The 69,719-nt window shown below is 38.3% G+C and overlaps 7 protein-coding genes and 3 long non-coding RNA genes across 13 annotated transcripts in view; 5 read left to right on the plus strand and 5 right to left on the minus strand.

Annotated features, from left to right (window-relative positions):
* Window positions 1–3,139: 3,139 nt before the first annotated feature.
* Window positions 3,140–8,864, plus strand: LOC103436367 (U4/U6 small nuclear ribonucleoprotein PRP4-like protein). Its single transcript, XM_008374786.4, has 5 exons — window positions 3,140–4,218; window positions 4,552–5,005; window positions 5,100–5,297; window positions 5,413–5,494; window positions 8,342–8,864. The coding sequence occupies exons 1-5, from the start codon at window positions 3,458–3,460 to the stop codon at window positions 8,473–8,475; spliced, it is 1,629 nt and encodes a 542-aa protein (XP_008373008.2). The 5' UTR covers window positions 3,140–3,457; the 3' UTR covers window positions 8,476–8,864.
* A 346-nt stretch (window positions 8,865–9,210) lies between these two features.
* Window positions 9,211–15,599, minus strand: LOC103436368 (uncharacterized). Its single transcript, XM_008374789.4, has 11 exons — window positions 15,127–15,599; window positions 14,559–14,646; window positions 13,382–13,473; window positions 13,146–13,264; window positions 12,271–12,386; window positions 12,070–12,197; window positions 11,893–11,979; window positions 10,764–10,824; window positions 10,606–10,646; window positions 10,388–10,508; window positions 9,211–9,506 (listed from the first exon to the last, which is right to left on the minus strand). Exons 1-11 carry the CDS (start codon window positions 15,483–15,485, stop codon window positions 9,447–9,449), a joined length of 1,272 nt encoding a protein of 423 aa, XP_008373011.2. The 5' UTR covers window positions 15,486–15,599; the 3' UTR covers window positions 9,211–9,446.
* Window positions 15,600–17,048: 1,449 nt separating this feature from the next.
* On the plus strand, window positions 17,049–20,589 carry LOC103436369 (uncharacterized). 2 transcript variants are annotated; one of them, XM_029090638.2, is made up of 4 exons: window positions 17,049–17,187; window positions 17,681–17,733; window positions 18,179–18,588; window positions 20,286–20,589. In XM_029090638.2, the coding sequence occupies exons 3-4, from the start codon at window positions 18,196–18,198 to the stop codon at window positions 20,454–20,456; spliced, it is 564 nt and encodes a 187-aa protein (XP_028946471.1). In that variant the 5' UTR covers window positions 17,049–17,187; window positions 17,681–17,733; window positions 18,179–18,195; the 3' UTR covers window positions 20,457–20,589. The 2 variants fall into 2 exon arrangements, with proteins under 2 accessions (XP_028946471.1, XP_028946472.1); XM_029090639.2 differs by lacking the exon at window positions 17,049–17,187 and adding an exon at window positions 17,226–17,334.
* Window positions 20,590–21,045: 456 nt separating this feature from the next.
* On the minus strand, window positions 21,046–25,790 carry LOC103409337 (DNA-(apurinic or apyrimidinic site) endonuclease, chloroplastic). 2 transcript variants are annotated; one of them, XM_070810143.1, is made up of 12 exons: window positions 25,662–25,790; window positions 25,389–25,570; window positions 25,174–25,274; window positions 24,926–25,005; window positions 24,533–24,784; window positions 24,109–24,416; window positions 23,295–23,405; window positions 22,586–22,723; window positions 22,452–22,499; window positions 22,223–22,303; window positions 21,610–21,769; window positions 21,046–21,340 (listed from the first exon to the last, which is right to left on the minus strand). In XM_070810143.1, exons 2-12 carry the CDS (start codon window positions 25,428–25,430, stop codon window positions 21,219–21,221), a joined length of 1,443 nt encoding a protein of 480 aa, XP_070666244.1. In that variant the 5' UTR covers window positions 25,431–25,570; window positions 25,662–25,790; the 3' UTR covers window positions 21,046–21,218. The 2 variants fall into 2 exon arrangements, with proteins under 2 accessions (XP_070666244.1, XP_008346367.2); XM_008348145.3 differs by having other exon boundaries at window positions 25,389–25,581.
* Window positions 25,791–26,927: 1,137 nt separating this feature from the next.
* On the minus strand, window positions 26,928–27,313 carry LOC139190254 (mitochondrial import receptor subunit TOM7-2-like). The gene has a single exon (XM_070810212.1). The coding sequence runs from the start codon at window positions 27,264–27,266 to the stop codon at window positions 27,072–27,074; it is 195 nt and encodes a 64-aa protein (XP_070666313.1). The 5' UTR covers window positions 27,267–27,313; the 3' UTR covers window positions 26,928–27,071.
* Window positions 27,314–28,706: 1,393 nt separating this feature from the next.
* LOC103436371 (glycosyltransferase-like At3g57200) lies at window positions 28,707–33,701 on the minus strand. Its single transcript, XM_008374794.4, has 11 exons — window positions 33,076–33,701; window positions 32,212–32,361; window positions 32,030–32,082; window positions 31,695–31,803; window positions 31,472–31,606; window positions 31,072–31,116; window positions 30,623–30,810; window positions 30,276–30,417; window positions 29,897–29,943; window positions 29,532–29,619; window positions 28,707–29,401 (listed from the first exon to the last, which is right to left on the minus strand). Exons 1-11 carry the CDS (start codon window positions 33,436–33,438, stop codon window positions 29,093–29,095), a joined length of 1,629 nt encoding a protein of 542 aa, XP_008373016.2. The 5' UTR covers window positions 33,439–33,701; the 3' UTR covers window positions 28,707–29,092.
* Window positions 33,702–43,818: 10,117 nt separating this feature from the next.
* LOC139190250 (uncharacterized) lies at window positions 43,819–44,781 on the plus strand. The gene is made up of 3 exons (XR_011574342.1): window positions 43,819–44,048; window positions 44,419–44,518; window positions 44,648–44,781. It is a non-coding gene; the product is annotated as an uncharacterized lncRNA (long non-coding RNA).
* A 127-nt stretch (window positions 44,782–44,908) lies between these two features.
* Window positions 44,909–45,187, plus strand: LOC139190251 (uncharacterized). The gene is made up of 2 exons (XR_011574343.1): window positions 44,909–45,044; window positions 45,152–45,187. It is a non-coding gene; the product is annotated as an uncharacterized lncRNA (long non-coding RNA).
* Window positions 45,185–46,254, plus strand: LOC139190249 (uncharacterized). The gene is made up of 2 exons (XR_011574341.1): window positions 45,185–45,400; window positions 46,041–46,254. It is a non-coding gene; the product is annotated as an uncharacterized lncRNA (long non-coding RNA).
* A 20,882-nt stretch (window positions 46,255–67,136) lies between these two features.
* The window catches only part of LOC139190018 (peptide chain release factor PrfB3, chloroplastic), a 3,794-nt gene continuing 1,211 nt past the window's right edge, over window positions 67,137–69,719 (minus strand). For both annotated transcript variants that reach the window (XM_070809638.1, XM_070809639.1), the window contains exons 2-6: window positions 69,246–69,463; window positions 68,803–69,000; window positions 68,073–68,282; window positions 67,605–67,779; window positions 67,137–67,429 (exon numbers count right to left, since the gene is read on the minus strand). In XM_070809638.1, coding sequence (XP_070665739.1) covers window positions 67,155–67,429; window positions 67,605–67,779; window positions 68,073–68,282; window positions 68,803–69,000; window positions 69,246–69,463 — 1,076 coding nt within the window. In that variant the 3' untranslated portion in view covers window positions 67,137–67,154. The remainder of the gene's footprint in view (window positions 67,430–67,604; window positions 67,780–68,072; window positions 68,283–68,802; window positions 69,001–69,245; window positions 69,464–69,719) is intronic.

The raw sequence follows: 69,719 nt of genomic DNA on the forward strand, positions 1-69,719 counted from the left end.
TCCCGTTACTTGATCTCTGAATGTTTCTTTTTTGCAATTTTTGGCGTATGCGATTTCGAAGTATATACAAACATATTTGACGGCTGGATCGTTGAAACTAGTTTCGTAGAATGCGTATCCCATCAAAACAATAGATTCACTAACACTTAAGAGTTTATTTATACTTTCATTAAGTATAACATAAGATTTTGTGGTATCCACTAGTGCAAATATTTTAAATTGAAGATCGAGTTCATTCATTGTATTCATATAGGATCAAGGAGTGTAGCTATAAAAAATCATCAAAATCAGAGTTAAAATAACCGTTAAATCGTGATTTTTCGTTTATAACTGTCGAAAGTTTTGTCCTATTACTTGATTTTTTAATGTTTGTTTTATGTAATTTTTGGCATATGCGATCTCGAAGTATATACAAACATGTTTGACGGTTGGATCGTTGAAACTAGTTTCATAGAATGTGTATCCCATCAACCATCGAAAAGTTTTGTCCCGTTACTTGATCTTTGAATGTTTGTTTTTTGCGATTTTTGACATATGCGATCTCGAAGCATATACAAACAAGTTTGATGGTTGGATCGTTGAAATTAGTGTCGTAGAATGTGTATCCCATCAAAACGATAGATTCACTAACACTTGGAGTTTATTTATACTTTCATTAAGTATAACATAAGATTTTATGGTATCCATTAGTGTAAATATTTTAAATTGAAGATCAAATTCATTCATTGTATTCATACAGGGTCAAGGAGTGTAGCTGTAAAAAAATCATCAAAATCGGAGTTAAAATAACCGTTAAATCGTGATTTTTCGTTTATAACCGTCGAAAAGTTTTGTCCGTTTAATTGATCTCTGAATGTTTGTTTTTTGCGATTTTTGGCCTATGCGATCTCGAAGTATATACAAACAAGTTTGACGGTTGTATCATTGAAATTAGTTTCGTAGGATGCATATCCCATCAAAACGATAGATACAATAACACTTAAAGTTTATTTATACTTTCATTACGTATAACATAAGATTTTGTGTTCCCACCACATTGTCACATATATTCTTCTCAATATGCATAACATCAAGATTGTGTCAAATCAACAGATGCCTCAAATAAGGAAGAGAAAACACGAGGAGGGTATCCACCAGTCGTCACCTAAAACTGACATTGTTTTCAAAATATTTTAAAAAATTGAAACCGATGTCGGCTACAACAGACACCGGCTTTGAAAATATTTGTTTAAACCGACGCTAACATTATGTTAGTTACAACCGACACCGGGTTTCAAAATTTTTAATAAAAATTAAAACCTATGTCGGCCACAACCAACACTGTCTTTGAAAATATTTAAAAACTATCATTAGTGTCGCCCAGAACCGACACCAATTATCTTTTAACCGACGCTAACGTTATGTCGGTTAAAAGCGACACAGTTTTTTTTTTTTTAATGTAGACAAGAAAATTAATTTTTTCTTACCTAGAAACAACAAGAAGATGAAGCAAGCAACGAAAGACGATCCTTTGCACAAGCAAGATGTAGAAGATAGCTAGATGAGAGGGGAACAAATATCCTCTAAACTTTCTCTCTCTCTTGTAGGGTAGAATAAATTGCTCTCCAAAGTTGATTTAATAATTCACTTAAGGTGGACTTAAATAGGCTTTGAGAGTGTTGATTCACAAAACCGGAGGGGTCTTGGAACAACGTAAATCCGATCGTGAATCTGCAAGAAAGTAAATAACACAAGATGTATCGTGGTTCACCCCAATGTTTGGGCTACGTCCACACTGATATTGTATTTCTCTAAGAGGATTGTGAGGGAGAGAGAGAGCCTCTGTAATGAGAGTGAGGCTTTGAGAAGGTGAGAGTCATGCCTAAGAATTGGTCTCCCCTAATGAGGAGAGTGAGGAGTCCTTTTATAGAATAAGGGATTCTCACTTATTACATATTTGCCCCTTCCTTTATTACATAATTACATTTGACTCATCCGAGTATTTATACGAGATCTAAATACGGAGGCCCTAAGTATGGTACAAACAAAGAGAAATTTATTTCCCATTCCTATAAGGATCTAATTGCTTATTAAAGAGGGAATCTACATCAAAATAGGAAGCAGTCCTAAGTTTCCTAAAGCAAGAAAATCTCTACACCTGTTACCTTTTTCTATAAGCAGCCCAACAGGTGTAGGGGCATTTGTGGAGCCAAAAATAATCACAAGGTAACACGTAGATCTTTGGATAAAAAAGGACAAAAATACCCTTAAGGCACATCGAGATTCCTACGCGCGAGCAGCGGGCAATCATCCCTCAACCAAGTCAAAAGTGCCCAAAATAGGTAACAATTCAAAACCTGTTTTGTCCATCCTCATCAAATCCTCTCCACAATGTAACTCCCAAATCATTCCCTTTTATTATATTAACTAGGTAATCAATTAGGCAATTATTCTATTAATTGGCTAATTAATTAGTTAATTATTCAATTATGCACAATTAAACACAAATCAAGAACCTAGCCCACAAAGAGAGCCAAGTGGCCGGTCCTCTCTCACCCAAGGAGGCTGGCCACACCCCTATAAAAGCCTTCTCATTCTCTCCAAAACTCAATTCCAATTCTATTTGCTAAATTCTCAAAATTCTCCAAACATTTTTCCCTCAAATTTCTAACTTTGGCATCGGAGGTTCTTTAGCCAAAGCTCCCCCCAATTCATCGTAGGCGCGTGAGGCTCTTGGCCTTGACCTAAGATGTTATTTGTTTTGTAGATGCAATTTTGTCCAAGATCAAAGAGGAAGCAATTTGCATCCATATATATATATATATGTATATGTATGTATGTATGTATGTATGTATGTATGTATATGTATATTACATTTTTCACACTTCTACATTAATTAATATTTATGTGATACTTGAAAGACAATATGTTTTTATGTTTTGAAGTAATTTAAATATATTTTCCTTAACGGATAACGGATCGAGTTATATTGCTATGAATATTAACGTGTCAAATTTAGGTTGGATCGTATTATCCATTTATTTAACAGATGTTACATGACATAATTCATTAAGATATCGAATAAAACACAAAAACGAGCACAAAAAAACATAATACGAACGCAATGTCTAATTGACGTTGCTTGAGTAGTTGCATCTTATTTTAGCAAGCGGGGATAATTTTGGAAAACGCAAACCTAGAGAGAATAGATTTTTATTTTATTTTATTTTATATTTAAAATTAGAAGAAGAATTGGGATTTAGGAACCCTCCGGCCTTCACCGCTCAGCTTACCCCTCTCTCTCTCTCTCTCGCTCTCGCGATTCTCATCGCATCTGAGTAGCCCAGCCAGTCCTTTATTCAGCTAGCTACGTCCCTGGTTTCTCACATTGCGCTGCGCACCAACTGTTTGTTTATATGTCTCACTGAGAAAAACAAAAGACAGAGAAAGTAATTCCTCTTGAGGTATCGAGATTGCTATGGAGGAGGAGAAACCTCTATCAACTTTACCGGAGCCATCTGTTGCAGCAGTCCCAATTGCTCCAGTCCGCGCTCCTCCCCTCAGACCGCCGCCGCCAGTAAATGGGGAAGCCAGGACGAGCACAAGTGACTCCGATGATTCCGACTCGGAGGAGCCTCCACGAGCTACCGGCGTTTCGGGTGGGGAGTACGAGATATCGGAAGAGAGCAGAGTGGTGAGAGAGCGGCAGGAGAAAGCAATGCAGGAACTGCTGATGAAGCGCCGTGCTTCTGCTCTTGCTGTTCCCACCAACGACATGGCCGTGAGGGCTCGTCTTCGGCGGCTCGGCGAACCCATTACTCTCTTCGGGGAGAGAGAGATGGAAAGGCGAGACAGGTTGAGGATGATCATGGCGAGGCTGGATTCGCAAGGGGAGTTGGAGAAGTTGTTGAAAGTTCATGAGGAGGAGGAGGCTGCAGCTTCTACTGCTGCAGTGGAGGATGGTGATGATCAAATTATTCAGTACCCTTTTTACACTGAAGGGTCCAAAGCTTTGTTGAATGCTAGGATTGACATTGCCAAGTACTCCATTAGGAGGGCGGCCTTGCGGCTCGAACGGGCTCGAAGAAAGAAGGACGACCCAGATGAGGATATGGATGCAGAGTTGGACTTGGTTTTGGAGCAGGCAAAAAGTTTGGAACTTGATTGCAGTGAGATTGGGGATGATAGGCCACTTTCGGGTTGTTCTTTCTCACATGATGGGCAACTGCTTGCCACTTGGTATGTATATCCTTGCCTCTCTTTTATGTATAATTGAATTGCAAATTTAATTGATTGCTAAGTTTGATAATTTATGGTTTATTCCCTGCTATAATGCTATTTGATTTTCGAGGACTATGGCTATCTTGAGTTGAGAGGTAAACATGTCAGTATACTGTATAAGTCAAGAAAAAAAGGTTTCATCCTTTTCGTATTAAGATTCTATTGCTAACTAGGTGTAGGAGGGTGGTCATGATTTATTTCCTTTGCTAGTGTTGTAGGTTTTGTGAGACTATACTATTGTATGTACAAGAGGTTGAATTAATTTTTCTTGTGTTGTTTTGCTTTTGTCAGTGCTATAAGTGGAGTGGCCAAGTTGTGGAGCATGCCTGAAGCAAAGAAGGTTACCACTTTAAAGGGACACACAGAGCGACTGACTGATGTTCAGTTTTCTCCTGTGCATAACCTCTTAGCAACTGCCTCTGCTGACCGGACTGCAAGGTTGTGGAACACAGAAGGAACTCAGCTGTTGACATTTAAGGGCCATTTGGACCGTCTGGCACGAATTGCCTTCCATCCATCAGGTAAGTACTTGGGTACGACTAGCTTTGACCAGACTTGGAGGTTATGGGATGTAGAAACTGGTGAAGAGTTGCTTCTACAAGAAGGTCACAGTAGGAGTGTCTATGGGATAGACTTCCATCCTGATGGATCATTGGTGGCATCCTCTGGACTGGATGCACTTACTCGTGTTTGGGACCTCCGTACTGGTAGAAGTATTCTTGCCTTGGAAGGCCATGTCAAGAAAGTGAGACTCTAAGTTTTATCTACTATTATTTGAGGACTATTAATTATAATTTTTTATTGTTCATGATTCATTCATGTATTTGGCTATCTTTCAGGTTCTTGCACTCAGTTTCTCAGCAAATGGCTATTATTTAGCCACTGGGGGTGAAGACAACACTTGCAGAATATGGGATTTGAGAAAAAAGAAATCCATATACACCATTCCAGCACATTCCAATCTCATATCACAGGTCAAATTTGAGCCACAAGAGGGATATTTCCTTGTAACTGCTTCATATGATTTGACAGCAAAGGTATACGTCTTTTCAGACCCTTGATTTCTAAATTGATAACGAGTTGTAGTTATTATTTGTTATTACTATTTTGTTTGTTTCACATCTTGACTATGAAATATTTCATCTTTGCCAGATATGGTCAGCCCGAGATTTTAAGCCTGTCAAGACGCTTTCTGGACATGAAGCAAAAGTTACATCTTTGGATATTTCTGGAGGTAAGTTTCCTCGTCCAAGTCATGCAATTCTTTTTCATTATTATTTCTTGTTTCACCAACCTAAGTATGCTGGGACTTTATTGATAAAAAGTATGGATGGATCTTTTGGGTGTATGACTGTATCATGGCATAGTTCTAAGTGTAATAAGATATTGATGGGTGGAACGAAGTGGGGCAGGCAGAGCTGTGAACATATCTCACCTTTTGGTATGTGTAATGTACACCTTTTGATATATATTGTGTACATATGTGACATATAGGCACTCTTACATTTTTCACCCGTTCCTAACTTTGTACTATATTAGGTCGGTACTTTTTTTCTCCCTTATATAGTAGGTTCAGACTTTCTTCTGTGTACCACTGCAATCTGACCTTGTCATCGTGTGTTGACTTCACCAAGTTAGACCATCTCCAAAGGAGATGTCAAATTTTAAACATAAAATTTAAATTTGATGGCCTATGTGGCACTCTGACATCTTTCTAAGTTTTTCTCTCCACCCGATATGTCAAATTAAAATATTATTTTATTATATTATTTCTTTTCATAATTTCTGTTTTATAATTACAAATTTGATTACATTAATTTCTTTTTGTTATTTTATTCCATTATTTTATTTTCATAATTTCCCAGATAGCATTTACAGCAGAATGGGCATCTGAATTGATACCCAAGACATAAAAAACTGAGGCTTCTGAGCTGCAAAGTTATTTAAATCAGCTCGATAAGTTTGATACCTATATAACTTCAAGCCGTCTGGTTTTCTTCTTTTCTTTTAAATTGGATTCGAAAAAAATTGAATCGATACAATTTCGCATAGCCTCTTCCCTTTGATTCAAATGCATTGCAAGATTCAACGGTCAAATATTCAGTACTCAAATACACACCAAATCCTAAAACCCATTTGCGAAAAAGCTCCATAGGCCTATCAAGAAGAAAATGAGGAATTACTGGCTGGAGAGAACGCCCAGCTTCAAAGATTTGTGGCGGAGTTGAGTTTTCTCTGAACCAAGAAGCTGGGTTTTGGAATTTGCAGACTGATATTTTCAGAGTTGGTGAGGGTGTGGGAGGAAGATAAATGTTTTCAAACAATAATAAAATTAATAAAAAGCATGTAATAATTAATCAATAAAAATTTGAAACTGCTGTCAATTTTGACAGCAAGGGTGAGAGCTGCCATTCCATGTCATGCCACATCAAATTTGGTTTTTCGGTTGGAAAACAATGTTGCTGCCTTTTTTTACTGTTAATGATGATTTGGACATTTTGACTTGGCAGTAGAGAACCTGTCAAAATAAAGTGATAATTATGCTCCTCTCTTTGGGCTTCAGTTACTAAAGAATTTAAAGACGTGTCTTCTCTTGTATTTTGCATAATTGGAGAGCAGCCGTTATCTAATTCTGTGCTGCTATCTTCCTTTCCCCATTGTAATTTTTTTTTTCCTTTTGATATTAGAATGATAATGTTTCTATTTAAAAAAGTGATAAGTTGTAGCTGTTTAGATTGAGTCCTTGAAGCAGGTTTGTTGCGGTCAGTTTGTACTTAGTTTAGAATTTCAAACAGTAAAGTCTCACCCAGACATTTTAAAGTCAGTACTTGAAACCCCAAACTCTCACCAGTTATTAGTTCAACCCTACCAGCTGCTATTTGTAGCTGTTACCTGAGGAGGTATTGCATCATTCTTTGTATTGTTTTTCTGTGGTGAGAAGTGGGATTTCTCGGTGGAACTTCACAGCTTCACAAGTAAACATATTTATTTAAAAGGAATTGTTCAGAAGGATTGGTTCTGAAAGAATGTTTTTGATTGCATGATGTCATAATTAATGAGGCAATGTTCATATGAATTAGAACAATAGTAAATTAGAAAAACCACATGGACAACGACAAAATTTACACAAAAACACTTCAAAAGCTCAATAGGAGAAAAAGCCCTTTTCTATCCACTTGTCATACTCTAATTGATTCTTAGTTGTGAAATTCTTTTGGTGCCCTTAACCTTACAAAGTCGGCCTGGGTTTTTTTACCTAAAGTATTTGTAGCTGTTACCTTAGCCTCTCCATAAATTGGGGTAAGGCTAGCCGACATTCACCTCTCCCAGACCCTGCGTAAAGCGGGAGCCTTATGCACTGGGTACGACCTTTTTTTTTTATTGAGCTTGAAGTCTTTTTCTCTAAAGTGTAATGCTTTCAAGGGCTTCTAAGGGGCCCTTAGAACAATCGTATCTTGAGCTAGTGGCACTGTTCAATATACATTGTCTGAGATTATGTGTATATATATGGGTTTTGGATATGAACATATGCCTTGCCTTGTAATCCTAGGTCAGGAGCTCTCTGCGCTTCTCGCAGGCATGCTTCCTGGACGGAGCATTGTAGTGAAAGCAAACAAACTTCAACAAGAAACAACCTTTTGTCTGTTGCAGCTCAAGACAACTCATTAACCTGCAGATGTCCTCCACTTAACCCCTTGCCCCTTTTTTCTTCCAGTTCTCCATTTTAATTTCCCTCTCTTTGACACTATTTTGGAAATACCTAAACACTGTATTTTCCTTTTTTATCTTTATGATATATGATATCTATGTGTCACAGCCTTTCTAATTCTGTCCCGTAGACCCTGTAACTGCACCCACCGTTCTTTTTTTTCTTCTTGCTTTTCTTTCATTCTTGGGTTTTGTTTGTAATTAACTAGTTTCTAAAAGCTTTTCTTAACCTGCTTGTGCTTTATAATAAATTCTCAAAATGAGAGTACTTTTTTAACCTGCTCAGGTATTTCTTCGAGTGACTAGTTATCTAATTGTTGTTCTGGAAAGCTAGTTTCTGGATTAACATCCGAACTTATGTTGTTGATAGCAGATGGGCAACAGATTGCTACTGTATCACATGACCGAACCATCAAACTGTGGTCCAGCCGTTCCAACAAGAAGGATCAAGCAATGGATGTGGATTACAGTACCAATGAGAAGGATCAGGCAATGGATGCGGATTAGGACCTGCCCAATTCTAGATAAACTTTCAAAAGATGGTAAAGAGGTGGCGGTTACTTGTAGATGCATGGATTATAGTGGAGACAGTTTCGTCAAGGCTAAAGCTTCTGTTCGAGTTTAAGATCATAACGTTGGTTCTAGCTTTTAAAATCATAAGGTACATGAGATGATGTCCCTTAGAACATGAAAAACATGTACAATGCTTCTTGAGCTGTCTTCAGACACAACCCTTGCTAACTGGCAGATATCTGTGTTCAAGTTAATTTTTTAATTGTGAAGGAACCCAGGTGGAAGAGGGTTTTTGTTAAACTGCCAAAATCCTCCCTGAACTTGTACTTGGCTTTCGATTATTCGTTTTGTTATGTAATGTTGAAGGCTTGCGGTTCTTGTTATTTTCGTTGACGTATTGTGAATTGTTAGGGAAACACTGGGTTGATTCGCGCAAGGTGTCGTCTCTCCGATGGTTTCGTGTGTTTTCGGTGAAATTTTCCGATTGTTTTAAACTCGGATGTAAAGCTTTCCCTTTTGTTGTGAGTTTATCTGATGCTGACCAAAGATAGAGCTCGTGAAACACTAACAAGCGACGAAAAAGAGGCCGATGTGCGTATGTTCAAGGATCAAGACTACTTAAAAAACAATCACCGCTAGTTGCAAACGACAGCTCACGACCCGCATCACCGATAATCTTTTTAAAAATTAGGTTTGATTTTCTCAAAAAATAAAAGTACATATTTCAACTTCAAGTGCCAAAATACAAATTTTGTCTGTCTAAATTTAACGTTTATCATCTTTCTTTAACATAGTATAAACAAATATAAGTTGGAACCATCTTAAGGATGTCAAAATTTCAAACCAGTCATTTGTATTTTAACCAAAAAATGTTCTCTCTAGCAGCCATCGACTCGCCTGCGGGAAATTATACACTACAACATGCTTCCACCGATTAGACCCAAGTTACTTTCATCTCTTCCGCCTCATTTGTACCAGCCAGCAAGGAAAAACCTCAGCAGGAAACAGAAGCAGCATGCCATAGCCTGTTGCATGAATGCATCCAAAACATGTGATTTTTAAATAACGCGATTAAAACGCAAGCATGCACGTGAACCCAAAGAGAAGAAACAAAAGGGTGACCAAGAAGAACACCCGAGATAACAAAACACAACAAAAGCATGGAAAAAACAACCAACTCAACAGTGCTCGTAAAGGACCTAAGACCAACTAGAACGTAGCCACTTTTCACTCGAGTGAAATTCTCTGGGAAACTGAAGCCCAGAGAACAGACAAAAACTGAACTCTATCCCAAAGAACCTCCATACCAGTACCTGTCCGGATTGAACACACAGAATATCTTAACAAGTTTCTTGAATGCATCCAAGGTACAGAACAGTGGGTTGCAAATGTTGAATAACACAACATTACTACAAATGTGCATTATCTTCGGACACCAGGTTAACCGTTTGTAAAACCACTAAAAACCCACTCTAAAGAGATGGATACATGTTTAAAGCAATCTATCAAGACTTAAACCCCTGGCAAGAGGTTAGAATTAGAATAGCCATGGGTTTGATCCAAAGCCAATGTACCAAGAAAACAATCAACTGAGACTTAACCGCACCATATTGGGGTGAAATACATGGATCCTTAATTCACTATGTGGGCGTCTTAGTACCCGATTCTCCAAATACATCTGAGAAGCATATTCATGATATATTAGAATATCTAGTTGGGGTACATTGTAAATTTATAAGGATAATTCAGCTTGATCAACTTATAAGGGTAGGGGCCTGACTGACATGGCATTATCAAAATGGGAAACAGAAACACTCATGCGCTGGAAGGATTAAGGTAGTTCAGCTGGATCTTTCCCTATTGCTTAAAAATGCAGGTTATAGGCAAAACTAGCATGAATAATCACCTGGAAAACTAGAAGAGAGACGCAAAGTGACTTCTCCGTCATCCTGCCAAATTGTCTTAGAAAAAGGTTTACAACTGTCCCATCCTTTGTCCCAGTCAGAAGTCCAGTTTCAGGATCAAACCTGAAGTAAAAAGACATGCGAGACGTTTATAAGGATCATTCCCATAAGATGCCTGAGGCAATTCCTAAACTGTTTGTTAGAATTTTTACAAAGTTACCTAGGCAAACGATGCCGTGGACATGGAACAATTCCAGCAAGCTGAAAAAACGAAACAGTATAAGATGCCTTGCATCTCATGAATTTTAGATGTCATGTGTGTGAATGTGTGTGTGTGTGTGTGTGTGAGAGAGAGAGAGAGAGAGAAGAGAGTCAAACCTGGGGCACTGACAAGAGAAAGTTCAATACTTGAGGTGCAAAGAATATCAGGAGTGTTTCGCTGAACCAAAATTAGAAAGAAGAAAAGAGTTAATCATCAACGACTGTATGACTGCTAGAAATTAGTGTACAAAAAGTACATACAAGGAAAGAAACAGCCTCATTGCATAGGGTGTACATTGTTAATTTTTACTACGTTCTGTGGGCTCAGCTCATAAGAATTATACTTTGACCCCTTCATTCGATGCAAATACTTCATACTTAATCTCTTTACCTAGAAGATGATCATGACAAGATCAACTATTTCTTTCTCACAAATTGCACCTAAGTAGTACAGCTTAAGGTTCACTTCTTAAACATCTTTCTGTTATGAGAGTATACATGAGAGGAAAAATGACCCCTCTGATATGAGATTTTTAGGGTTAAGCAAAAGCAGAAACAACCATATTTGCATAAAAATAAAAAGATAAAATGAGAAATTATTAATTGAAACAAGAGAGCATAATTTTGACCTTCCAGCCATGTCACAGATTTGAAAGAAAGAAACAACGAATTCACCCTAGTTCCTTTTAGCTATGCAAAATTGTGAGTTCCAGTTAGAGAACTGTATAGTGATAAGGATTCCCCATATTACGGCAGGCCACAATAAAAAATATGCAAATTAAGATCCACATCATTTGTATCAAAAGTGAAATTGAAAGCATAGTTAGTAAAATACATAACAGGTATTGTATGTGAAAAATACATACGTGTATTATTTGGCAACTTTGCCAAAAAAAATAGTTTGAAAAATTCGGCCATTTTTTAAATATTAATATTTTATGTATTTACAATATATATTTATTTTCAGTTCTTTGATAATATGTTGAAAATCAGTATAGAAAATGCGATTTTTATATGTTTTATTGAAAAATGTGTCAAATTAACATGCATTAAAAGCAAAAAATATGTATGTTCGTGTATAATACGTGTAGAGTAATTTGGAGGTATAAAAAACGTGCAGTTTAACGAATCATTAAAACGTGCAAGGAAAACAAAATTTTTTTATTAAAAATATGTATGTACATGTATAATACGAGTATTATACGCGAATTTACTAACTATAATTGAAAGATGATTGAGAACGCACCTAAAATGGCCTAAAATCCCAGCTACAGCCATCGTCATTCCAGCAAAATATGTGTAAGTATCTCCAACAAAAGCTGAAGAAGGATACCTAAATAAAGAGAAACGAAAATGTTAAAAGTCTATGAAGAAAGCCATATGCATAAGCAACTTAGTACATAAATACAACAAGCAGCATCACCAGTTGTAAGCGAACAATCCCAAAGAGGTGGCTAGTAAGGGTTGGACAAGATAAATAGAGAATGCATGTGCCATCTTGTACTCAGAATCTGCAGATGCCCCAATTTGCATGATATTATGTATTAAAATCTGCAGATCAGTCACACGAGTCATTTTCATAACAGAGTTGGACTGCAACTGTTTCTTAAATCTGTATGCTTACAGCAGCTGCAATAACGACCGTCTGCCCAACTTCAAGACCATTCAAGCCAGCATGAATATTTATGGAGTTTGTACAAAAAACCGCCAAAAGTCCCATGTATAGTTTATAAATCCATCCTTCACATTAACGAGGAACATATTTATGATGAAGGATAAGAATTCATTTGTTAAAATTACAAGTGTGGTAAACATTTTGGAGATTACTGCATATAAATAGATAATTTCAATTGCTATCTCGTGCATATGATCAATTTATCTATTGTTTCCTCAATCACATAACAGAAAGATGCAGAACTTACAAGTTTCCCTATGTCTCTGTTTACAAGATTCATCCTAGTGACTCAGTTTGATCTAATTTATAGTCAATATTCGTGCCAGTGAATGATAACTGTAATTGTTAAGAAAGAACCTAAAAAACCTAAATCACTTCCACTACACGTTAAAAAAGAATTATTTAAAGAATCAGATCAGATAAATGGAATAACTCCATAGGTGCAAATGCTAATAATTGGTCTGATTCCTTGAAAATCAGAATTGCTGAGCCTAATGTATATGCTAGCAACATAATTACTGCCAAGTACGTGGTTACCTTCTAGTGCACACTTTTATATGCTCAATACTTCCAGAGATAACACATAAACATAGGAGATATCTTTTCCATTTCCCCCAGAGAGATATACACTTTGTACAAATTACATCCTTTACATTTTCTGTTTATGATACTTTGAGATCTTAATGGCCATCTCACTACAATTACGTGAGGGAAAATTAACAGAATTGATCCTAGCATCCTTATTGGTGTGTGTGTATTAGAGGGAGAGGGCAGTATGACGACAGTAACTGTATTGTAGTTGAGTAACTATATTGCGAGAATACCTAGATCCAAAACCTCTAGCCCAGCATATGGAACAAGAGGCTTTGGTATGACGATAGTTGTATGTCCAGCATAGGCCATCAGCAGAGGTAGAGCTGCAATGGATGGCAGAACTAATTTCCTGCTCTTCATAATTACAAGAAAGCACACAGGAATAAAATATAGCATTAATCAGAAGAGCCGTTCTGAACATAAAATGCTATTAAGTGGTAATCTAGATTAGTGACCGGATACTCACACCCTCCAAGGTACATCAAGGACATCATCTACAAATCCAAGCAATACCATAAAGCATATGGATGCTAATGCTGCATTGTATTCGACAAGCCACTGCATGATTCACATATTTAACACTTTAGTCTTCCATCATAAAAAAATAGTCACAATTTGCAGACATAAAGTTCAATACAAGAAACCTTTAAAGCTGATGTCACAAAATAATAAAATTTGTCCAAGTGTTCTCAAAGACATGCCTTGAGGCGAGCTTTATGGCAACGTAGGTCAAAAACAATTAGGCACACCTGATATACGAAATGCTCTAAAGGCGTACGGCTTTTTGGTGAATTGTACGCTTGTTGCGCTTTTGTGTGAAAGACTTCGAGGTTAAGCCTCACAAGCTTCTGGATTTCTAGGATTTTCCACTCCACCCATTGCCTTGCCAGAGGCTAGAGGAAGTTTCAGAGCCTACATGGTGTTCAGATGGGGTTGTCAGCAGTTCTGAATCGTTTTGCTCCAGCTCTTCCTAAGGCCATAAGGCAATGGCCAAGGACCAAAATGAAATTTAAACCCCCATGTATTTAAGGTTTAAATTAAACAAAGCTAACTTTCCAATTTTGTCACTTTAATATCTTTTTTTTGTTCTTTTTTACCTTCTTTCAAGTAAAAAGGTTCAGATAAATAAGAAAATGAATTAAAATGAATTCTTTTGAGATGTTAGTTACCAGAAGTGCCATATTTATAACTTCATCTGAGGCCTCTAGTTGAACCAAGTCAGCTCTAATCACCACCAGTGAACTTCCCTCTATGCCACTTACATCACTAACCACACCAAAGTAATGACCATCTCCTACAACATTAAGCCTGCCTTGATAGCATTATAACACTACCATTTACAAAAGGATGCCTATTTCGGGAAGCATGTCCATGGCTCCATTGAGATTGACTATGATCTTAGTATGCAGTCATATCTTTCTCCCTGCCCATTGGCTTCCTAAGTAGCAATAGCCTTCATTCACGCCCTTAATTATGTAAATAACTACATTAAACAATTTGACAAAAATAAAGAACAAACCGACATAAAGCGTCTCGTGTCACCAAGAACTAAAAGTTTCATCGTTGAGCTAAAAGCTACTGCAGAAGTAGTAAACTGGCATAAAATGTATGTTCCTGAGATCAATGAAAAATAGCACACTTACATTTGAATCTGCAGTGAAGTTAAAATACTGAAATAAGATTCCCAAGACCAAGAAGACAATTCCAACAACAATACCCAGTGACTCAGGCCTGAAAACCAAAAATGGAGCCATGATTATCAAAAATAAAATACATCGGAAGCATGAAGCATCAGATCAATAAACATGAGAAGGTATATTTTGGAAAGTAAAACAGGATCTTCTCCAATAAACAATGAGTATTTCCAGAACAAACCTTATGTCAATCAATCGAGAATCGAAAATGCAAAACCAAATACAAAACTATGGATGACAATCACTGCACTCAATTGTCAAATATATGGAATTTTGTATCTAATTAAAATCTTCATAACCAACAGTCTAAGCAACAAGCTCGAAAGTCTCGAAACACAAGACAGTTGAGGTGCAAATTAGAATGCAACATACCGTATTCATTGCCATGGTCAAATCCTCAAGGTAACAAACATATATCCAGTTCATGAATTCAACGAAAACTAATTCCAGTACATACCCACTTCATAATTTCAATAAAAGGATAATTTAGCGAAAAAAAATTTGAAAAAATACTCACACTTTGACAGTGCCCTGAGGGGTACCCTTCTTGTTAATATCGTAGCCAAAGAGATTGCGCCGGAGGACGTATCTGGAAGCGACGGGGATCATCTTAACGGTGACGAAGAACCCGGCAAGGCTGAGACCAGCATTGATGAGAATCGATTTGCGAAGCTCTGCTTCGATCTTGTAGTGGTAGAAGAGGAGGTAAAAGTATGGGACTGAGAAGAAGAGCACGAGCTTCAGAATTAGGCCTGACTTTGGTGGTGCAATCGGCGGCTCTGCTAATGTGGGTTCTTGGGGTTTTGGCCGTGCGGCGGTCTCGTCTGGTTTGGTTTGTGCCGATGAGTCTGTTGAAGCTCGCTTTCGAGCTACCATGGCTCTCTCTCTCCTCTCGCCTCTCTCCTCTCTCTCTGTGATGATCTGAGTAATAGTTTCTAGTCTTTTATTGAAACTCTGCGTTTAGACTCGGCAAATCATGACTCATGACTCATGACTGTCCAGTTACGTTTCTTCACCTCGTCATTGCACCAGTAGCACGCTGCCAGCTCATCATCCTCGTATTTATCCATCCATCGTATATCGTACGGTCAAAAATTATTATAATTTTTTTATTCAAAATTAAACAAAAATAATACTCAACGAAAATTGACTGCACGATATACAATAAACAGATAGAATGTAAAGATTTTTAGAGTCCTCACAATGAGGATTTGGAAATAATCTTTTGTAAGGATCCGGAGAGGATCCTCATCCATTTTGATCAACCAATTTGATGATGTTGGGTGGAACCAGATCCCCTCCAAACCCTTGTAAATTGAGTTTGCTGAGCAAAGGATCCGGACCGTTGAAATTTAATCCAACGGCTACAAACAGGGAGCCCTCTAAAAGTTATAATAATTATAACCGTTAAATCAAATTTCAACTGCCCGAATCCTTAGCTCAGTAGGCTCAGTTTACAAGGGTCCGGAGGGGATCCGGTTCCATGTTGGGTCCATAAATACTTACACCTAGTTTGAATTTGGTATGTTAACTAAATTTGGTCCTGAATTTTGTGTAAATAAATGTCTTTTTATTTTCACAAAAAAAAAGTGTCTGTTTATACTTAAAATATATATAATTTAATCATAAACTACAAAATAGAATGACATTTATATATTATGAAGTATTAGAACATAATGAAAATATGGAATTTAACAAGTCTCTTACAATTTATTTTTTTTTAAAATGCAAAATGAAAGTTATCTATTTTCTGTCTAAGTGAGTTGCAACTTAGACGGGTGCCTAGGCAAGTCTAGGTGGGCTAGGTGGGTGCCTAGACGGGTTTGGGCGGGTTAGGCGGGTGTTTAGGCGGTCCGTGCACCTCAGCAGGTTTAGGCGTTCTCTCTTAATTTTCAAATGTCTAAGCATTAATCGGGATGGTAACTAGCCACCTAGTGCCTAGGCGGGGATTTAGTGTTAACAACCCATTCTTCCAAGGTGAGTAGAGAGGAACCCAAGGCTATCTCATGGCTGCTCCCAAATCCTAAGGTGATGGAGAATCCAAATCTAGACTCGTGGTAGTATTTGAATCTAAGCTGCAGACATGTGGACTTGAAGCTTGAAAATGGTTACTAAATAAGATTTTAGTTTTCAGAAAACTGAAATCTTATTGGATATTTAACAATCCATTGAGTTTCTAAAATTTTGTTTTACATTTTGGCTTTTAGTGTTTATTTATTTTTTTAAACTGGAAGTCGTTATCATGATTTGAGTGAAAACTGAAAACGAAAACTAAAAAATAAAAATGAAACGAATAGTTAACAAACACCCTTGAAATTTTACAAATTAACCGTCAGTTTACGCTTTTGGTTTTTAGTCAAAAAAAAAAAAAAAAGATTTCAATTTTTAAACAGAAAACGAAATGATAAAGAAAGCCCAAGTACACCTACTAATTTCTAAGCCTCCCCCATAATCATTAGCCCAATTAGCCCAAATACCCATAGGCCCTCGTCTGGCACTCTCTCTTTCAAACGCTTCGTCCTTCGTGGTTCGTGCGACTGAGCTCTGCTCTCTCTCTCACACACACACACACACTCAGGTGAACCTCTCCCTCTCCAAAGCTCTATTTCTCTCTTCCACTCTCTATCTGTCTTACTGGGTTCTTTTATGGGTTAAAATCTGTTGCGGGTTTTTGTTTAATTTTAAGTTTTGATCATGATTTTGGTCAAGTTTGAGCTGTGATTTGGTGGGTATTTTTCTAGGGTTTCATATCAAGGGGTATTTTTTTTTTCTTTTTGGGATTTTGAAAAATTTCTAACACAATCAATTTTTTAGTCAATTTGTTTCTTAGTATGTACGAGTGTGGACCAAATGTCATCAAATTTCCTACGAATTCCTGCCTGAAAACCATAAATATCTTAAATTTCTGCTAATGAAATTAAGTTAGTAAAAAGTCTATCCAATTTTCATCTGTTTATTAGCTATACTGTCATATATGAAATTCAACATCCAGGTCCTAAAGTTTGGATTTTAAAGCCTTACCTGATCTGCACCACTTTCATACTTACTATCGTTTGTTCTTTATTCTGCAGGACTCAACAACATTTCATTTGCCGTATTTTTTGGTCAATAATTTCATTTGCAGGTTAGTCTCTTCATACATATAATACATGTGTGTGTGTGTGTGTGTGTGTGTATTATATAGATATGTTTATCTGCACTGATTGGGTTGTGATATAATTGACTGCTTTATATATGTATGTGTCCATGTTGATAAGAAAAAATAGGGGTTGTAAGAAAAAGCACGGATATAAAACGATTAACTGAAAAACCACACGGATATATGCAATTCCTTGATATATTTTATATCATTATATGTGTCTGGTGGTTCTCCCTCACTTTTCTGGTGCTGTGATGAAGTGTTCCAATTTTATTTTTTTCCCCATTTTGTTGGCCTTTTTTAAGGTTGTATAATACGGATTTCCGTATGATATGAGTATTATATGTTTGAGCTGCAGAAAATGTGTTTTTTTTCCATGTCTATTGAACCAGTACCGAATACGGGCATTAACTAACGATGCTCTCAACAGTGACAAAGCACACAAAAATGTCGACTACCTCTCGCTCGCTGTACCGTTCACTGCGCCTGCGGTCCTTTTCCACAAGCACGAAGCCGACACATCACAACAGCCACCAGCAGAACCACCAGTACACGGAACCCAATTCCTTCATTGGGTGCTGGGAGGCCCCCAAGGACCCCAAGGAGGCTGAGGCCAAGCTTGCGCAGCTCCGCCGAGACTACGCCAAGCAGGTCAAGGAGGTCCGCAAGGAGTATATCAAGGAGGTCGAGGTCATGAGGCTCGAGAAACTTCGCAAGGACGAGGCTTGTAAAGAAGCCCTTAGGCTCCAGAACGAGGAGCGCAAGAGGCTCAAGGCAGAGGCTGCAAAGGTCCGCGCCCAGCAGCGTGAGGTTGCCGAGCAGGAGTTCCGGCAAACGCTGGTATGTGCAATCTGATTTTTCTCCGATTTTGATTTTGTTCCAGTGTTTGGTTGCTGAGAAAGTGTGGGAAATGGAAGGAAATTTTTGGGTTTTTAATTAATTTGAAATTTTGGGTTTTTGGTTTTTTGGGTTTGTCATGTGGAAATGGGAGGGCAGAGGAGAATTTGAGTTGGTGAAGTTTCTGATTTGTGTTTGCTTCAAATTTAGGTCTTCTAATTGGTGTTGATTATCTGTTTTGTTGTTGGAAAGGTGAGAAAAAGGAGAAATCTTTGAATCCTTGAATCTTTTTTGGCTTTTCAGTTTGGTTTGTAAAAGAAAATGGGAAGATCTAATAGGAGTAGACAGTAAAGGGTCCAGTAGTTAGGAATTGGCAAGATTGATATGTTAGCGTCTTTGTTATTTATGCGGAAATGTTAACCCATAAAAGCATTAGAAAGTAAGACATTCATAATGGATCTATTTGTGCTGTTGTGCTATCCAACTCTTCTGATGATATTTCAGTCTATTCATTGATAATATGCATGGTGCATTTCTGACCATGATCTCAAAACAATTTTCATTTGGTAAAAAGTAAAAGCTGACATTCATTTGTATGCTTGGTAAACCTTGAGATATTTTTAGGTTTAATTTCCTTTACCAAATTGTTTCTTAATAAAAAAAAGGCTTTTAAGAAGGTCCTTAGAGTTTGGAGTCCAAATCGATGTTGTTTAACTTAACATTTGATTAGAACCCTAATCTGGTGGTTTATAAATGTTCAATGGTGAAATTTGTCCCGTTAAAATAAAATTAATTATCTTGTTAAGTGTTGATCAAAAATCTGGTTTGGCATATTCGTTTAGTTTCCATTCCTGTACCAACTAAAACTTGAGTAAATGTTTATAGTCATTGATGAAAAAAAATAGTTGATACTGGTGTCTTGACATGTTTTATTTAACAGTCCGAGCTCATACCGTGATAACATGAATAATGAGGGTTAAATTAATTATCTTGTTAAGCGTTGATCAAAAATCTGGTTTGGCATATTCTTTTAGTTTCCATTCCTGTACCAACTAAAACTTGAGTAGATGTTTATAGTCATTGATGAAAAAAAAATAGTTGATACTGGTGTCTTGACATGTTTTATTTAACAGTCCGAGCTCATACTGTGATAACATGAATAATGAGGGTTAAAAAAAATTCGGTGAACTTAAATGTATCGACTGTCAGAGATTTCCTTGATCATTTAAAGAAATATATAGCTTTAGTGGTGTGGGGGGAAGTGGTGTTTTGTTTGAGGTAGAAGGTAAAGTCGTCGTTTTCCTTGGTAGAGTTCTCCTTTTAGAGTGTTCAAGCTTTTCCAACTCTATCTCTCCTCATGTAGTTGAGATTGCATTGCTTAGATGAAAGGATCAAGTGTATCAGTCGGGGATGCAACTTCCTTTGCCGTGGTTTTGGCAGGGACATGTGGGATTTGTTCTTTGTTAAGTATGCAAGGTTTGAATATCTAAAGTAAATTCACATGATTAATTGTGGCATGCGAGTCTACCTTCACGGGTTACATAAATAAATGACAATTTTATACTTGATTGAAAATCTTTATCCAATCAATGTCCTCGAGAGGAAGGAAAGAGAGCTGGTTAATTTTTCTTTTCTTGTTCGACACTGCATCTATGTTTCTTTCACTTGTCTTACGTGTTATGATTTGTCTAAATGCACAGTTGAAAGAAAGAGCAGAGAAGCTTGAGAATTGGAAGATGAAGGAAAAACAGAAAGAAGAGATGAAAAAAGATGAGAAAGAACTGCTGCGACGTAAGAGTTCCATGTGGATCGATGAACAAGAACTGGAAAAGAAGATTTTAGAAGCCATCGTCGATACCACACCACTTTGAGTCTATTTCACTTCTAAATAGTCCAAGTGGTGCTATCCTGTAGTTTCACCGGATAGACAAGATAACCGGGACTTAGTATGTTTTGTACCGAGTCCTCATTTTTAACAAAATTTGTACACCTTTTTTAACTGGACTCTCTATGTTTTGTGACCTCGTATGCTCTAAATTTTGGAAGGCACTGGTGTGATACCAGCCATAAGTTCTCTTACGGTCAAGTTAGCGTAAGGATTGTAAGCAGTAGGGAAGAGAGCGATTGAGATTTGAGAGCAGCATATGCATTGCCCATGTTCAACCCTAATAATAGTTGGGAGATGGACCTTTTAGGATAGTGATATCCATATTAAACAAGGAGAATTTTAGAGGATATCTAGCGATAGATATTTTTACGTTATACGATTGTGATTACTTGAGGCTTAAGCCAATCCCAAGATTGTGGGAATCTCCAAGATTATAGGAGATTAGTCCATTGGAACATATCCTGTATCTTGCGGAGCAAACATGGTTATTCTCGACAAGACCTGTAGGTACCTAACTTTATTTGCTCACAAAGATTCGTAGGTGAGTCTTGTTGGGAATGAACTTAAAAACATTTAAACAAATAAGTTCATCGATTGGTTCAGTCATTATATTACAACATAGAGTTAAAGTTTACGGATGGAAAGCAATACAAAATCTCCACCCCTAAATTTTGCAATGTACCACTTTAGTCTTTAGGCGATTTCAAATGCCCATACAAAATTGGATTTCATTTCGCCGTCCTACCTAGAGCTTAAATACAAGACCTATAGGGCAATGATCGCTACCAGTAACATCAGGGAGAATGTATGAGTCGTGAACCTTGTCCGCTATGGATTCTGAGACGAGGAAGTAGTCAAGCCGCCACCCTAGCAAGAACAATAACAATAACAAATCTGAACTATTGAAGGGGAAAAAAAAAACTTTCCTTACATATGAATATCTCGCGCTTGCACACAAACACAAATACATGTTCCAAGAATCACAAAATCAGTATGCAAATAATGGATGCTTAGAATGTCTGGTCATAGGAACACTTGGATCATAACTATATGGCATAATTTGATACCATCAAGTACTTGTTTGAATGCAATTGCAAATCTGAATAATGAAATCTACGAATACAGATTGAGAATACCTCTATTAAATTTGCGTCCACCATGCCGATAACCCCAGTAAGTATAGCCTACAACACCAGGGTGTTGCCTTCTGAAGGTATCCACAAATCCCTTGGATAAAAAGTTTGTCCCAAAGGAATGCCTTTCTTCATCTGTAAACCCGGCACTTCTTCTATTTCCCTATAGGTGTGTTAAGAAAAAAGATCATCAATAAAATTGGTATAGTATGCTACAAGCTGTGTCACCGAGTAGGCATAACATCCCCTAAATATGTTCAATTTGCCACCTCAATTTTCCTAAGAAAAGGTTAAAAAAAAAATTGAAGCAAATTAATAGCCCAAATTCAGGATTCGTTTTTTTAGGTAGGAACAGATTAAATGACACCAGACAGGTGTGTCACATGCTGAACACCACTTAAAGCTTCTACAGAATTTTTTTTCCCCTGATTCAGCCGTAGAACTTAATGCTGAAATTATGCTCATTTTGTTTGTCAAAATCTCAAACATCGATAACCTTGATTTATAAAATATATTTCTTGAGATAGACACCCTAAAATTCGGATACTTTTCCTTATGTTGAGTGATCTGCAGGGAATAACAAAGGTTTACTGACAACAAAATCTGGAGAACTTACAGCTGGGTTATATATGTCTATCTCTTGATGAGCACAGTTTAGATCACCAGTTAAAATGACAGGTTTTGACTTTTCCAGCTCCTGCGTTGAAAATGAAGGTGCTCAAAAGCATCAAGTAATTATTAAATTATCACATCAGCTATGCTTTTCAAAAGCATACAAAATTTCTTCGATCCAGAAAAAAAAAGAGTATTGTGCCGTAATAGAGGGAAAAATATAGTACACTTACTTTCATGTAATTGCTGAGAGTTGGATCCCATTCTGTGATCCTGTATGACTAAAAAAGAAATTACGACTGTTAGCAGAGAAGGCATCTCTAAATACTACATTGAATTCGGCTGCAAAATGCTTAAGGTTAAATACCAGTCTTCGCAGACCATCTCCAGAATTAGGAACATATCCACTTATCAGGTAAAACGAGTCAAACTCTACTGTTACAATCCGCCCCTCACTGTCATGATCGGGTATGCCAAGGCCATATGTGACTGAATGTGGCTTTATCTGTCAGACAATGAACGCCAATTTGTATTAGCAGATTAACCAATATAAAATTCATGAATGGATAAAAGCAAATCCAACTCTGCTGTTCCACTACCACAGATGGAAAAACAATATCAATGTAGAAACAAAAATGAATAGTTGCATTCAAATAAGAAAGCAAGATCAAAATAATTTTATTCTTACCCAATAAGCATTTGAAACATTTAAAAAAAAAAAGGTAATAGGCAAAAATCACTGCTCTCAACTTTGTTGCTGACATCTATATTATTCTTATGTAAGAGAAAAAATTAGCAGCTGCAGTTCAATTCTCGAAATTTTTTAAAACTAGGTAGACACGGATTTCATTATCATTGAACTCATCTTCTATGAAGTTTTGGTTCGCTATTGGACTAGAAGCCTAGAATCTACATTGTTCACACAAATAAATAGCTGACCAGAATTAAGCATTAAGTGAGGTTAACACAACATTAAGGAGCCACGGTGCAGGTATAAATAAAGACCATTATACATTCAATACTTCATTTTCTAAAGACATCAAATAACCGCCCTCAAGAAGAGAGAAGCTATATACCCGAGATATAATTGCAGTTCCTGAATAACCAAGTTTGGAAACACTGCATGTCCAGAAGCTATTCTCATAGCCATCTATCAGAGACCTTTTCACATCTTCAACATCTTTCTCCTGTTCCAAAACATAATATAATTGATATAGAAAAAGCAAAAAGAAGATGGGTGCAATTTACGTCTTATAGTTAACTTTAGAAGGACAAAGGCATAAGATTTAGCTTGGTTGTCCCAAATAGAAAGATATATTTTTCTATCAGTATAAACTAACGAATGGAAAAAATCAGTATACCTCAAACATTGATAGTATGATCGAACAACCTAAGAGTCCAAAGTAGGGAATGGTTACCGGTATACTTGGCATGAATATTTCGGAGTAAAGCACTGCATTACAATAAAAGATTGCCTTCTATTGTAAAAATAAACTCCACCAAGATTTTTTTTCTTCTTATAAGTGACCAAAACTATACAAGTGCGAGTAGTGAAGCAATCTTGACAGCTGATACACACAAAAAGAGATTGAAAAAAATAAAAAAATAAATAAAAATTGACCTTTAGTTACTCAGAAATGAAAACCTATTCTTCGGTGAGCCTTCTTGAGAGTGAACTTTAAGCCTTAGATAGCCCATCATGTTGAACCATAAAAGATAATGTCACTCATTGCTCAGCACATTCAGAGGCCAAGCTATCAGCCAATTCTTTGCCAATCACAAAGCATGTAAATATAATAAAAATGTAACTACGAAACAATGATGCATTAACTGTATTATCAAACAAGAATTGACCCTTTAAAAGGTAAAAATTAGAAATAAAATACTTGCCTGCAGTTTGGTCTCCTGCAAACACAGTACATCAAAATCTTCCCTTTGAGCGAGCTGCAAAGCAGAGAATCCCTCCAGCTTAAGTAATGCCCTTAAACCATTGACATTCCAAGACATAAGCTTCACAAATTTAGTATCTCTGGGAAGCAGTGGACGCTTCATTGTTCTAGGATTATATGGGATCCAATCTTTCTGAGGTTTCTTGTGTGCAAGAACTGTCCACGGCTCAGCCACTCTATCATCAGCTTTGACATCAACACTAATAGTTTCTGAAGATACTTTCCTCCGTGTCCTCGAGATTTTCTCACCTAGACAGATAACAACAGTATACAAGCAGAACCAGTCATCATCATTAAGTTAACTGAACCTGGATAAAAATAAGAAAATACACTGAATGACAATCCATGGAACCATTTTACAGCACCTGAAACCTCATCATATTCAATTGACAGCTTCTCCTTTTTCGTGGCAACTTTGTTATCGCCTACAAGAGTTTTACTCTTAACTGACGAATGCTTTAACCTTCTCTTATTCCGTTGCAGTTCATGACCCTCCAAAACAGTGTCGACATTTTGAGCATGGTCTCCATCAGATGAAGTTTCAGCCTTGGTTTGACCTGATGCATTTTCAATAGAAATGGCGGACACTTGTCCTTGTCTTACCACAGAACCTTCACCTGATAAATGCGAATAAACTCTTTTAAGTCCTAACCATTCAAGTCCAAGGAACTAGGCACAAAGAAGAAATAGTATGAAATCAATTTTAATAAGACGTTCATTAACTTTCGGAGCAGTACATGAAAAAAAAAATTCGGTACCATCTATCTTCTTTTCCAAAAAGCACTTCAAGGCAGACACAAGCTCGCATTTACGACCTTTGGCAGGGATACCGACATTCCTGGCAGGCAATTTAAAGTTTCAAAGCATTCTACAAGCACTGTAAATCATAATATTCAACTCAAATCCCCACTTGCTATCTATCAATACCATACACACTTGATACAAAAGGAACATCCCCATTTGAGTCTTGACTAACGAAAAAATTAAGACTTGAAGAAATGTTTACCTCAACGTAGTTCGGAGTTGGTGAACTGTCATTGCCTCGATTCGTGCAGGGTCATCCTTAAAACTCTCAATCTCAAGCTCATTGCTTTCGACATCGTCTTCCTAAGAGATTCAATCAATCGCTAACAAACACTATTTGCAAATCACCCAACAAACAAAAAACGGAAATAAATAGAAAAATCAGCATAAAATACATGAAATTTATACAAGTAGAACCTTGAAAATAGGATTCTGAGGAGTTGGGTTTGTTGCACTCATTGGTCCTTTGGCTTTGGGGGATTTCTTTCTTGTGGGGGAAGCAGTCGAGACGGTGCGTTTAGGCACAAAAGCTTGAGGTGCTCCCAATCTGATCAGAGAATCCAATGCTCTTGTTCCGGTTGTGGAATTCGTCAGAGAAACTGCGAAGTTACTGGTTTGGGTCGTCAGTTATTTCAAATGTAGCTGAAATTAAATTCATACGGAATTGAAAATCATAGAGAAAACCTTAACCTGCTGAGATTGAGGAAAGACTTAAACCCTAATTGCATTCTTCTTCCAAGACGAAGTTGCAAAGACAGACTGAGAAATATGATTTTTTTTTTTTTTCTTTTGTAAAAGTATTTTTAACAAAAAAAAAAATAGTGTTTGAATGTTTGGACACTTTTATATAAATTGTTGTAGATACGTTAAATTATTAAAATAGATATGATATTTAATATGGTATAATAATTGTCGAAGAGAATAATGTAGGATAATTATTGTAATTTTGTAAAATATGTGGGATATATTTGTTTTTTGAATTTTTTAAATGGGAACTGATTACTATGCCTTGAAAAAAAATATTTTTTAGAAGCATGTTAGACCCTTTTTTTCTTTTTTATGCTTTTCTATTGTCATTGACATCAATTTTTTTTTAAAGTCACTTTTTTTTGTTTTATCAAAAACACATTGATGTTCCAGATTTTTTTAATAAGCTATTTTTTTAAAAGGGTAAATTATATAGTAGCTCCTCAGGTTTGAGGTCTATTACAACCCTATACAACATATTTAAAACATTTCACTTTCATACTTCATGTACTATGTTATTTCAAAATAATACATCCTTTACATTTTCTATTCGTTAAGTGCTGATGTGGCTGTCATATTTATGCCACGTGGCAAAAAAAATAATTTTAAATTTAAAAAAAAAAAATCTGAATCTTCTAAATTAAATATAAAAAAAAAACAAAAGTTGAACCCACAACCCCCCCCACCCAACCACCCAACCTACAACCCAAAAGAAGAAGAGAGGGAAAAAAAAAAATACCCATCTTATCTTTCTTGACCACTCATTCCTTGCAACCCACCCCTTTCTTCCCCCTCCCATCTTCCTCCATCCCACCGTGCATCCATCCTCCACCTCCTCCTCTGCACCCCACTATTTGCAACCCAGAAAAGAAAAGAAAAAAAAAAGAAAAACACATATCCCTTTCCCTACAACCTAGATCTTGTCTTCCCCAATGAGTGTGGATTTAAGAGCAGTTCCACCGTGGGCAATAGCTCAGTGGACTGGCTCTTAAACAGGGCCAGAAAGCCCGAGCAACTTGGTCCAACGTGTGCTGGCGATGGAGCCCGAGCTGGCCTGAGAGAGAGACCCGGCAGGAGTTGCGAGCCCGAGAGCCCAAAGGGCATGTGACGCAAGGCTGACGTCAGCCACGCGGTGGACGGGCCGAACTTCCCTTTTTCTCTCTCAACCTTCATGGTTCTTGAACGACATCATCGTTTCACGGTGGATGGATGAAGGCGACAAAGCAGAAACCCCAAATTTTACGAAGCAAATTTTGTAGAACAAAACCCATTAGAGACAATACTAAAAACCTAACACGAAAATTGGATGATCCGACCCGGACCGAATCAGACGGGGTTGAGAAGTTGGGAAAGTTATGGCTTGGGTTCCGAGTTCATGCAGATGATGATGACCAGGGGAATGAAGCCATAGCGGGTGATGACCTTGGCCTTTTTCAGGGCCCATGTGCTCCACCCCTTGAAGGATTGAGCCACCGAGCGCTCCTCCGAGCCCTTGGAGGGCTTCGCCGAAGTCTTGCCCTTGCTCTTCAGAGATATTCTCGACGCCATTGAAATTTCCTTCTGGGGTTTGTGCGAATTTTGATTTGATTAATTAATTGCTTGAGCAAACTGTTTTACAGAAAAAAACTTTAGTCAAAATTTGACTAGTTAAAATGTGAGAAGGTGCATTAACTTTGCAATGAAATTTGCATCTTTAATCTTTAATTTGCACTTTTCTTAAAATAATTATTTTGTATAATTTTATAAATAAAAAAATTACTATTATTTTATTACCTATTGCCAGGACTATTCAGTGTAGGGATGGAGATGTAAAAGGCAGTTACTGTTTATTAAAGGCATTACTGTTTATTGGGTGGATTAAATAGTGAATAACCCTGGGGGGGGCCTTAGCAACGGTGGAGTTGCTCTAAAGAATGGGGTGTGTAGAGGATGGAAGAGGATGCGTGCGAGGGTGGGTGCATTGGGTTTTTTTTCCTTTTCTTTCTGGGTTGTAGGTTGGGCTCGGGTTGAGGGAGGGGGGGGGAAGAGGGGAAGATGGGTGCGAGGAGGAGGTGGAGATGGGTGCAAAGGAGGAGGAGTTGGTGAGATATGGACTTCGGCAGCGGCGCGGGGGGGGGGGTGGGTAGGTGGGTGGTTTAGGGGGATCTGGGTTTTCTGTTTTTTTTTTTTTTTTTTTTTTGTTCAAGGTTCATGTATGGGTGAGGGGGTGGGGTAATGGGATCTGGAATTTTTTTTTTATTTAGAAGATTCAGGTTTTAAAAAAAAAAATTAAAAACTTATTTTTTTGCCATGTGGCACACATTTGGCAGCCACGCCAGCACTTCACAGATCGATTAATGGAAAATATACCCTTTTTTAAAAGTACCACAATTCCAAACCAACCCATAGTCAACAATTTTTTTTTTTATACTTTTTTTTTGAAAAAACGTAGTATTTCATTGGGCCAACTATATTAATGTGGTTCAACTTTGTATTTGATGAAAAATGAATTTAAGATCTCTCTTACTTACAAGTGAAGATGAATACCACTAAAACGTAGTACTAAATGACTAGTCGACAACTTTCTAAGAAAGAAAAGAGAATAACCAATACTAGATTGAGAAGTAGATGGATCTCACTATAAGAACATCTAAGGGTTAGTTCGGTTCGGTTTTTTGCCGAAACCGAAAACCGAAGTCACTATTCAGTTCAGCTTTTCGTTCTGTGACTTTGGCTCGGTTTCCTCATTCTCTCTATGGTTTTAGTTCGAAGCCATCTGTCTTTCATCATCGTCTCGTGCCCTGGTTTCTTGCAGATTCAAGAAATAAAAGAAATAGCCAAACATTAACGTTGCGTTGAAATATTTCGTTGGGAGGTTCTAAGCCTCTGGAGGAGGAGGAGGAGGAGGAGGAGGAATTGGTTCAACCTAAGTACGTAAACAGGTGCATGCATGTGTGGAGTGTGGCTTTATATACAAGGATGTCAATGACAATATATCATTTGCGTGAATGAGGTAAAAGGATCTCTGTATTAACCCCCATCCAATGTTGTATAAACACAAACGAATGTGACGGGAGAAAGAATATGGATTACAGTCGCCAGCAATCGGGCCGGTTCTTAAATAGCTACCGAGTAAGAAAATTAAGACCCTGCCAAGGGAAATCCCCTCTAACCTCTTAACCTCTGCAAACTCCTAATCTAAACCGGTAATGTACATCAGCGCTTGGGTAATGATCGGGAAGAACCACATAAAAAACTGAAAAACGAAAAAAAAAACGTCATCTTAACAGCAGACCAACCTGTCTGTTTCTTTCACTCCCTCGAACTTTTCTCTTCTACAATAATGGCATTGCTCAATATGCTTTGTTCACACGGGAAGCTTGATGAGGTCTCGGTCATTGGGATTTGGAAGACAGTTGTACGTCAATTTGAAAATCATCCTCATCCAAGCCAGGAGGAGATAATGGTGGAATTGCCAACGGGTGAGAAGCATCGTCTATGAATTCCAAGACCCTTCTTGCAGTTGCTTGAGAATCTAGTAGTTTACCAATCTTTCTTGAATTAATTGCCCCAGATGTTGATTCCCTGGAGGAGTTGCCACTTTCAACCGAGGACAAAAACTGATCTTTTGTGAGATTTGTTTGTGCAGCTGATACAATTACGGAGCTGAAAACACCAGATTCCCTTAATCCCTGTATGATGACCTGAAACAGAATGAATTCAATAGGTTTCAGGATTCCAAGCTCATGGCAATTATATCAACACTCAAAATTAGTTACCATATTCATTGAACCAAGAAAGACATGCAAGGCAAGCCAGCGCTACAGAACTAACCATCGGTGCATAAATCCGAGTCAAGATGCCCTTCCTTAAAAGTTTTAAGTTGAGCTCTTTGTCAGTCCACACAATGCGTTCCCGGTACCTAAACCAACAGAAGGGAGTTTTAGACTAGGAACCTTTACAAATTTCAATTGTGAGACCTGTTTAAATCTGGCTCTCAAGGATTTCCAACAATTTGTAGTTTGAAAAAATTCTTCTCTTTGTAGTATTAGAGTGACAATTGTTACTAAACAAAAGCTAGAAACCCTACAATGAAATGACTAATATGTCATAATGCGTAAATGTTTCTTCACTGCCACATAACAAGCTCCCACAACTAAAAGTTAAGGATAAGAAAATCTATTGGTAAAAACTATTACCAGTTAAGCATTTCCTCCTCTGTTGCAGTTGAAGCAATTATGAATGCCTGCAAAAGATAAAGAGGAAGAGGTGTAAGCATGACAAATCAAATTTAACCAACTGTCGAGACAACTGCACTGATAAGAAAAACCAATATCGGAAATATAGTGACATTCAAAGACTTTCTTGTCCCTCATAGAAACATATGTAGTAGTCCCCAGGACATCTCCAACAAATCTTCAAATATTACCACAACAATAACATTCTTAATAAATTTACAAACATAACAAATGTATATCAAGATTAAAATAGATGGTAATATGTCAAGGGGCAAAAGCAGAATAAAATATGAGGCAACAAAGAAAATAAGAACACAGGTATAAGAAGTTCAGAACTCACGGCTCTGTCAAATTCCAACATGAAGCATCTTTTAACATCATCCTTGGTAGGCTTGCAACCACACCGATCACGTCTAGAGGTCAAATCAGAAAATTTGGGATATGTATAATGCAGAACAGCAGCCTCATCCAATTTGATCTCACTATGAAATATCACAAGGATGAAGGCCAAGTAAATATATATCACAAGGAGAACCCTAGTGATCAACTACAAGCAGAAAGACAGTTTACAATGCTCTGTAAATTGGGAATATACTGGAATGATTAGTCAATTACAAAAAGGACAGAAGTATTATATAGATGCATGTTTAAAAGATTGATAAAATATTTTAGATAGAATAGCCATACTTTGGTGTCTTCATATAATTGTGCCATCTGTGTGCACCATTAGGGCGAAGGTGATCTTGAATTCGGGCAGCTGATTTCCCATTTCCGTATGTTAAAAAGTAGTTTGGGTTACCCCTAGTTGCTTCTTTATAATTTCCAAAATATACATCCTTTGGAAGATGGTCATAGTTTTTCTTGAACATTGACACCTACAACAACATAAACAATAAATGATATTGGTCAACAAAAATTTGTTGTGTTCTTTTTTCATAAAAGCAAAAACTGTAATGATTCCACAAAATTATTTCACTTTCTCTTCATGCGCATTTGAAATGATTTTTTTGTCCTTTTTCTTTTTAGAGAATCATCCTTCTCCATAATAACCAAAAACACATGTTGCTGACTTCACTCACTATCAATTCTACTTGGTATTGGAAAACATGGACAAAAAGCGTTTAAATAAATTATACCTCACTGAAAGGTTCCTTGATATCGTCACGCTCTACACTACTTTCCTGAAGAAACACAAGCAGATGTCACTATAAATTAAACCAAGTCTCATAATTTAAAAAGCAATGAGACTAGAAGTCTGATCAACTATAATTTCTTGACATCAACAAAATGCTTCATCTTTTTCACAGGTCAATACGAATGCATCTTTAGTAACAAGACTAAAATCCACATTCAAGGGTGCAGTGTAGCTTAGACAATAAAGTTTAGCATTCCCCTAGAGAACCAAGATCAGAACTTGTCTTTACAGTTGGAGTTCAACGTTAAAACAATGGAAGACGTCCACTCTTCACTGTATACCCTAAAAACCCATATGACATATAATGTGCGGAAGAAAACTATCACTAAAAAGTCACTTACATAATTTGGAAAGATAACCATATCAACATTTCCAGGCACATCGGACAACAACTGTCTCAAAGAATACTCATGAGTGCCAGCTGGATATATTAGCTCATCAGTGTCAAGATGGAAGATCCAATCCATGCCGGCTTCCTAAAATAGTAGAAGAAAATGTTACAAACTATATCAAGCTGGAAAGAAATGATACCATGCTGCGTGCAATAGAAGAAAAAATTCATACCCTTGCCATGACAATAGCCATCTCCATGTTAAGGGACTGCTTCACAAACAACTCATAATTACACGGCTTATAGAAGAAGCTTGACAGCCAAGTCTCGTTCCAAATCCGACTAAGTAAACAAAACAGAAGGTATAAATAAACCATCAGATCATAGCAGTAACAACATGAAAGAACAGCAGGAATGTCTTTTTTTCATTAAATTTAATTTTTCTCTTCAAAATAAGTTCTCTAATCTTAGCTTATTTAGTTATTCGTCAAAAAAATTGGGGGAGAGGAGTCTGTTCGGTACATTTGACACGCCATCTTTAAAGTAAAGTTCTTTATCTTACACTTACCTTTTAGCTTGCTGCTCCTCCAATTCCTTTGTCCTGTATATAACCTTCACTCCCTATAATATGGATGTTGTATCCCATGAGAAGTTGGCAAACCAAAACTAAAAACAAACTAAACTTATAGACATCAACTGAGTTTTGTTCACTAGTAATATATATAAGTGAAGCATTGAACTAGAACTCACCGGAATGGTTTCTAAAACCTTAGATACTTTAGGGGACGCAGCCTTCCCTTCCACGAAAAGGAAAAAGTTTGATACTCCAATAACCTTATGATAAAAGATCCATGGCAAAGTTTGCTCTAAACCAGCTGAAGTGCTTGTTTGAATGGATATCTGGCACATAAAAAATTACAGACGGATCGTGAGATGGCTCCAATGTCATAAGTTGTATAAATTCATAAACATACATCATGGCAATCAATGCGCAAAATCAAACATCTAAGGTCAATCGGAAACATAATTCCACACTAGCAACAGAAAACTGGAAGTTCCATGGAAAACATAGAACATGAGACTTTTCCATAAACCAAATGAAACCTAAAGCACCCGTGACATAAATTCTGCTTGACCTTTTCTTTCGGTTTTCTTTCAATGTAAAATGATAATTGTTGTTCCTTTGAATTTGGTTCAATTCATGCTTCCATCCACAAGTCAAGACCCCAAAATATTTACTAGCTCACCAGTCGTAAATTGCCTCTTCATGCCGATGGTATGTGATGATGCTAGTCCAACTAGAACTTACATCATGAAACCCGAAAATCGCTGTAGAATTTAGACATTGAAAACTAAATAACAGAATCCAATCATTTTTAATCAGAAATGGCACATTGACATCATTAGACATTAATCAGAAATGACTATATAAATGCTAGAAAAGCCCAAACGTAATGTACTACAGAACAAATCTCCAATCGTAGATTATCACAGCCAATCAGATCCCAAGATCCAAACACGATCAATCAAATCAAATCCAAACGCCATTAATCAAATTTCGACAAACATCAACGGCGATCAAACAATCAAATCAAATCGAACACACACACAGACCTTGGGCCTCAGATCGGAGGCGTAATCGAACTTCCAATCATTGTAGTAGGGGAAGGCGGGGGAGTGGCTCCGACCCAGAATATCGACACAGTCGGAACCCGAAGAACGTAAAGCCTGGCGCTGGACCCCACCCATCTCGACCATGCCGGGGAACTCGTGGTGGTCCGGCGACCAACGGGTAACGGGGTCATTGAGGCCGCCGCGCCACTGGAGAACGAAGGCGAAGGCGGCGAGAGTCAGGGGGAGGACGGTGAGGAGGAGGAGGAGGCGGGAAGCGAAGGTCTGGAAGGAAGAAGAAGATGGGGAAGACAACGAGGAGGAGGAAGAAGAGGTGGGTCTGGAGGAAGAGTAGAGACCCGCCATGGGAGGTTGACGAGAGAGGGACAGGCGAGAGATGAGGTCACTGGTCTGCGCATATATATATAGTCTGAATCGTATATGTACACAGAGAGAGAGAGAGAGAGAGAGAGAGAGAGAGAGAGAGGAGAGAGTTTTGAATTGTAATTTGCAACCGAAGGGAAGGAAAGGGCGTTGGAAATCCCTCCTGAAAAGAAAAACAGAGACTGACAGTTATTGCTGGCCTTCAGAGTTTTTGCCTTTTTCTTTTTCTTTTCTGGAAAGGTTTTTTTTTTCCTTTTTTTCCTTTCTTTCTATTTTTTCTTTTTTGAAGAAATTTTCTTCCTTTTTTTTCTTTTCTTTTCATTTTTTCTTTTTTGAAGAAATTTTCTTCCTTTTTTTCTCTTGTCTGATTCTCTGATCCATGAATTTCTAAGAGTGATGATTTTTTCACTCACGTTTTCTTTTTTGCACTATTTATCTTTCCTTTATTTATTAATTACTTTTAATTTATCCAATTCAAAAACTTAAAAAAAAAGGATTGCGAAATCATTACTTGTCTCGAAATGCAATATTACAATTTACAAAATATTGTAACGGTAAATACATTTCATTTGCGCTAGTTTTTTATGCATTTAATTTGAAGTATAACTAGTAACTGCTACATACTATACATGTGTTGAACACCAATTAAGATGTGTTATTACAAAGAAAATAAGTGTCGAAATAAAGTTGGGTTGCGAGAAATTTTTAACTAAAAAGTATTACACATTTCACTTTGTTGAATCCAAAAATAAACATGGTATAAGAAAAGCTCATTATTCTCTAGTGCCTCAAGTAAAAGGAAGACAAAAAGTAATTATTGTATATTCATCGCATTTTTCTCTTTGGTTTCTTTTGCTTCTTCGGACAATAAGAAAGAGGCAGGGGTTGTACTTTAGGTGTAGTGCCCATAGAGACCACATATACTTGTTACATAATAACATTAAAACAATGAAAAATTAGGTTCTCTTCCTTCTTTCTTCTATTCGATTGATCAAAACTTTATTTCTTTGCAATTTTTATCAAGGTCTCTAGGTTTTAATGAATGTCATTATTTCAATAATAAAATATTTACATATTAGCATAATTAAATTAAATTTCTAAAATATATTAATTTAGTGTTAGAAACATTGCATTTGGTATATTTATGTTTATGGTTATACTTTATATCATATATTTTTATTTTTAATTTGTACCCAGTTACTAACAATTGGTCCCTAGTCACTAACATTCTTTAATTCAAACATTAATGGTATTCAATTTTTTTATCAAAGTCCCTTCATTTTGAAAACATCATTATATTAATATTAATATGTATATTTCTATATGTTTGACATTTATGAGTTTTATAATCCCATATTTTTTTTTACGAAAACTTGATATTTTATTGAAATCAAATGCACTACATCAACTCCTGGCTGAGGAGGTCCTGAATGAGATCAGGAGGGTCCTCTAACCATACAAATTCATTGCCAATAGAAATGGCAAACTTAGCTAATCTATGGGCAACCTCATTATATGTTCTTGGCACATGCACAAAATGGACCAGGGAAAGCAACTCCGCCACTTGCCTGACATCCTCCATTAGCAAACCAAACTCGAACAAATCCCGAGAGTAGTTATTGATAGCAGCAATAGTGAGAGCATAATCACTCTCCACAATTGACACACCTCGACCGGAGTCGAAGCATGCTAGTTGTCACCCGAAGGTGACGTAACCAAAGTGTGAATGATGTAAAAATGTGAATAAATTAAAATCGAAGCTAGAACTTATTTAAACTAATAAAGTGAGTGCGCAGTAGTGGGTAGAACACATAGAATACAAATGTTCAGAGCATATATGACAAATAGTGCAGTCGAAACTAGTTAAGTACCTAATACACAACGAGATAAGTTCCTACACTTAAACAGGGCTATGTCAGAATCATCGACTAATCCTCGTACGCCACAGAGTAATTCAGCTATCTAGGACCTGGAGGGGCAAAAAATAGAAAGGTGAGTGGGCAAATACAAAAGTTTATAAAAACCATTTATCTTCAGAATATACTAACCTCTCACCGTAAAACCTATATAGTTTCTAGAAAATCATACTACGTATAGGTATGAAATCAAATGCAAATTAGCAGTACATCCAGAAGTATGCCAAATCACAATATCTCAACAGTAGCATAATAAAATCAGGTGTTTAATCAATTTATAGTAACACACAAGTTGAAGTCGCTTAATGCGACCTGTACGACTGACTTAATGCTCATCAATCTATGCTAACACATGAGTTGAAGTCACCTAATGCGACATGTACGACAGGACGTTCTAGTGCTACAATCACGTGAAGACTGGCACTAATTGCAATTACCTTTGAGTTGGAGTCGCTTAATGCGACTTGTACGACAAGACTGGCACCTACTTGGATCCAAGGCGATCGTGTGGTGCGGAGGTGAACAACACGTGAAAGATTGAAAGACTGGCCTTGGCTTGGGGTGAGCACTAACACCAGAGTGCAGTAATGATGAGCAAACTATATAAATATAAACATGCCATAACAATTCAATAATTCTAGTCAACATAATAAACTTACCTGCGCATCTTGTAGGATTATTTTAGCATTTCACAACAGTACAACATTTCTTATAACGTTATTTAATCATGGCATGATATGCATAATTCAATTCAAAAGCATTTGTGCAAACTATAAAGTTTATATATATATATACACACACACATGAAAACAAATGCCCACTCATTGATACGTCGATAGATCGTAGTCCCCTAGCCTCGCTTGTCCTCATACGTCCTTAGGATAAGTCTCCCTTATATGCGAAACAACTAATAATAATTAATTAATTAACACATACACTAAAAGTTAGGAAAACCCCCCATAGTTTACTCAAACGGAAGGTTTGAACATACGAAAACACTCTACTTGACGTCACGGACCTGTACGTGTCAACCACTCGCAGGCTGGAGGCCGGACGCACCTTCACGCATTGGCTAGCCCACAGCCACACGCGCCCCCACGCGTAGGCCAGTGACTGACAGAGATTGACAGACGTTAATAATATTTTGTCAGAATTGACGAAATATTTCATTAAATAGTAATGGTGTTACCTGACGCCGTTAGAATATTCTGTCAACTTTGACAGAATATTCTTCATCTTCTCTAGTGAGCTTCGCCATCCATCGCCGTCTGGTTCGCCAGTTTCTGGGAAAATTTTCAAAATCACATAACTTGCCCATTTCTCAACCATTTTCAACGAAATTTATATGGAATTGAAGCCCATGATGAGGAGAACAAAATTTTACCTTCCAAAAGTCCAAAAATGGATGGGGAATGGCTTGAAAAATCCTTGAAAGGTTCGGCCTAAACTTCGACTTCTCGAACTCGCTTGTTTCGATGTCAACTCAACTTCGAACTTAGTCTAGGGACCCTAGGGAGTTGTGTAGAAGCTTCCCCACGTCCTAAAACCTTGTAACTCAGCTTGAAACTCGTCAGAGCAAAACCAACGAGTCAGACCTTCTGAGTTAATGGGTCAAAACTCAGTCATTTAACCATCAGCTGGTATAGCTGGGTTCGTGGGTTCGAGATGAGTACAATGGTGGAGTTTGTGAGCTCGATTTGTGATTTATGATGAGGGTCCTTGTTGTTACAGAGATGAGAGAGTTACGGGATAGAGAGAGAATGAGAAGAAGAAGAAGAAGAAGAAGAGAGAGAGAGAGAGAGAGATAATGAGTGTGTTCTGATTGGGGGAGCGAAGTGAGAGACAGTGTTTATGATTGGTTGAGTGAAAGTGAGGGTGAGTTTGATTGGTGAGGAAGGATTTAGGGAAAACAAGTGAATGTGAGGGTTTTAGGGGTTGTGATTGGTGAATGTGTGAAGAAAGGGGAACACAAATCCCTTTTTTTAAGGAGAAAAAGAGATAAAATTCGTACAATTCAAAATCCAACGTAATCTAACTTTCTACCTAAAGCAATGTTTCCAACACAGAAAAATTAATAAGCATGTGTACAAATCTACCCACTGTTTACGTACTTTAACTGTGTGTAACTTTTTTGTTATCGATTCGATTCGAGTCTAATTCGGGCTCACGCGATCATAACAACGAGTACTAATTAATTACGATAACAAGAAAAATAATTTAAAGTTGAATAACCACGTCCATGTCACTTTGCCAATAAGGGCATAAATGTCAATTTACACACTCGGGGAGAAATTACATGGAAAAATTAGGGACGGGTCGTCACAACAATAACCTGTCTAACCTGCAACATCCCCGCCAACCGAAGGTGTCACATCTCGGCCCGGGGCGGACCACATCTTGGGCCCGTTCCACCACTGTAGCACGATATTGTCCGCATGGGGCCCTAACCACGCCCTCACGGTTTTGTTTATGGGAACTCACGAGCAACTTCCCAATGAGTCACCCATCATGGGAGTGCTCTAGCCCCCTTCTCGCTTAACTTCGAAGTTTCGACGGAACCCGAAGCCAATGAGCTCCCAAAAGGCCTCGTGCTAGGCAGTGATGGGAATATACATATAAGGATCACTCCCCTGGGCGATGTGGGATGTTACAATCCACCCCCCTTAGGGCTCCGACGTCCTCGTCGGCACACTTTCGGCCAGGGATTGGCTCTGATACCATTCTGTCACATCCCGGCCCGGGGCGGACCACATCCCGGGCCCGTTCCACCACTGTAGCACGATATTGTCCGATTTGGGTCTTGACCACGCCTTCACGGTTTTGTTTCTGGGAACTCACGAGCAACTTCCCAGTGGGTCACCCATCATGGGAGTGCTCTAGCCCCCTTCTCGCTTAACTTCGGAGCTCCGACGGAACCCGAAGCCAGTGAGCTCCCAAAAGGCCTCGTGCTAGGTAGGGATGGAAATATACATATAAGGATCACTCCCCTAGGCGATGTGGGATGTTACAGAAGGCCCTTCAACCTACAACATCCCATATTGTGTGTGTATATAAATATATATATATATATATATACACGTGGTATATATAAATCCTAGATTTAAAGTCCCTTATTATTATACAATGTAATAATAATAATATGAAACGGCTACAATAAAAATATTTCAAAATTTTGTATTGAAGAAATGAATAAAAATAATGTAATAATATGAAATCATAAATAGCAAAAGTGACACATCCTGACCCGGACCCCCACCACATCTCGGGTTCGACTCCACCGTAGCACGATATTGTCCGTTTTGGGCTCCGACCACGCCCGCACGGTTTTGTTTCTGGGAACTCACACGAGAACTTCTCAGTGGGTCACCCATCCTTGTATTGCTCTCGCGCGAACTCGCTTAACTTCAGAGTTCTTACGGAACCCAAAACCAACGAACTCCCAAAAGGCCTCGTGGTAGGTAGAGATGAGATACATATAAGATTTACAGGATCCTCACCCTTGGGTGATGTGGGATGTAACAAAAAGAATGTATCTATAGTGTTAAAAAATTGTAAATAAGCTATATAGTAATGTACCCAAAAATTCATATGGATACATTATTTTGATTGAAATTTTATTACACCAAAATTTCAGACTAAAATTTTATTAATTTGAATACTTTGATTGAAAGACAAAATATTAAATTTTAGTATTAATTTCTCCTTATAATCTCACAAAGATTGATAAAAATAAAATGTTTTATTTTATATTTTTAAATAAGGGTACATTTGAAATTGAAAAATGGGTACACTTATAGATCCTACATTACAAAATGGGTTCATTTTACATATATAAAAAAGGGTACATTTATAAAAAAAAAATGGTTCATTTTACATATAAAAAAGTGGTACATTTATAAAGAAGAATGGGTACAATATGAATAAATTATGAATACAAATAACAAATTTAAAAGACTAGGCTACAATAAATCTTTTAAAGAAAAGGGCACAAAAAGAAATTAATATATGAGTACAAATTAAAACTAAAAAGAAATCTAATACAAATTTAAAAAAGGATTGCAAATTAAAATTGAGTACAAACTAAAAATAAAAATATATGATATAAAGTATAGCCATAAACATAAATATACCAAATGTTTCTAACTCTAAATTAGTATATTTTAGAAATTTAATTTAATTATGCTAATATGTAAATATTTTATTAGTGAAATAATGACATTCATTAAAACCTAAGGACCTTGATAAAAAATTGCAGAGAAATAAGGTTTTGATCAATAGAACAGAAGAAAGAGAGATGAGAACCTAATTTCTTTTTCTTTTTTTAACAAATGATATTATCTACACTAAAGGTTGGGGAGTGAGTTATGTCTCACAATAGGCTAGCAATAACGTGATTCCAAATCGCTTTTGGCGAGAATCAAACCTAAGACTTCTCACTTACAAATGAAAAGACATACCACCAGATCGTAGTACTAAGTGACTATCTCAACATACTTAAAAGAAAGCAAACATAAGAGCAGACGATGTTGCCAACTTAAAACATAGGAACATAGGTAGGATCATGCTTGTATTTGTTGAGGTGGGAACACGAGATAGTGACACCACTTAAGTTAAAAGTTGTAGCACCAACTGGTTGCCTCTCCTCATTCTTTAGAACGAATGCGAAAGCAGCTTTCTTTAAACTGAAGGAACCATCAAACTTTAATTTAATATAATCACGATGAGGGGGTTGCCATCTAATGAGTTGCGAGGTACTGTACCACCATTGGATTTATATTTAAAATTAAAATTGTGAAATAGGACAATCCTGCACTTGCTGCAATCGAGATACTCCGAGTAGAGATAGGATTTATGCTCCTAAATACTTTATTATTTCTATCATTCCAAATTTGCTAGCAATTAAGAAGAGTTTTACGGAAGTCACTCAAACCCTTCAACTCTGTGAATTTAAAGTTTCCATCTAATCTATTACATTATTATTCCAAGGACTCACCGGAGATAAATTCCAAATCATTTCTGCATAATGGCACTTGAGAAAAAGATGACTCTGATTCTCTTCGCTATTGCCGCATAAGGGCATAATTCATCAGTATTTTGTACAAATTTACTTAGCCAAGTCCTAGTGTGAAGCCTTTCATGAATTAGAAGCCACATAATTTTTTTAACCTTTTGGGGAATCAGCAACTTCACAATTTCTTCAACAACTTTTGTCTGCTTACATCCTAATGATTATGGCTTTGAATCCAAGTTTTCGTCTTTATTGAGAAATCACCGTTAGATGAAGTTCCCCAAATAAAAGCATCACACTTAATTGCATAGGGATAAGGATATTACAAATATTCCTAACAAAGTCCTGATCAAGAACTTGCAAAAGTCCAATTGTATACCAACAAATGTTATCAATAAAATCAGACTCTTAACTCCCAATTCAAAGTTGCTCACTGATTTTCTGGGATTAGCTGGAACAATGGTAAGAAAACACTCAATGATGGATCCAAAATAACATATCCTTACCATTACCCACAATCTATCTCATACCCTTACGTACAACATCCCGACTATTGAGAATGCCCTTCGAAGCCAAAGAATGATTTTGTTTACAACTCATGAAATTATCCTTCCTTAAATATTTCCGTTTTGACAATTTGAAACCACCAGTTATCCTCATTAGTCATTACTTTCTAACCTAGTTTTAATAATTGATAATTGATCATTATGATGATTGGAAATACAAGGGGTGATGATGTCAGCCATGGAAGCCATATCAGCTAGCATGGCCAGGGGAGGGGGTGTTATCACAAGAAACCCGCAGTTTAAAATCCTACACAAAAATCTGTTCTAGCCCTTCCCCAAAGTTCCACAAAAAACCATTACTATCTTTAAACCCTTATAATTTCATTTTCTTTCTACGAATAGTTGCCACAATTTGAAAATATCTTGAATTTTTGTCCCCAAGCTGCAGCAAACGTACCTTGGCTTTTTGGTCCACAGAATTTTTTTTGTTTTTGTTTTAGGATCGTAGTTATCTCCTCTTAGCTTACTTTCCAACACCAGCTCCTCAACAATGATTTGATTCTTCATGATCTTTTCTTACAAGTCACTAAGGGAGCTTAGGATTTTTTTCTATGTGCTCCTTTATATTACCACAAGTTATTTTGTTTCAATTTTTAACAAGATACTTAAAAGTGCTAACAAGCCCTACATTGATCAATTGGAGCAAACTCCCCATCACAACGCCACTCATTTTTAACAAAATCCTTGAACTCAGGATGGAGTAGTCACATAACTTCAAATTTAAAAAGGTAATTGTTTTTAAATTCACTCACCACATTGTTGGTCAGTAAAATGGAGGACTATGATCAGAACAAAAAATTGGATAGTTATATACGAATATTATAATCAGAGTGCTCAGTTAGCCAGTACAGGTTACGATACCACGATCAAGCCTTTCATAAATTATGGTATTATTAGAATGTCCATTGCACCAAGTCTAAGGCACACCCGTTCGCATTCAAAGATATAAGGTTTCCTTTAATAAAAAGTTAATGAAATTATCCATATAGGACGTTCTATTTTGACAACCTCCTCATTTCTCCGACATATCCACAGTATTATTGAAATCACCAATTAAGTACCAAGGTTTATTATGTTGGTTAAGTTTAAGGATATCCTCCCAAAGAGCTACCTGCAAATGTTTTTGGGAGAAAGCACACACAAACGTAATGAATTGTTCATGATCATTATGAAAATCCTTAGCGACAAAATGGATACAGCGAGAACTTAAATTCATAATATTTATCGCCACCTTGACCGAGTTCCACAGAAGACAAATCCCACCAGCCTTACCTAGGTTTGGTAATTTCTTACACGACTCGTTAACCCGACTCGAAAAGATAAGAAATTAATAGGTTTTAGGTTGACACAATAATGGATTGGGTCGTTATCAGGTAATCCGATAAGCACATGTTAAGATAACAGGTCGGTTCAGGTATACATGTGGATAACCTGAAATACAGTAAGAAAATATTAATTAATAATTTTATACCACTAAAAAAATATTATAATTAAGAGTACTAGGATTTAATCCCACTTTTGTGAGATTAAATCCCTACCATTGAATTATAAATTCCAATTACAAAATCAGTACATGCACAAAACCTATTTCTTAATTGCAATTTCACCTTCTATTCTATCTCCCAATTCGATTCTGCCTTATCAATCTCCCTGTCTCACTCGAGTTCTTTTCCTTCCTATTCTATTACTACCAGAATCCAACCTAATTCCCTATTTAGAAAAGGAGGTAATATATTTTTATGTGATATAGTACTATTGTTTTATTTCTTTTATTTTAATTATTTTTGGTATACTTCTCATAATTTGAATAATTTATAATGTTTAGTTTTTGTATACTTAGTTTATGCGGAAGAGTTCTGATGTGGAAAACCTTATTGAAAACATCATCAATATAATCTTGAAGACAATAGATCAAGCTAGAATTCCACTACCATTTGTCCATGATGAATGATGAAAATTGAAAGATTTTGTAAAAAGAACAACATACAAGCTTTGAGTTTCATTGGCAAGGTTTTAACTTCTGAGAAAGGTTCCACAACTTTGAAATGAAAAAACTCCTTTATTTTGCACATTCTTACACATTTGATATTTTGTAGTAGTGTATTGATGTTTTTTTATTAAGGCTCTACTTAATGAAAATTGTGTTTTTATGTTTTGAAGAAATATTTATGTGACAATATGTTATGTGCAAATTTTAAAAAAAAAATATTTCGAATAGGTTAAACGGGTCGGGTCATTTTACTTGCTAATTTTAACGGGTAAAATGACCCGACCTGGTTAGAACCCGTTCAGATAATGTGTGCGACACTCCACGACCCATTAAGATAACATGTGTTACATGAAAACGATAAAAACATGACCAATTTGTCAGACCTAGCCTTACCAATGGGATTACAACAAAAAACATTATCGAAATGCCTCCCATAAAGGTTCCTTGGGACCATCTCCAAATCCATTTTAGTTTCTAATAAACATAAAAGGTCCAGCTTTAATAAATTACGCAAAAAACTAAAATTATATATATATATATAAAACTCAATTTCAGTTACTGTTCATTAACAGTGATTTGACGAATTTGCCCCTTATTTTTTTCTTCCTCTTCGTTTTAATGTTGAGTTTTAACAGTAATATGACTGTTTTCTCCTATTGGTTTTGCGTGTCTTTCATCCTTTTTGCTTTGGCTTTGAGTGCTAGATGTCTTTCATCGCTACATGTCTTTCATCGCCGTTTTGCCCTTTTGTTTCCGTTTTCTCTCCTGACTTCCCCTTGCATGCTTCCCTGCATCCCTGTCACGATCTCACCTTCGATTCCAACAAGTGCGATCAATCTCGCCCCTCAATTCCCTTCACAATCATCCTTTTCCACGCCTTTGCGTTATTTCACAATCGCCGCTTCTCTCTCACTCATCGCTTCATCCCCATCAAATCTCAACCGCAGTTGCACTACAAACCCATATGGATGGAAAACCCATGAAGAAATCTTGGTCGTCGGCTGACAACTGGACTGCAACAATATCTTGACTCACCCTAGCATCAGCAGATTCCAGCTTTAAACCCTCTCCAACCTTTTTACCCAAAAGCTCTCTCACTGATTTGTCATCAGGTAAGATAGTGGAGTTATTTGGCATTTGATTGAAGTTTTCTTGGAACAAAATAAGAAAACAAACTCAAACCCTCAAACTAACATATAAAATTCTACAAATTCTCTCACACTTAATCGAATTGATCTCAAGTGTTAAGGTTTTAGGGTTTTGGTCTTCAAATTTCGACGAATTGTTTCCGTCTGAACACCGGTGACAAAATATGTTGTTTGGTTGTCGAGAAAATATGTAAAAATGTATACTCTTCTCAACATATTTAGATAATTTCGTAGGAGAAGTTCATCCATGCACCTTAAATTTTATGTTTGATTGGTATATGTTTTCATAATTCAATCATATCAAGCTCCATTCATGTCTACTTCTATTCATAAGAGCCGGTCTTCTGTCGATGGCAACAATGGAGGCTAGGCCTGAAGCAAAACCAGAACCAAAAGAAATTGAAGAGAGTTATGAACCTCTTCTCAAATACAAGGTAATTAAAACTAAAATATCTTTTTTATGAACACCATTCAGCTTCTTTGCCCGCTAGGTCCATTGTTCTTCATTTCGCATGTCTTTATAGAGATTTAATACTCCTCAATTTGGGATTTCTCTATTGTAGATTTTGCAACGACGGTTGCATGGGAAGCTGTTGGTGATGGAGAGGGTGAATGTAGCTCCATCTAAGGCCATGGAAATGAGGGTAAAGGTCAAATATACCTTAGTTTATCACACTGAACTCTACTTCTGTCGAAGGTCAGCAATAATATCTACTACATACATATAATATACATAATATATATATATATATATATATATATATATATATATATATATATATATATATGATTTTATATGATTAAGCATTGAGAATTGCAAATTTGTAAACTATGAGTAGAGTTTTCCAGGCACATTTACTTTGAGTGAATACACTGTTGTTCATTTTGGCCGTCTTTCCAAAATCAAGCCCCTTCCTCAGTTGGACAAAGTTTGCATCCTTAGTTGTGCCATACCAACAGGTTTGGTGTTGTACTCAATGCTTTAGAGCCTTGAATTATGCATCCTCAACTGATACTACATATTGAATCGTTTGCATTATACTGAATATTTTGTTTTTTAATATCAGGTTTGGGTTCCCCTCCCAATGTAGCAAAACGAAAAATTATCCTCAATTCCTGTTTATTGGCCTCGCTATAAGTTTGGACAAACTTTGTTGATCCCAAATTCTTTGTTCTAATAAATTGCATTTATTTTCTTTTTCGTATTTATAATGATACATGCGTGATATAGGCTACTAAAGGTGGAAGAATTTCTGAGGCGCCATTGAGTATTGGGGTGGAGTCGGTGGACTTGTAGCCCAAGAGGTTTGACGAAGGTATTTATTTTTTATTTTTGACGTTTGGATTTGGTTTAATAGGTAGTTTAGTGGGAAAACATAGAAACATATTTTTGCTTAAACATTCCTTCCCTGTCCATAACTAAGAAATTCGAAGTAAATGAATTTGTGAATTCGAATGACAATGACAAACCAGTGCACGAGATGAAAAATGTTTCGCTATTCTTATTATTCTTATTATGTGTTGGACATGAATCAACATAAATAGTTAAGTTGTAACTTTAACTTTTATTTTTATTTTCTTCTGCTTCTCATCTACCCAAGTCTACAATGCACATACAGCTAAGGAAAAGACTAAGACATCAACCAATGCAGAAGCTCCTGATAAGACTAATTGCGGATAGCACTACAAATGAGCACTACAATTTTAAGCTTGATGTTGATATGTGATTTCCACTCCATCTTATCTCTTTTTTCTTTTTTTTTAATTTTTTAATTTTTAATGTTAGTTTAATTTTCAAACCTTTTGTATGTATCAAGTAATTCTTCATATAATTGAATAATGGCCCTTTTTTTTGTTTCTCTTTTTTCGCTCCTCCATCAATTCATTGGTTAAATAGATTGAAAAAATTTAGTTTTTTATATTGAATTCTTACTGATTCCAATTCTTAATATATAGCAAGAGAAAAATTCTGGACAAAGCAAAAAAAAACATGATGACCAAGAAAATGATGGTCATTCCCAAACAAGCAAGACCAAAAGATTGACCAGGAAAAATCATAAACACTGAGCAGATGTGTGGTGCCAAGCTTCTGATATGGACATGTATATTTTTTGTATTTGAACGATTTTGATACTGTGAACTTCTATACATGAATATAGCTTTCATAGCATCTCTATCTTTATAATAGTGAGGAATTGCATACTGCCAATCTCTATCTTAGGTATATAAATCTAACTTCAATAAATTCTGTTTTCTGTATGTACATATTATCAAAATATTTTAAACACCCGCAGCAACGCGCGGGCATTTTTGCTAGTTACTACTAAAATCCAGTCTCCCTAGACCTCGGCAATTCCAAATTATGCACTTCATTAATCAATTTCTTCAAGTAAACTATTGTAACTCGATCCTGCTTCTACAATCTCCTTTCAGACTCATTTTCTCATACTTAACACTCCCCCGCTTGGCTTAGGAGAGGCCATCGCAACTTTTGCTGTCATGATGGATGCAACAACATCCCTCACTGCCCGACTACTCTCCCCATATTCCTACTTCCCTTCTGAATCACTACATCCTAGAAATTTAAAGTACATTCATCAACATCAATTTCAAACAAACATAACACATTACCATCATCATCCATCTAATATTAAGCTTATTAGACCTAATAGTGCAGTGAACAACTGAGGAAGCAAGTTTTCTATCAAACCAGCAAATGTAAAACTCAATGCTCTCCCAACCCACTTCTGCGTTACAGTTTTACTAGTTTCCTTGGGAAGCTTATCATCCTAACAGCCTTACCACTCCTGCGTCTCTCATCTTTCCTGTGCTATCTTGGAATCACAATTGTCCAGCCTTCCTCATCCTGTGTTTCGACACTCACCCTTTGACTAGTTTCATCATTCTCAATTTTTTTTTTCCTCTTGGTTAACAATAAAAGGGCAGCAAAGTATAACATCTTTTTGCAACGCCTCGTTTACATCCTCATCCACATAAGTATCCTCCGGGAAAGTTGTTGATTCATCATAAAACACTATTAATCATAAAACACCCATCATTTACTTCCTCTTCAAGGCATGAGTCTGCCTCAATCCTTCTACGCCGACAGTAAAAACACACTTAAAACAATTTCTCATAACTAATGAGAATAAGCTTATCATTATCCTACCTGACAATCAACACCCGTTTGAGTGGAAACCGCAGATCTACTTCAATAAATACTTTCACAAACAAACCACTTAAACCTAACGTGACTTCATCAACTCTAATAATATCACATAGAGGTTGGGCAATAAACTTAATGATAACAACTTCCTTGTATTGTACAAGGACACAAGGCAACCTAGTCCACACCACCATCTTGTTGATTGCAACCATGTCACTGAACTGAGTAGTCAAGCGCTCCAAGTGAAAAATCTGACCAAAAGCATACCAGGGTCTATTCTTCATCACAAACTCTAAGTCATCCGCGTCGGTTAACTCCAGAGCAAACCATTTTTTATCAAAGTGATCTAGGTAGAAAGTGTTCTTCACATCATTCTTCTAAAGCATGCCTACCATCCACTTAATGAGCCAAGCCTCCAAATGTTACCAAAACATCTTGCCCATTAAAACCCTAGATTGCATGTGTTCTACATTTAAGAAAGGACATAACCTGGTGTTGACTCTTGTGACACCGCGCACCATGGTGAAGGTATCAAGAGCCTTCTCAACCACAACAGGCTGAGGAACTGGAAAAGTGTTTGCCCAACTTGGAACATGTTGATTGGAACAAATCCTAGGTCTTCTGGGGTGAGAAAGCTAGAGGCAAGGAACTGAGAGTTTGCCATGAGATCAGTAGAAGATGGAATAAAGCTTAAGATAATAGAAGAACGTCAGGTGAATGTGAAAAAATACCAACTCCTCCATAAATAGAGGATATCTGGGGGAATCCAACCGTCAAAGAAAAATAGACAACCCCTAGAAAAGGGTTGTAATAGATGAACAGATGAAACTATTGCAGTTAATCATTGGAAAACTAGCAATCTAATTGGGAGACCCTAGCGGCAAATTAAGAGAAATGATGAACCTTCTCTACAACAACAACAACAACAAAGCCTTTTCCCACTAAGTGGGGTCGGCTATATGAATCCTAGAATGCCACTGCGCTCGGTTTTGTGTCATGTCCTCCGTTAGATCCAAGTACTCTAAGTCTTTTCTTAGGGTCTCTTCCAAACTTTTCCTAGGTCTTCCTCTACCCCTTCGGCCCTGAACCTCTGTCCCGTAGTCACATATTCGAACCGGAGCGTCAGTAGGCCTTCTTTGCACATGTCCAAACCACTGTAACCGATTTTCTCTCATCTTTCCTTCAATTTCGGCTACTCCTACTTTACCTCGGATATCCTCATTCCCAATCTTATCCTTTCTCGTGTGCCCACACATCCCACGAAGCATCCTCATCTCCGCTACACCCATTTTGTGTACGTGTTGATGCTTCACCGCCTAACATTCTGTGCCATACAGCATCGCTGGCCTTATTGCCGTCCTATAAAATTTTCCCTTGAGCTTCAGTGGCCTACGACGGTCCCACAACACGCCAGATGCACTCTTCCACTTCATCCATCCAGCTTGTATTTTATGGTTGAGATCTCCATCTAATTCTCCGTTCTTTTGCAAGATAGATCCTCGGTAGCGAAAACGGTCGCTTTTTGTGATCTTGGCTAGATTGCTCAGGTCATTAGTGTGGATAAGTATATAAATGGATAGAGACAGGAAAGCAAATACAAGATGTACGTGGTTCACCCAGATTGGCTACGTCCACGGAATATAGGAGTTCTCATTAATTGCGAAAGGTTTAAACAAGTACATAGGTTCAAGCTCTCTTTTAGTGAGTACAAGTGAATGATTTAGTACAAATGACATTAGGAAATATTGTGGGAGAATGATATCGTAATCACGAAACTTCTAAGTACCGAAGTGTGGTATCGTCTTCACTTGCCTTATCTGTCTCATAAGTAGATGTGGCATTTTCTCTAGAAGTACTCTTCCTCCATCCAGGGGTGGTATCTTTAACTGGTGGAGATGCACAAGGTAATGTATCAATTTCACTTGAAGCTTACTTGTAGTTTCAGGCTTGGTCAAGCGCGATACAAACCATGTAGTAAGAGTCCCCCAAGTCGCCGAGCTAGGGGATATGTTGAAAAAGATGACATACAAGGTAAGCAATCAGAGCTCCAAGCAATCAGTCCCAGATCAGAAGTTTGATTTCAAGTTCCGGCTGATTGTTCTCATTCTCCCTATCTTGCAGGCAGCATGAAGGATAAAGAGAAGAAAAATGAGAAGGGATGATATGAGATACTTTTGCTTTTGAAGAAGTAACTTTCCACAGGCTTATTCTTGAACTGGGCTGGAGGGTTTTCTGGTTTCTTCCAGAGTATAAGGCCGACTGAAGAATTTGAGGGTCAAAACAAGTCCATCAAATCTAGAATACGTTCGACCCTGCTGATATGGGATACTTTTGCTTTTGATAAAGTAGTGGATGTATCGGCACGTGTGCTGTCACGCTTGTCTCCACATGCTTTCTTGTATCCTTCTCACTTGCCCTATCTGTTCCTCAGGCAAATGCGGTATCTTCCCTGGAAGCATAAGATGTTGAAGATGAGTACTCGAGAGCAATGCCAGGTAAGTAATCAGGTAAGGGGTTCCAGGCAGTCAGTTCCTGACTGGAAGCTTGATTCCAAGTGCTGACTGATTGCTCTCTTTCTCCTTGTCTTGTAGGTAAGAATAAGGCCAAAGGAAAGGACAAGGAAAAAGCATGATATGGGATACTCTTGCTTTTAACCTTGATGATATGAGATATTCTTGCTCTAGTATAGCTTGTTTGCAGAGGTATTATCGGGGGGAAAGAAAGCTGAATATTTCGAAAGGCTTCGTTGGGAGTGCCCTCTCAGGTATGAGGAAGGGTTGAGCATTTTTGCAGGTCTGCCTGTCCGTTGGGGATGGAGGTCGACATATATATGAGTCTCCCTAACAAGTAGTAATGCTATTCCTTTACCCCGCTTGGTCATAGCACGGTAGTGGGAGCTGCCAGCTTCACATGTTTTAACTCTGTCAGAGCACTTTGAAAAAGTGGTCTGTGGTATCTGGAAAACTGATTTTGCGTGTGAAGATTACAGACAAGCTTTATCCAATGAGGTCTGGCTCTCGAAGTTGAGAAAGTGGTGCCTCTTCGGTTTTCGAACAAGCAATCCTGTCGGGGATCTGGCTCTCGAGATTCGGAGAACGATGCCTCTTCGATTTTTGAGAAAGCAATCCTTCTGGGGGTCTGGCTCTCGAGATTCGGAGAGCGGTGTCTCTTCGATTTTTGAGAAAGTAATCATGTTGGGAGTCTGGCTCTCGAGATGTGGAGGGCGGTGCCTCTTTGATTTTGGAGCAAGCAATCTTGTTGGGAGTGTTTTCTCGAATGTGGGTAAAGGTTGGGCATGTTTGCTAGTCTACCTTGCCACGGAGCACAGAGGTTGACACACAGGGACTTTCTAATTATCTAGTAGTGGTACTATTCCTTTACCCTTGTGGGTAATAATATGGTAGTTAGACCTTCAAAATTTATGTGTCTAAACTTTGTTAGTGCTGTTTCTTTGCTATTATTTTACCCTTCTTGGTCAGAGCGATGTAGTGGGAGCTGCAAGTTTCACGTGTCTCAACTTTGTCAGAGAACTTTGGCAAAGTTATCTGTGGTACCCATGAGCTAATGTTGCGTGTGGAAAGTGGGTGATTGAACAGTAAGATTCATATGCTTTCTACTTCACCAGAAATCTTTAACAGAATGCCCGTAATTTTCGCAAAGCTGAGTGCGTGTGACAGGTGCTGACAAGGCTGAAAAAGTAGGTGCCTCTTCGATCTCTGATATCGGCCCTCGTGGTCTCTGAGTAGCCCAGCTTTTGAAAAAGCAAGCGCCTCTTCGATTTCTGAGATCGGTCTTCGTAGTCTTTGAGCAGCCCAGCTTTTGAGAAAGCAAACACCTCTTCGATTTCTGAGATCAACCCTCGTGGTCTCTGAGCAACCCAGCTTTTGAGAAAGCAAACGCCTCTTCGATTTCTGAGCAGGCGCCTCTTCGATTTCTGAAGCTCCGTCGAGTGCAGATTTTTATAGAGGCTGGCATTAAGTTCTAAAGCACACTTGAATCTCCACCAGTAGAAGCTCCATTCTTGCACTTCTAAGATCTTGATTTGTCCGACCTTTTTTCTCTTTAACACCTTTGAAAATGTCTGGCCCATCCGACCGTCGTTTTGACTTGAACCTTGTTGAAGAGGCAGCCACGCCTTCTCCAGACAACATATGGCGCCCATCCTTCGTCTCCCCTACTGGTCCTCTTACCGTTGGGGATTCCGTGATGAAGAATGATATGACCGCTGCGGTGGTGGCCAAGAACCTTCTCACTCCCAAAGATAACAGACTACTTTCCAAACGGTCTGATGAGTTAGCTGTTAAGGATTCTTTGGCTCTTAGTGTTCAGTGTGCAGGTTCTGTGTCTAATATGGCCCAACGCCTATTTGCTCGAACCCGCCAAGTTGAATCATTGGCGGTTGAAGTGATGAGTCTCAAACAGGAGATTAGAGGGCTCAAGCATGAGAATAAACAGTTGCACCGGCTCGCACATGACTATGCTACAAACATGAAGAGGAAGCTTGACCAGATGAAGGAATCTGATGGTCAGGTTTTACTTGATCATCAGAGGTTTGTGGGTTTGTTCCAAAGGCATTTATTGCCTTCGTCTTCTGGGGCTGTACCGCGTAATGAAGCTTCAAATGATCAACCTCTGATGCCTCATCCTTTTAGGGTTCTGTCCAGTACTGAGGCTCCGAATGATCCCCATCCGGTGCCTTCTCTTTCTGAGGCTCTACCGACTGCTGAGACTTCTCCTAAGCAACCTTTGTGAAGGCTCCCTCTTGTTTGTTTATTTTGACTCATGTATATGTACATATTTGTAACTTATCGAGGATATCAATAAATAAGCTTTGCTTCATTTCAACGTATTGTGTTAAATACACTAAAGCCTTCTTCGCTAAGTTCTTTGAATTTTTCTTTTGTTGAAGCTTGTATGTTGAAACTTTGTGAGTGGAGCATGTAGGTTGAGGTAGTGTTCCCTTAATTTCCTGAGTGAGGAAAACTTCTCGGTTGGAAACTTGGAAAATCCAAGTCACTGAGTGGGGTCGGCTATATGAATCTTAAAACGCCATTGTGCTCGATCCTGTGTCATGTCCTCTGTTAAATCCAAGTACTCTAAGTCTTTTCTTAGAGTCTCTTCCAAAGTTTTCCTAGGTCTTCCTCTACCCCTTCGGCCCTGAACCTCTGTCCCATAGTCGCATCTTCTAATCGAAGCATCAGTAGGCCTTCTTTGCACATGTCCAAACCACCGTAACCGATTTTCTCTCATCTTTCCTTCAATTTCGGCTACTACTACTTTACCCCGGATATCCTCATTCCTAATCTTATCCTTTCTCGTGTGCCCACACATCCAACGAAGCATCCTTATCTCCGCTACACCCATTTTGTGTACGTGTTGATGCTTCACCGCCCAACATTCTGTGCCATATAGCATCGCCAGCCTTATTGCCATCCTATAAAATTTTCCCTTGAGCTTCAGTGGCATACGACGGTCACACAACACGCCGGATGCACTCTTCCACTTCATCCATCCTGCTTGTATTCTATGGTTGAGATCTCCATCTAATTCTCCGTTCTTTTTCAAGATAGATCCTAGGTAACGAAAACCGTCGCTCTTTGGTATTTCTTGATCTCTGATCCTCACCCCTAACTCGTTTTGGCCTCCATTTGCACTGAACTTGCACTCCATATATTCTGTCTTTGATCGGCTTAGGCGAAGACCTTTAGATTCAAACACTTCTCTCCAAAGGTTAAGCTTTGCATTTACCCCTTCCCGAGTTTCATCTATCAACACTATATCGTATGCGAAAAGCATACACCAAGGAATATCATCTTGAATATGTCCTGTTAACTCATCCATTACCAACGCAAAAAGGTAAGGACTTAAGGATGAGCCTTGATGTAATCTTACAGTTATGGGAAAGCTTTCGGTTTGTCCTTCATGAGTTCTTACGGCAGTCTTTGCTCCTTCATACATATCCTTTATAGCTTGGATATATGCTACTCGTACTCATTTTTTCTCTAAAATCCTCCAAAGAATGTCTCTTGGGACCCTATCATACGCCTCTTCCAAATCTATAAAGACCATGTGTAAATCCTTTTTCCCATCTCTATATCTTTCCATCAATCTTCGTAAGAGATAGATTGCCTCCATGGTCGAGCGCCCTGGCATGAACCCGAATTGGTTGTCCGAAACCCGTGTCTCTTGCCTCAATCTATGCTCAATGACTCTCTCCCAGAGCTTCATTGTATGACTCATTAGCTTAATACCCCTATAGTTCATGCAATTTTGTACGTCGCCCTTATTCTTGTAGATAGGCACCAAAGTGCTCGTTCGCCACTCATTTGGCATGTTCTTCGTTTTCAAAATCCTATTGAAAAGGTCAGTGAGCCATGTTATACCTGTCTCTCCCAAAACTTTCCACACTTCGATCGGTATATCGTCTGGGCTTACTGCTTTTCTATGCTTCATCTTCTTCAAAGCTACAACCACTTCTTCCTTCCGAATTCGACGATAAAAGGAGTAGTTTCTACACTCTTCTGAGTTACTCAACTCCCCTAAAGAAGCACTCCTTTCATGTCCTTCATTGAAAAGATTATGAAAATAACCTCTCCATCTGTCTTTGACCGCGTTCTCTGTAGCAAGAACCTTTCCATCCTCATCCTTGATGCACCTCACTTGGTTTAGGTCCCTTGTCTTCTTTTCCCTTGCTCTAGCTAGTTTATAGATATCCAACTCTCCTTCTTTGGTATCTAGTCGCTTATACATATCGTCATAAGCCGCTAACTTATCTTCTCTCACAGTTTTCTTCGCCTCTCGCTTCGCTTTTCTATACCTTTCACCATTTTCATCGGTCCTATCCTTGTATAAGGCTTTACAACATTCCTTCTTAGCCTTCACCTTTGTTTGTACCTCCTCATTCCACCACCAAGATTCCTTTTGGTGTGGAGCAAAGCCCTTGGACTCTCCTAATACCTCTTTTGCTACTTTTCGGATACAACTAGCCATGGAATCCCACATTTGGCTAGCTTCCCCCTCTCTATCCCACACACACTGGGTGATTACTTTCTCTTTGAAAATGGCTTGTTTTTCTTCTTTTAGATTCCACCATCTAGTCCTTGGGCACTTCCAAGTATTGTTCTTTTTTCTCACTCTTTTGATATGTACATCCATCACCAACAAGCGATGTTGATTAGCCAAGCTCTTTCCCGGTATAACTTTGCAATCCTTACAAGTTATACGATCCCATTTCCTCATTAGAAGAAAATCTATTTGTGTTTTTGACGACCCACTCTTGTAGGTGATCACATGTTCTTCTCTCTTCTTAAAGAAGGTGTTGGCTAAGAAAAGATCATATGCCATTGCAAAATCCAAGATAGCTTCCCCATCCTCGTTTCTCTCCCCAAAACCATGGCCACCCTGAAAACCTCCATAGTTGCCTGTTTCCCTGCCCACGTGTCCATTTAAATCTCCTCCTATAAATAACTTCTCCGTCTGAGCAATTCCTTGCACCAAGTCTCCAAGGTCTTCCCAAAATTTCTCCTTCGAACTCGTATCCAACCCTACTTGAGGTGCGTACGCACTAATCACACCTAAAACATATCGGAAAAGCAACAAATGCCCAATACACAAAAACCAATCTCGAGTATCCCAACAAAAGAGAAGAGCCCCACCAAATCCAATGTTTAAAACCACCTGTTTATACCATACTTAGAGCCTTCGTATTTAGATCTTGTATAAATACTCGGGGACTTAAGTGTAATTATGTAATAAAGGAAGGGGCAAATATATAATAAGTGAGGAGCCCTTATTCTATAAAAGGACTCCTCACCCTCACAATTAGAGGAGGCCAATTCCTAGGCCATCAGAGGCGTCACTCTCTCCCTTAAAGGCTCTGAATCTCTCTCCCTCACTTCTCAGGGAAATACAATAATCAGTGTGGGCGTAGCCCAAACATTGGGGTGAACCACGATACATCTTGTGTAATGTGTTATTTACATTTCTTGCAGATTCACGGTCAGATTTACGTTGTTCCAAGACATCCGATTTTGTGCATCAACATTTGACGCCGTCTGTGGGAATCGACACAAAAAACTATATCGGTTCTCTTTCATTTTTTCACCTCGACCATGAATCTGCAAATCATAAAAAACCAAGAACACCACTATCTATCTCTCTCTTTCTCTCTGTAGAAAGCTCTCATTTTTCGAGGTCGTATCTCTCCATCTGTCTTCCCTCTTGCTTTATTCTTTGAGAATGATCTGTCTTAGATCTGAAACTGTGATTCAACGGTTCGATCCAGTTTCAAAATTTCCCCGCTCATCCGTCTCCTCCGTTTCCTCTTCCGATCTCGACACTGAGTCTACAGGCTCATTCTTTCACGATCGGAGCACGACGTTAGGAACACTAATGGGAGGGAGCTTCCCTGCCATCACCTTCAGAGCTTCGAGCCAACACCACCGCGACTATCGCGACCCCTAACCCGGAAACATCAACAACACTCAGTAGTGCTTGCTACCAACTGAGCCAGATCTGCAGGGCTTGCTACCAACTGAGCAACGACGCCGGAGATTCCATTGGAGAGATCTCTGGCGGGAGAGAGAGGGATCCACCGTCGCTTTTCAGCGAGTTTCTGAGCTATTCATACCCGACGATTCGAATCGGCGTGTAGAAGAAGTGTCTGAGAATCGTCGGTGACAAGCCCTTGTACAAATCCCACCGGATCTTGCTCCCGCACTGTTTCCGAGGTGGACCCGACCCTCTCTACCCGCCCAATAAAGTCATGATGTGGACTTCTCAGCGGACCCGACCCTCTATGACGGACCAAAAAAGGGACTCAGATTACAAAATAGAGTCAAATCGCAAACGCGAAGGTTTCATGAAGGGGACGTTGATGCCGTTCTACCGAGCTGCAAAACCTATTTCGAAAACAAGTATGCAATATAGTAGCATCGCCATAGCAACAAGCAAGGTGAAGCCGAGCCAGGCTACTACTTCACCAGCTTACTCAGTTGGGTATACAGTCCACGGCCAGGATTACGTGATGGCAGCATTGAAAGAAAGGGGATACCAGGCTTATATGGATGATGACGATCTAAACAGAAGGGAAGAAATAAAAGAGGAACTGTTCCGAGCAATCGTAGGGTCGAGGATCTCTATCATTGTCTTCTCAAAATGATATGCGGAGTCGAAATGGTGTCTTGACGAGCTAGTGAAGATCATGGAAGTGCAGGGACAAACTGGGGTGACATGTTTTGCCAATATTATATCACGTTGATCCTTCGCATGTCAGGAAGCAGGACGAAGATTTAGCCCAAGCATTTCAGAATCACGAAAAGGACATCCGGGATGAAAAAGATGACAAGAAACGTGAAGCTAAACAAGGAAGGGTAAAGCTGTGGAGAGAGGCTCTCACAAAAGCTACAAATTTGTTTGACCACCAAACAACTGGCAATAGGAGAAGAGACAGAGAGGAGCAGTGAAAAGAGAATATTTCAAAAAAAAAAAAAAAAGGGAAGAAAAGGAACACAGAAAGCAAAAGCAAAAGCAAGAAACGGGAAGATCAAGAAAAGCTTACTATTATTAATTCTATAACTATTCCTTTTGTCTGCGAGGTGAAAAGACAGAAAGAGTGCCGTGGAAAGCTAAAGCAAAGCAGAAAAACAAAAGCAGAAAGCAAAAGAGAAAGCATAAAGCAAAAGAGAAAACAAAAGCAAAAGCAAGGAATAAACACCCCACCAGAATGATGTGATTTACTTTTCTTGGCAGATGTATGATGTGATTTATTTTTCTTATATTTCGGAGACATCTGTATAAAACCCATCAGAGGGTAATCTCAAAAAAAAAAAAAAAAAAAAAAACGGCAAAGCCCAAAATAAATGGGCTGGAATGTTGTGTGGAGGGCGAAGGTCCATAAGCCCAAAATAGCACCAACCAGGTGATCAAAAGTATGCCCACTACTCCAAAATTATTCGGCAACCTACCGCTATTACCACCAACTAGGTGATGAAAAGTACGCCCAGTACTCCAAAATTATTCGGCAACTTACCGCTATTACCACCAACCAGGTGATCAAAAGTACGTCCAGTACTCCAAAATTATTCGGCAACCTGCCGCTATTACCACCAACCAGGTAATCAAAAGTACGCCCAGTACTTCAAATTATACATGAGCATTACTCATGTCAATCATACATAAACATTCATGAGTCATACATAAACATTCATGAGCATCACTCATTCAATCATACATAAACATTAATGAGCATCACTCATGTCAACATTCATAAGCATCACTCATGTCAAACATCCATGAACATTACTCATGTCAATCAACATAAACATTCATGAGCATGACTCATGTCAATCAGCTTCAAAAGCTTCATTTACAAAAGCTCCAACTTCAAAAGCTTTCTTTACAGAGCTTCAGCTTCAAAAGCTTCATTTACAAAAGCTCTAGCTTTAAAAGCTTCATTTACAGAGCTCCAGCTTCAAAAGCTTCATTTACAAAAGCTGAGCTCTAGCTTCAAAAAGCTTCATTTACAAAAGCTCTAGCTTCAAAAGCTTCATTTATAGAGCTCTAGCTTCAAAGCTTCACCTATAAAGCTTCAGTGCAGGGTATACAAATAGCGCCTCCGAACAACCGCCACTTCGGCCCATACATGGATTCAATTTGAAGTCTCCAGCCAACAGACTCTATTGACCGAAGACTTGGGGGACTACATTATGTACCATATATTAGGCCTCAACTGGGCCTCATGAAAAATACTTGGGGGATTTAGCCCATTATTTATGTATTGAGGAGCGAGCCCTTATTCTATAAAAGGGACTCTATCACTTTCATTAGAGAGCACCCATTATTTATGTATTGAGAAACGAGCCCTTATTCTATAAAAGGGACTCCCTCACCATCATTAGAGAGCATCAACTCTAGCCCATCATTCATGTATTGAGGAGTGAGCCCTTATTCTATAAAAGGGACTCCCTCACCTTCAACACCACAAGCCGAGCCAACCAAGGTAACATAAGCCACGAGCCGAGCAACCTCGCAACATGTGCTACTTCTAGTTGAGCATCATTTCAGATTGAGCACCGCCTCATATCGAGCATCAGTTCAAGACAACATCTAGTTACTTCGGCCCACAGATGGACTGAATTTCAAGTCTTCAGCCAAAAGACTCTCTTGATTGAAAACTTGAGAGGCTACTGTTTATACCATACTTAGGGCCTCCGTATTTAGATCTCGTATAAATACTCGGGGGATTTAAGTGTAATTATGTAATAAAGGAATGGGCAAATATATAATAAGTGAGGAGCCCTTATTCTATAAAAGGACTCCTCACCCTCACAATTAGAGGAGGCCAATTCCTAGGCCATCAGAGGCGTCACTCTCTCCCTTAGAGGCTCTGAATCTCTCTCCCCTCACTTCTCAGAGAAATACAATAATCAGTGTGGACGTAGCCCAAACATTGGGGTGAACCACGATACATCTTGTGTTATTTACATTTCTTGCAGATTCATGGTCGGATTTACGTTGTTCAAAGACCTCCAGTTTTGTGCATCAACACCACCAATAATAAGTAGCAGACATCAATTAAAACAAAAATTAAACCACAAACACACGTAAACAGCAATCGAAACGATTAATCTCCAACTCCTGTTTGAAACAATTCAACTTATCCTAATCAATTGGCGTCTAACAATCTCAAACCTATACAACCGTATACACTACTTTTAGACCCAACCAAATCGAAGGACTTTCAAGAAAGGAGATTGCAGAGATCTATTTTTTTTTTTGAATAAACAATATTATCTAAACTAAGGGGGAAGGGCTGAGCTTAGTCTTACAATGAGTTAGCAATAATATGGTTCAAATACGCCTTTGGCGAGAATCGAATACCTCTCACTTACAAGCACAATACTACTAGACCGTAGTATTATAATTGGAATATCCTATTTTTAGTATTATGAATTTCCTATTTCAAAAATCATTTTAATTGCAAAATCCAATGAACACTAATTATCTATGTAACCAATCAAAAAGAAAATTATCTATGTACATTTCCAGACAACATGTTGTGTATCACACACCGACCCAAACTCTTGAATGTTGAAACCACATGAGCCTCTAGTCCATCCGTTTACAATCCCTTATTTCTTCTTCAATTTTAGCAAAAGTATTTATTTAACAACAATAAATTTTAGGAATCTTGTAAAAACAAGGATAGTGTTATTGACACACTCATTTTTATGTCTCACCCACTTTTCTTTTTTGCTTATTGATTTTCTTCAATTCATTCAAGTCAACAACCAAAAATTGAGAAGAGTATTTTTAAAGTAAAAATGGATGTGTGGATAACATTACCTAAAAACAAATGGCACTAAGCTGAAATTTTGATAGAAGTTTTTCACCCAGAAAATTGACCAAAAGTTGAGCTCACCCAAAATTTAAATCCTGCGTGTACTATTCCAGAGTATTTGATTATAAATAGTGCACGTGAAGTTAATTGGAAACTGTAGACTCGAGCATAATCAAGTTAACTAGAGCAATATACTCCATCTAAACTCAAATTTGAATCTTCCTCTTTATAGTTAATAGTGTGTACCATCGTTTGTAAAATAAAAAATGTGACAGCCCGTCCCGAAAAACAATTATCGTTGATGTGAAAAGACTAAAATGCCCTTAGGCGTTGAGATGTGTTGTGTGTGACATGCTATTAGAAGTGGACTAATATGTTAAATTCCTAAGTTTTTGGGACCAATTGGAACTAAAGGAAATGGGTGGTGATTGGTTGGTTGTTTCTAAACCACACACACACAAAAGTACCACTTTCTCTCTCTCACCCTCCCGTACTCTCTCCCTCTCGGACACACACTCTCTCTCTCTTTTCTTCTCTCTTGTACGGACTACACCCAAAACCCATCGAAAGTGTGAAGATCGAGGGTGTGAAGCACACCATTGTGTTCGTGAGAACCATACGAGTTGAATTGTACCATTTTCAGGTAAGAACTCATTCGAAAACTCGTGAAATCCGAACCTCGATTTGAGGTACTATTCATGCTCACGTAAAATGTTGATTTTTAGGGAATTTTAAGGACATAGGAAGCTTTAGGAGGTCCTAAGGAAGCTCGGAGTGGTTCGTTGGGTGAAATTGGACGTCGGGATCGTGAGTTTCAAGCTTGGCCGGATTTTGTGGAATTTTTCTGGCGAGATCCCGTGACTTTTGGAGCTTCAAATTGGTAAGGAAATGTTCTTCAAGTTGTAAGCTTCATTTTGGTGCAAATTTCATAGGAAATGGAAGAAAAATGAGTGAGATATAGGGATTTGAAAATTTTCCAGTTTTCCGGCGACGACGACGGTCGCCGAAGTCTGAGGTTGAAGACGATGGAATATTCCGTCAATTCTGACGAAATATTCTGACACCGTCAGTTAAGTTTAACGGAATCTGTTAGGATTTAACGAAATATTCCCTAACTGCCATTACTGTTTCCGTTAGAGTACCCTGCATGTGGCAGCGCGTGGGTGGATGAAAAATTATTTAAAAAATATGGGGACGATCTTGAGATTGTGTAGGTCACTGTGGTATATTCATATACCCAATTTGAGCTATGTATGAAAAGTTATTACATAGTTTGGTATATGTGCATTAAAGTGACGTTTATATAGTTGTTTCTCCTATAGGCGAGACCTATCCGGAGGACGAGCGTAGCCAGGCTAGGCACGGGGGTTACGAACCAGCTACACATCAGTGAGTGGGCAGTTATTTTCAGTATATATATATATATATATATATATATATATATATATATATCTACTTGATGTTTTTCCCAGAAAACGTATTTAAAAGAAATGTGATTTAAATGCCATGTCATGTATGCCTCATATTTTAGTATATGCATTATCATAATTATGCATATTGTTGCATGGTGCTGTGGAGGCCCAGGTAAGTTACAGGTGAGTACATTATGCTGGTAATGGTTATGAGATATGATGATGATGATGTTAAGATGTATATTAGAGCTCATTAATATGCACCCCGGTGTTAGTGCTCCCGCCCAGAGTTAGGGGCACAGTCCTTCACGTGATGCTCACCTCCTGCACCACACGCTCATCTTGGATCCAAGTTAGGTGCACAGTCCTATCATATAGACCACTTTGAGTGGGTCCGACTCGTAGGTGACCCGCGATTTATCGGACAACCTTCACATGATCGTAACACTAGAGCGTATTATTATTTTACACCCAGTCTTGTCGATCAGACCACGTGAGGTGGTTCTGACTCGTGTGCAGATAAGTGTATACATTATGAGATATGATGAGATATATGACGTATATACATGATGATTTATATGATGAGATATGAGATTGATGTTGTGATTGAGATGAACTCTAGATTCCGCCGTATAGATCACGCCAGGTGACTTCGGCCAGCAGTCGGTTATTGTGAATTGCATCACTTGGCTTACTTTTGGTATTTTTATGTTATTGGGCATGGCATACGCATGGCATATATATATACAAATATGAATCTTGATTTATTGAGCATGATTTGAATTATATACATATTATTGTATTCTGTTTTCTGGGAAAGTATCTATATACTTGTTTTACGGCGAAGGGTTAGTATATTCAATGGAAAATAAGGTTTTCGTGTAAATGTGTTTTACTGACCCACTCAACTTTGTTTTTCGTCCCTCCAGGTTTTAAGTAGCTAAGTTTAGTGGCCACGAGGAATCCAACGGTGTTCTGACAGAATCCGAAAAAGTAGGATTCACCTTCGGGTGTTGTATCTTAGTAATTGTCCTACTTGACTGCAACTAGACTTTCTTATTGCTCTGAAAGTGTATTTATACACTTAGACTCTCACTAGCATCCTTTCTTAACTGGGATTGCTAGTTGCTTGGTTTTAAATTGTTTGTATTCCCTTACTCTTTATCGCTTCCGCTTTGCGCACAAGGCTACGTCACGCTCACGTGATGGCCAACACGTCTCGACTTCGGTCGAGGTGTGTCAAAAAGTTAATGAAAACTTCTAAAAGTTTATCTAAAAATAATGCAAGTGATTTTTTTTATACAACAATATATTTACACTAAGGGGCAGGTGAAATAAATTGGTATGAAACACATTATTCACGATATTCGAACCGAAACTTTGTAGGCTTGGACGCTTCCACTGGGCAACCATTTGGCCTTTTGGTTGAGCGAGATGCCTAATTCATGAGGCAAAATACTACTGTGGCACTGTGGCAGTGTACTTGTCATGTAAATTGCTCCCCTCATCATTAAGTTCTCTCAGACTTTCGTACACATGTATACCAAAAGATGGCTCATTATCAATATTTTCTCTAGTATACTAGGCATGTTTAGGACTAATTTTGAAATTGTTAAAAATGCTTTCTGAAAACTAAAAGTATCTCTAGTGCTTATTCAGGAAGTACTACCAATTGGTTTTGTTATACCATATGTTGGGCCTCAATATTTGGGCTTCATTAGAGCAGCTCCAGCGGGACCTCCTGCTCTAGGGACAGGCTCTGGAACAGGGCTTGATTGCCCGAGGGAGGAAGTCCAACGTTGGCTGGCGAGGGAGCCCAAGCAGCCCCGAGCGCCAGGCCCGTCGATTCTCGCCAGCCCGAGAGCCTGAGGTGGATCTGACGTCAGACGCCTGTTTTAATGTTTTTTCTGTCAGGCCTCGAACTCCTCCAACATCACGCCAATCTCGTCCACTATCCCCATCCTCTCCACCTCCAGCGGTGGTCGAAGTGGGGGAGGAGAAGAATCTGATGGAGGATTCGGAGCACGCGAAGCGTCTGTGATGCGAGAGATGGAGACTGCGCAGCGGAGGACGTGGCGGTGGAGGAGAAGAAGGGGAGGGAAGGATAGGTAGCATAATAGTGGTTGGCGAGTAGGAAGAATGAGAGGGAGAAGAGGGCAATGGCCATAATTTTGATGCAAGTCGGAGATGAGGGCAAGTCGAAGAGGGCGATGGCCGTCTTGATTGGATTTGATTTTCTCGGGAATGCAAAGGAAACAACAAGAAAATTTTGAAGGGAAAACAGAGGATAGGTGTTAATGGAAATTAAGTAATTTAATTAATTAAAAATTAAATGAAAAATTAAATAATCGCCGAGTGGACTTTACGAAATTACAAATAAAATTATTTTGTATTATTTTATAAATAAAAAAATTGTAATATTTTATTACCAATTGTCAGGGCTATTCAAGTGCAACGGTAGAGATGCAAAATGCAGTTACTATTCATTAAAGGAAGTTATTATTCATTGGGTGGATTGAATAGTGAATAGCCTGGGGGGAAGGCTCCCACGCTGGAATTGCTCTTACTTAGCCCATGATTCATATAAGAGGGGAGGAAACCCTTATTCTATAAAAAGGCTCCCTCACACTCACTTAAGAGAGGAAGGAAAACAGACAGAGGGGACATGGGAGCAAACACTGCCTCTATAGCCTCCATGTATATTCAACATTCATTTACATAGTGAAACGAAATCAACACCAGTGTGGACGTAGCCTCAACTTGAGGTGAACCACGATATATCTTTGTGTTCTTGTGCATTTGTGTGATTCACGGTCGGATTTACGTTGGTCCAAGATCAACCCGATTTTGTGCATCAACATTTGGCGCCGTTTGTGGGAATCGACACAAAAAGCTATGTCGGTTCTCTTTCATTTTTTTAATCTCACCACTGTGAAACCCTCACAAGCTCACCACACTCCACCGTGAATCTGCAAAACCTAAGAAACCAAAACTTCTCTCTCCACTCTCCAGCCCTTTCTCACTCACTCACAATCATCACACACTCTCTCTTTCTCTTGGCCTTCATCTTTCCATCTTAACCAATATGCACAGGCTCCCACGACTCTTTGTCTCTGTCATCCTACGCCACGGCGGTGCATGGTACCGGAACTCGACGGCTCCTATCTCATGCGCTTCTACCCACTGCAGTTCGGTGGGAGAGATTGATAGGCAAGTCAGATGGCACTCAGTGTTGGTCCCTGGGAAGTGTAACACTACCAATTCCGCAACTTCTAACTTGAAAAATGGCATGTATTTCGGCAATCGGTATGAGTCCACTGCTGCAGCCTCTGACGCATCAGCCGTACCTCCCGCTGAGACGTACGAGTATCAGGCTGAGGTCAGTCACCTCATAGACCTCATCGTTAACAACTTGTACAGTAACAAGGAAGTTTTTCTTCGATAGCTTATTAGTACGCAACGGAGATACCAAGAAAAGCAAATGGGTGGTGTCGGAAAGATTTTCATTTTGGCTCAAATGAGACGGAACTGCCTTTATCGAACCCAGGTCGAGGTCACTGCCTGCGCGATTGGCGGAATTCCATTCGTCTGCTTGCAACATCGCCATAACCAGTGAAATTGGGGGACTCAGACTGTCATCCTGAGAGACACCGCCGTTGCAAACTCACCGGTGGCATTCCTTTGAAACTGAAATCTCTGGCCATGCGCAATATACAAAGAAGCCATGAGAAAGAAGGAGATAAGATCCTTTTCTTTTGTTATTTTATTATTATCATTTATGTCCTACTAACATGATAGCATATTATTTAATAATATAATTATTGCTTTACATGTGATATCACAGTGATCATTATCATAAAACGTGGTAAAGTCTGTACATCCACTACACCATTTACATTATTTAATGATTTTATCACATGATTATTGTCAAAAACGTGACAAAGCACATCACACAAAGTTATGCATATATATATATATACACACACACACACACACACACACACACACTTTAGTGGAATGATAACTGACAAATGGAGGCAGCAGCTCCTCCTTGTTTTAGGCTCTCTGCATCTCTCTTTCTTCTCTGCCAAAATTACAAGCACACTGCAAGTTTTCAAAGGGAAACCGTATCCACCCAATTTCATCTGCCAAAAGAAATAAAACACCTTTACTTTTCCTTTTCAACAAACATCGTTATGATGTTTCATCACAAAGCAAGGGATGTCAATTTGTTGTCTTCCCTTTTTTCTTTTTGACTAACCAAAAGTGTCTTTTGGCTACTTGGCCACATACTCCAACATTGCTAACACCACATATTGTATGGTCCATGCTTATCATTATAATAAGACTCTATCATGATTATTCCACATGACTATTCCACTACGTGAGAAGTTTGACACATGACACATTTTATTTCTTTGAATGTTAGGGCACAGTGGGTACGGTACACAATACAAATTTGTGTGTATATATGTATATATATGTATATGTTTGTCTGTGTTCATGTTTAGATTATTATGCTAAGAATGCTTCCCATATCCATAATTCGGATTTCACTAATCCTAGTCGCATCACATATGTCTAAATAGGCATTTATTTGTATAATCTTAACATGCTACCTAGTGTCATTTGATTGCCTTTAACTATGTCACTTATGCAATATGATACAAATCATTTACCACACAACTTAATAAATTATTTATGTGTAGTAGGCACAAACTGGCAATTTGATTTATAACTCTGTCGATTGATTTATTAATTATGCATTCATGCTTATACTATTATTTATTGTCAGGAATTATTGAGCAACTAGCTCTATTGATCAACATTGTTATTGATTAAAGAAGCCTACCGACACTATTGATTAGCCTATGGATCATTGAGTCACATACATATGGTGACAAAGATTTAGTCCAAACGGTGATATCTTGTCTGACCGAACACTCACTTGCTCGGTCACTCGCTCATTTGGACACCTATGTGCTTGGACACCCTTGAGCTCGAACCCTGACTCACGGACCCAACTTGTGGACCCAACTCACGGACCCTACGAATGGCCCCGACTCAAAGACCAGACAAGCGGACCCGAGTCATGTCAAGAGTTAACTCATAATGAGCCCACGCTGACGTCGAGTGCATACTCACAATGAAGAACGCCACAAGCTGAGCCGCCTCGCAATGAGCACCGCCTCCAGCCGAGCAACCGCCTTGCCAAGAGCATTGCCTCTAGCCGAGCAGCCTCGCAACGTGTGCTACCTCTAGCTGAGTATTGCTTAACGTTAAGCACCGTCTCATGTTGAGTACTAGTTCTGGACGACATCTAATCACTTCGGCCCGCACATGAATTGGATTTGAAGTCTTCAGCCAACACATAGACTCATTTATAAATCCAACAAGTGGATTCAAACATGTCGAGAATTAACTCATAATGAGCTAGCGCTGACGTCGAGTGCATACTCACGATGAAGAACGCCACAAGCTAAGCCGCCTCCAGCCGAGCAACCGCCTCGCCAAGAGCATTGCCTCTAGCCGAGCAACCTCACAACGTGTGCTACATGTAGCTGAGTATTGCTTGACGTTAAGCACCATCTCATGTCGAGTACTAGTTTTGGATAACATCTAGTCACTTCGGCCCGCATATGGATTGGATTTGAAGTCTCCAGCCAAAAGACTCTCTTGACAGAAGACTTGGGGGACTCCTATTATACCATATATTGGGCCTCATTATTTGGGCTTCATTACTTAGCCCATGATTCATGTAAGATGGGAGGAAACCCTTATTCTATAAAAGGGCTCCCTCACACTCACTTAAGAGATGAAGGAAAACAAACAGAGGGGACATGGGAGAGCAAACACTGCCTCTATAACCTCCATGTATATTCAACATTCATTTACATAGTGAAACGGAATCAACACCAGTGTAGACGTAGCCTCAACCTGAGATGAACCACGATATATCTTTGTGTTCTTGTGCGTTTGTGTGATTCACGGTTGGATTTACTTTGGTCCAAGATCGACCTGATTTTGTGCATCAACAGGTTTTTCAAAGAAACACTTGAAATTTTAATAAAAATCTCAACGCATTTCTAATTGAAACACTTCCAGCAAAAACGCTTAAAGAGAAGTCGGAGAGGGATTAAAACCATGTAACTTTACTGTCTTGTGTTAATATGAGCACCAATAAGAGGTTCAAGATTTCCGTCTAAAACAGACATTAGATCAGGCAGTTGGATGCCTGTTTTTACATCCTTGACTAGCTTGTGTGGATGAGACATGTACCTTCTCGTCTCCTTCTCCCACAGATTCACAATCTCATCTTTCTTGATATCGCTAACCTCGCTAACACCTTGCTCCAATGCAAGGATCAGAAGCTTGCCTTTCAACCGGTTAATCGCCTTGATCTTATTCGCAAAGTGACTCCTCTCGCCTGCACGATTTACAGCAGATTTGCACAAGAACAAAAGATTATGGATTTTGAAGTGAAAGATAAAAGGCTTTCCTGCAAATGATATTGCTGTCATAGTCCTCTAGATATATCGTTCGACCCTAAAGAGCTCAATTTAAACTAGAAAGTATGTAATGGCTACTAGTAAAAGGAGTACCTGATGATTGAGCACTTATGCCTGTAAGTTTATGCTGGATGGATACTGTAGGTCCAGTTTGGCTCTGCTCTTCAAGCACCGATGGCAATGCAATGACCAAGTCGTCGTCGTCAATTTCTAGGTCATGGGCTTTTCCAAGAAACAAGGGAAACACATCCACACTTGCTGAGCTAGCCTGCAAGACATTCATATTTCACGAAGGTAAAATTACCAATCAAGATTGTCAAAAGAAACGTAATGAAAGTACTATAATGATTATTTTGAAGCACTCGTCCTATCACAAGGCTGTAGTCTCTGGTTTGCAGTGTGTGACCGAATTATAACATATGCAGCAAAGAATTGACCAAGGCAAACCAAACACATGAGAAGTAGATATATCCTTAACATTGACTGTTGGCTAAATATATCTAATATCTGACAGATCCATTTTGCGAAGTTGTAATATAGTGAACAGAAAGAAATCTTTACCGTAGACAAATCAGACACATTTTGCGAGCTTGTAAGATAGTGAACACCTGTCTCTCCTGAAAGATACCCATAAGCAAACGCAAATTCAAACTCAATAGTTGCTGATGTGATGCCGCCATTTGTGGAAGAATGCTTCTCGACTACCCTCCCTTTATAACCTAGCTTTTTGGCCCATTTGGTATACATGCTCAGTAGTTGTTTTATCCATACCTGTTACAGAAATTTTTGAAATGAAGTTACACAGAATAAAAGTGTGTATGCGTGTTAGAAGAGAGAGAGAGAGAGAGAGAGAGAGAGAGAGAGAGAGAGAGAGTACAAATAGCATTTAGGTCTAGAGTCACATTTTCAGTACTGCATGGTCCGTACACACTACAGATTCTTACTGTTACGTTTCTTACTTGTATAAGCGAGAAGAGTATTGTTTAATCAGTCTATGTTACCAAATCTCTATGTTTTCAAGTGCAAACTTGGTTCTCATTAGGAACATACAACCCACTATTACTCAATACTGAGGTTAACTACGCACCTTAGGGCATTAAAACTTGTAAGTAAGCAGTCTTCCTAATTTTTCTTTTCATTTTACCAGATCCTAAGGTTTGTGGTGTATCGAGCTCCTTTTCCATTCAGCTGACTGCATTCTATTTCTAGGTAACATGAATGATTAACAAAAACTACCACCTTCATTCATATCCAAGCCCATGGTACCAAGAGAAAAAGTAGATAATCATACCTCAGGGTAGCCTTCACCTCCAGCTTCAATAGTTAGACATGCTCCCTCCATGTCATATGGTCCCTTCAGAAGCTTGGACATCTCATACTGATCCAAAAGCTTGCTTACATCTAGAGAGGCATCATATGCTTGCCTAAAAAGCCCATAATTTATAGCGTCTACCTCTGCTAACTGTGTTATTAGCTTTGCTTCTTCAGCCTGCATAGATAAGCAACTCCAGTCATCATCCATATCAAAGCAACACTATCAAAGCTACTTTTTCAATTTTTGCATATATATAGGGAGAAATTAAAATAAATATGCAGATCACCACACTTGACGGGTAAATAAGTGATTGACGTGCATCAAATGTTGAGCAGGAAGTACATCTCAATATTGCATAATTGCAAACCAGTTGATAACATGAAATAACTACAAATTAAATATGTTGCCTAATGTGTCACCTTAAATGTCAAGTCTTTAAGAGCATCAACCACTTTAGCACTGTTAGCTAACTTAGAAAGAATCTCATTAGACTTTGCTGTGTCATCCCAAAGGTTATAGTCTCGTATCTGTTGTTCCTGCTTATTTCTTCGTCCTTCTTCAAGTTCCAATGCCATTGGAGCCAACGTCTCAGCTCTGAGAACTGTATCTTCAATCTTCTTCTTCAATGAAAATAATCCTGAACAAAATTCAGACAATCATTTTGAATCCCATGTAATAAATAAATAAATTGTAGTACTGATTCATACTCTAGAGCTGTGTGTGATGGTAAATAATCGTTAATTTCTGATCAGTTCACTGATTTTCCGAAACATAAGCAACAACTGACATCCTGCTTTAGGATCTTCAATTAAGCTTTTGTTTGTGAAATGGAAACATACATAAATTTCATCCTTTTTCGCACCAGTTACAGCTGAAGGGTTTTGTGTTGTATA

The sequence above is a fragment of the Malus domestica genome, chromosome 12 (genome assembly GCF_042453785.1).
Source record: "Malus domestica chromosome 12, GDT2T_hap1".
Taxonomy (NCBI): domain Eukaryota; kingdom Viridiplantae; phylum Streptophyta; class Magnoliopsida; order Rosales; family Rosaceae; genus Malus; species Malus domestica.

What these genes read in the sequence shown, in the direction of transcription:
- LOC139190254 (XM_070810212.1), bottom strand. Translation starts at nt 27,266, where the DNA reads ATGGCGTCGAGAATATCTCTGAAGAGCAAGGGCAAGACTTCGGCGAAG.
- LOC103409337 (XM_008348145.3), bottom strand. Translation starts at nt 25,699, where the DNA reads ATGCAATTAGGGTTTAAGTCTTTCCTCAATCTCAGCAG. An exon ending in CAACTCCGAACTACGTTGAG is followed by an intron (nt 25,006 to 25,173) that starts GTAAACATTTCT and finishes ATTGCCTGCCAG; the next exon opens with GAATGTCGGTATCCCTGCCA. An exon ending in GAACTGCAATTATATCTCGG is followed by an intron (nt 22,724 to 23,294) that starts GTATATAGCTTC and finishes ATTGTCTGACAG; the next exon opens with ATAAAGCCACATTCAGTCAC.
- LOC103436371 (XM_008374794.4), bottom strand. Translation starts at nt 33,438, where the DNA reads ATGGCGGGTCTCTACTCTTCCTCCAGACCCACCTCTTCTTCCTCCTCC. An exon ending in TGGCTATTGTCATGGCAAGG is followed by an intron (nt 31,607 to 31,694) that starts GTATGAATTTTT and finishes CTACTATTTTAG; the next exon opens with GAAGCCGGCATGGATTGGAT. An exon ending in AATTATATGAAGACACCAAA is followed by an intron (nt 30,418 to 30,622) that starts GTATGGCTATTC and finishes GATATTTCATAG; the next exon opens with TGAGATCAAATTGGATGAGG.
- LOC103436369 (XM_029090638.2), top strand. Translation starts at nt 18,196, where the DNA reads ATGTCGACTACCTCTCGCTCGCTGTACCGTTCACTGCGCCTGCGGTCC. An exon ending in AGGAGTTCCGGCAAACGCTG is followed by an intron (nt 18,589 to 20,285) that starts GTATGTGCAATC and finishes CTAAATGCACAG; the next exon opens with TTGAAAGAAAGAGCAGAGAA.
- LOC103436367 (XM_008374786.4), top strand. Translation starts at nt 3,458, where the DNA reads ATGGAGGAGGAGAAACCTCTATCAACTTTACCGGAGCCATCTGTTGCA. An exon ending in GGGCAACTGCTTGCCACTTG is followed by an intron (nt 4,219 to 4,551) that starts GTATGTATATCC and finishes TGCTTTTGTCAG; the next exon opens with TGCTATAAGTGGAGTGGCCA. An exon ending in CATATGATTTGACAGCAAAG is followed by an intron (nt 5,298 to 5,412) that starts GTATACGTCTTT and finishes CATCTTTGCCAG; the next exon opens with ATATGGTCAGCCCGAGATTT.
- LOC103436368 (XM_008374789.4), bottom strand. Translation starts at nt 15,485, where the DNA reads ATGGTAGCTCGAAAGCGAGCTTCAACAGACTCATCGGCACAAACCAAA. An exon ending in CGGTCGTTATTGCAGCTGCT is followed by an intron (nt 12,198 to 12,270) that starts GTAAGCATACAG and finishes ACTGATCTGCAG; the next exon opens with ATTTTAATACATAATATCAT. An exon ending in TCTCTCTTCTAGTTTTCCAG is followed by an intron (nt 9,507 to 10,387) that starts GTGATTATTCAT and finishes TTCATGCAACAG; the next exon opens with GCTATGGCATGCTGCTTCTG.